The sequence below is a fragment of the Felis catus genome, chromosome X (assembly GCF_018350175.1).
Source record: "Felis catus isolate Fca126 chromosome X, F.catus_Fca126_mat1.0, whole genome shotgun sequence".
Classification (NCBI taxonomy): domain Eukaryota; kingdom Metazoa; phylum Chordata; class Mammalia; order Carnivora; family Felidae; genus Felis; species Felis catus.
In genome coordinates, this window is record NC_058386.1 from 83,663,711 (window position 1) to 83,729,347 (window position 65,637).

A 65,637-nucleotide genomic window follows, 5' to 3' on the forward strand; every position below is an offset into this window, starting at 1 on the left:
ACATCAGAACCACTAGGAGACCTTATTAAAAATGCAAATTCTCAGGCTCCACCCAACCTGCTAAATCCAGATCTCTGGGGGACAGTACAGCCCAGGCATCTATATTTTACTGAGTTTTCTAGCCAGCTGTGATGTACATGGTCTTAGGGTTGATGTTGAAAAGATTCAACAGCAGCAGTCAGAGTCTGTTTGACAAGTGAAAGCCAACAAGCCTGATTCTCTGAAAGCCTGACTCCTCCAAGGCAAAGGGCTTGGAAATGCCCTGGGCCCAAGGCAGGGACACACCTCAGCCCTCCTGCACACATCTTCCCTGCACTGTTTGCCTGGCTGGTGCCTTCTCTGTCTCAGGGTCAAGCCTACACACTACCTCCTCAAGAGTCCTTTCCTGGCCTAATACTTGATTGTGTGGGCATGCACAACATCCTGATCTTTATTTTCTTCTGTTTATTACAAGTTGTAATCTCACATCCATGTGTGTGGTTCTTCATAAATTCTCTCTGCCCTCCTCACTAGACTTTAAGCTCCATGAAGTCCAGGCCTGTGCCTATTTTTCTCATTGCTGAGCACCCACAGCACCTAGTGCAGGGCCAAGCACAGGAAAATGGCAGCTACATACTTTGGAATGAATGCATGAATGAATAAATGAAGGCACGGATGAGGAGGCAGTGGTGACAGCCCCACCCTGGAGGACAATGCCGAGTAGCAATCCGCTGTGGGGCCAGTCCTAGCTTCTCTGTTGGCAAGATTGCTTGCGATACCATTAATGGGGTTGAAAGGTGGCAAAACAGGGCCTGGTCCCCCTTCCTCCTAAGTTCCAGCCTCTTGGAAGAATCCTAGGTCACTCTGAAAATGTAAAGCAAACAGAGAAGTCAAGGCAGCCAAGTCTGAGGCAACAGGCCAGGGCAAGTGCCACATTTCCAGCTACTTGGCTGGGTACCTGGAGGCCAGGGAACTTGCTGCCCTCTTTCCCTGGTCCTGGCCTGCCCAGCCCCCTGGCTCCCGGAGGGTAGGTACTGAAGGGAAGCAGAATTTGCCACCCCAAAACATGCCCTTTGGCACAAGGATTATTTTAGGCTGATTATTTTTAAGAAACAGCACACAGGTAAGAGACATTGACATTTACAAGGGAAATCTCCATTTGTAGAGGTGTCTCCCTCTCTGTGCCAGGAAGGAAAAGATGGCTAAATCTCAGAAACTCTTATCGCTGGGGAAGGCAACAACCTCAATCTGCATAGCAACCTTGTCCTTGCTTACTGTGCTTTGCTTGGTAACCTCCCAAAACTGAATCCACTCCACCCCCAACATCTTCCTTTGTCTTTAGCTGAAGATGATATTTGAGGTGGTGGCTTGTGGCATTTGGGGGAGTTACTCAGTTTTCCTGGGTCTGTCCCATGGATGTTGTTCCTGTTTTACAGATGAGGAGACTGAGGCTTTGTCGGGCTAAACAGGTTTTCACAGCCATGCACCTCGGAAGAGGCAGAGTTGGGGTGTGAACCCGGGAAGGCTGTCTCCAGAGCCCACGCTCTGTATCACTAAACTATATATGTTTCCTCATTTGTACAAGTGAAGATTCAGCCAGAGAAGCCAAGCCATGTGCCTGGAGTCACACAGCCAGATAGTGCCAGAGCTGGAACCAGAAATGAGGTCTCCTCTTCTCCACTCTGGATCTCTTTCCCACATGGCCCCATCTCTCTAGGTACAATAGGGATAACTTGACCTACTTTACCCAGCCAAGCAGAGTTCAACAGCCTAGACAGAGGCTGAGTTCTCCTCAATCCCATGACTGGATTTTCTTTGACCCCTCAGCACTGCAACGTTCTAAGGCTGGGAAGCATGGTGGAATCAAACCTCTGTTTGTCCAAAGCTTCTGAGAAGGATAACAGCAGATGTACACTGTTGTTACCCTGCAGTGAAGAGCCTGCATGTGTCCCATCACCCTCAGGGACTCCCTGTCACAGGCTCTATAGAGAAAGCTCCCACCCTTGTCACTGTACCTCTTCTTCTGCTTGGCTCTCTTTCTGGCTAGCTGTGGGAGCTGGGGCCAGGCAGGTCACTCCCACCCAGGGCTTTTAATGAGAGGTTTTGTCATGCCCAGGCAGCAAAGATGAATAATTTAGTAAAGGAAGCCCAGGAAATTTTGTTTTTTCAGAAATGAGTCCCTTGACAGTTGGAGAGGCAGAAAGGACTGCATCTTATTATGGGTGTAATGGGGGTGGGATGACAGTGTACAGGAGAAGAAGAGGAAGGCTACACATGAGTTCCTAATAGAATTCTTGAAGATCCTTGCCAAAGCCACTTTGCCACTTAGAAGTTAAGCCTACTTAGGCTGCTGCAAATCCCTAGTAATCTGTTGCCTTTTGCCCCATGAAACAGTGATCTCTTAATGACCAATTCCTACTTCCAAGGAGCAGTTGTAATCTCTAGAGGTGGTGGCTTGTTTTTTTATTCATCGGACTTTAAAAATGATTAAGAGTGCTCATAAAGGAAAGAAGACAGATGGGTATAAGGAATGACATGCATTCCTGGTCCTCATTTAGGTTCTAGGAAAAGTAAACAAACTCACAGAAGCCCTTGCCAGCTTGCACTGAATCTTATCACATATCCCTCTGTAGTTGAGGGTGGTGGAATGGGGGGGGGAGGCTAATTCCCAGACAACACCTTTGTGGAGAAGACATCAAAAGGTTTTCCTGCAAAGTGATGTGTTTCTACTTCTGACAGTGCATGAGAGATGCCAAGTTTCTCCGAGTTGGCAATTTCAGATATAACACCAGGGCTCTAGATCATTCTTGTTTGAATAGAAGGCTGCAATCCTTTAGTGGGAATTGACACATGACAGAAAACAAGGTTTCCAATGCCTTATATGACAAGGAGGCCAAGTGGCTTATGCTCTGGGGTTTTAGAATCAGAAAAGAGTGAATTTAATTCAAGCTCCACTACTTGGCTGTGTGACCTTAGGCAATTTGTATCACCTCCTTGAGCCTCAGTGTCCTTATCTGTAAAGTGAGTAATAGTAACAGAACTCCCTGTTTTGATTGCTTTGAGGACTGTAGGAGAGATAAATGAACTGTAAAACTTTGTACCTGTGTGAGGGATATGATTAGTATAAAGGCACATTTAGCAACCCACACTCTCTCACTTGGGCTTCTTCTGAAAAACTGATTTGCCATTGCTGGGAATAAAGTATGTGGTCAAGGAACTATGTCTGTGAAAAGCCAACTGGCATTTGGGGAAGCCAAATAATGACTTAAATCTCAGTAACACTTCCCTAACACCAGAGGTATAGGGAAGTAGGCTCTGGATTCCAAGAGATGTGGGTTTAGTACCAGGCTTTGTCATTTATTAACCATGTGAATTTGGAAAGGTTAATTAACATCTTTGAGCCTAATTATTTTAATGTATGGAATGGAATTGAATAATAGTCTCTACTCCTGAGTGTTGTCATAAGGTTTAAATGAGAGTATACTTAGAAAATACTTAACACAGGCCCTGGTACATAGTCATCATTCAATAAAGGAAAACTTTAGATGCTGTTGCTGTTATTTTGAGTGATCAACAAACTTTGGGATCATACACATAGTAGGCATCATTCAAAAAAAATTCACTAAATATACACTGTGTGCCAAGCAGGGACTGGAGACACAATGGTGAACAATATCAAATGTGGCACCTGCCCTCATAGACTTTAGTCAAGTGATTTTCAGTAAATGTTTGGTGAGTGAGTGAGTGAGTGAGTGAAAGCAAGATTCCACTCTGACTCAGAAATTAATAACTCTAAGTTATTAAGGTCTTTCACGTTAGGCTGAAGGGGAGATGATCATTTTTCCAAATTCTGGGACTCAGTTGCTCACTAAGGGAATACAAAGTGTGCGCAGATGGTATCAGGTACAGGAAAACATACAGATGAATGAAGATAATGCTTTTAAGGAGGAAGGAGTATCCAGTTCCCTTTGCAATAGGGGAAACCAAACCTACTAAGAACAAATTGAGCAAGTAACACTTCACTAGCTGTGGACCTGAGTAAAACTCCCGAGGCCTCCTATTTGTTGTTCTTACTGCTTCCCTTTCCTTTGTTAAAGCATGCATTTAGGAAAGGATCTAAGAAGCTACCTACACTGCTGTCGTGTAGGGCCAGTATGAGCTGCCTGGGGACTAGCCTCAGGTCAGATTTCTGAGGCAAGGCCCAGCTTATTATGTGGGTCAGTAAATCTGCTCTAGCTTCATCCCCAGCTCTAACCTCAGTTTCCTAGGAAAGACAATTGCCAAAGTAGTCACCAGTGAGAATTATAGAGCCTCTGATATGACTTGAAGGACTGCTCACTTTGGCAGTTGGCTGTCTGTCCATGGGGGTCAGGGTCAGTTTTGTGGACAGACCAAAGCAAACAAAGGTTGTGGCAATGGTGCCTTTGTGAGGCCTGGCAAAGCAGAGTTGGCTGTCAGATTAGCTGAGTTTCCAGGAACTTTTCCTGAGTGTGCCTCATGTTTCTTGGGGGAGAGTTACACTCTCACCAATGACCAGCTGCTTCTTGGGCAAGGTGAAAGTGGATATCCACTGACTTTTACTTTCTATCTCCTCCTTCTGCTTTTGGCCAAAGAAGGTGCAAATCACTTTGGGTTGCAAAGGGCTGACTGCTCCCCCCCAACACCCACCCACCAAAGGATTCTTCAGACTGCAGAGGCTTGTCTGAGGGGAATAGGGAAGACAGTGGGGAGGGCTGGCCTTCATCAGGACCTTTGAGGGTTAATCCAAGTTGGCACTGAAGGTCCTCCTCACCTTCCTAAGAGAGTTTCTGAGAGATGCTGCCTAATGAAAACCTGCCATCCCTCACCTCAGTGTTCCCTTTCCTCCCTGTGCTGCTTCCCCCTCCTTCAACTGCCACATCTCTCCAGGACCAGTTTAATTTGCCCTGTATTGAAATCATCCCAGGCAAAGCGGCCAGCCTCCTCTCTTCACTAACAACTGGATTGAGGATTAAGGAGGTCTGAAGGTTTACTGGTTGCCATGGTGAGGAGTAGGGCCTGAGAGGATTAAGGAGCTGGGAGTTTGAGCATTTTTGTTTGGTGGTTTGATGATTTCTGTTTGCTTTTCTTCCCCACCCCCACTTCCCCTTAATTCTCCTCCCCCCATTCCCTTCAAACTCTCAAACCACTAAAGCAGAAGGAGATTACTAGGAGGAAAATCAGCTCCTGATGCAGGCTACACTAAATACAGGCTGCCCTGCTAAGAATAATTGGTGTGTGTTTGCAATGCAGACTTCTGGGAGGGCCAGGTTTGGGCCACAAGATGTTTCACCTTGGTGGCATGGCACAGCATCCTGAGGCAGAAGGGAACTGGTGGGGGAGGAGGGTTTGCTGAAGCTCTTTAAAGCCTCCATAGTTTTTCCTTTCTGGTCACAGAATATGAAAAGCATAGGCAAACTCAAACCAGGAATTTGGGCTGAGGGAGGCCTCTGGGAACAGGGAGGCAGGTCAGTCCTGGCAGTCAGGAAACTTTTGTTCAGTGTCTCCCACACCCCCAAGATAGTTTTTAACTGGATTCCAGGCACCCAGTCCACTACATCTCCCTCCATCTGCTGCCCTCTTGCCACTGGTGACCAAGGTAGAACATATTTGTGGAGAAAATGTGGGCTCTTAGAGGGCTACAAAGGTATTATATTGTTTTTGTTCTATAAATAGTTTCCTTCAATTCAGTTCATTGCTCTCAGAAGAAAGACAGCTGATTCAGAGAGATTTTGTGGACTGGGTGCCTGGATTCTAGTCAAAAATGACCTTGTTGAATAGACACTTCTCTAAAGAAGACATCCGGATGGCCAACAGGCACATGAAAAGATGCTCAACGTCTCTCCTCATCAGGGAAATACAAATCAAAACCACACTCAGATATCACCTCACGCCAGAGTGGCCAAAATGAACAAATCAGGAGACTATAGATGCTGGAGAGGATGTGGAGAAACGGGAACCCTCTTGCACTGTTGGTGGGAATGCAAATTGGTGCAGCCGCTCTGGAAAGCAGTGTGGAGGTTCCTCAGAAAATTAAAAATAGATCTACCCTATGACCCAGCAATAGCACTGCTAGGAATTTACCCAAGGGATACAGGAGTGCTGATGCATAGGGGCACTTGTACCCCAATGTTTATAGCAGCACTCTCAACAATAACCAAATTATGGAAAGAGCCTAAATGTCCATCAACTGATGAATGGATAAAGAAATTGTGGTTTATATACATAATTGAATACTATGTGGCAATAAAAAGAATGAAATATGGCCTTTTGTAGCAACGTGGATGGAACTGGAGAGTGTTATGCTAAGTGAAATAAGTCATACAGAGAGAGACAGATACCATATGTTTTCACTCTTATGTGGATCCTGAGAAAGTTAACAGAAGACCATGGGGGAGGGGAAGGAAAAAAAAAGGTTAGAGAGGGAGGGAACCAAGCCATAAGAGACTCTTAAAAACTGAGAAGAAACTGAGGGTTGATGGGGGGTGGGAGGTAAGGGAGGGTGGGTGATGGGTATTGAGGCGGGCACCTGTTGGGATGAGCACTGGGTGTTGTATGGAAACCAATTTGGCAATAAATTTCATATTTTAAAAAATGACCTTGTTTCCTTCTTAATTGGTACCCTGGGGCTGAGGAGCTACATGAAGGGAGAGCTGGGAAGGAAACCCTGAGTGCACCAGCAAGGCCAGATCATGGCAAATGGTGATGTCTCAGTGGCTCCTGTGTCCTCTTTCATCCTGGGGCAACTACATAAAGCTAGCTTGATTGGATGGACTTCTCAGGCTGAAGGTATTAAATGGCATCCCGACATCCCTAGATCAAGCTGTTTATCCATCCTAACCTGGGAATAGGGACCCTGCTCCCCTTTTAACCCTCCAAACTTGTATTTTCAGCTTCCAAGGTCTATATTTATCCTCTCCTAGGTGTTGTTGGGTGTATACTCTCAAGTTTTTGTGTCCATGTTTTGTTCTCCCAGACAGACTGCATGCTTTCCACAGGTTGGCTTTATGTCAAAAACTCCACTACACTCCATCTTCAGTGTTTTGTAACACAATAGGATCTTGGTAAATGGGTCTTGACTTACTGCTCAAGAACCAACGGCCACACGAAAGGTCCATGCATGCTATGTGAAACCAGCATAATGTAGCAATAGTGGGAAAATTTGCTTATTATATAGAAAAATAAGATTAAATATGCTTATTTCATGCCATATACAAAATAAACTTTAGAGGTATTGAAGACTTAAACATGACAGGCAAAACTATGCAAGTAACTAAAAAATGTAGAAGAACATCTTTGCAGCATTGAGGTAGAAAGGTTTTCTTAAGGTGGAAAGCACATGCATCATAAAGGCAAAAGTGGATGGATTTGATTAATGTCCATTAAAAGTAAAGATTCATCTTCTATGAGGGACACAATGGGAAAATCAGAGGTGGCAGGTTTGGAGAAAATATTTGTAATGTATATGAGAAAAAAAGGTTAATATCCAGAATATGTAGGGCAAAAAAGAGATAGGAAATCTGATAGAACAACAGATGTACAAATAGGCAAATTACAGAAGGGGAAGTTCAAATAACTAGATCATAATCCTCTGAATAAATGTTCAACCTCATAATTGGGGAAGGCAAATTAAGACAGCAGCAAAATGCCCTTTTATACCCATCAGACTGACAAAACATTTAAAAAGAGTAAGCTAATAACAAGTGTTGGTAACAATATAGGGAAACAGGGATCCTCACATATTGCTAGGAATTATGTACATGGATATAGCCATTTTGGAGAGGAATTTGGAAGTGTTTAGAAAATTTAAGTTTGTACATGCCCTGTGGAAGAACAATTCCACTTCTGGGTATATATCTCCCAGCAATTGCTCTCACAGGCACACAGAGTGGCTTATATAAAAATGTTCATTGAAATATTGTAATAGAAGTTGGAAACAACCTAAATGCCCATCAACAGGGGAATGGATACATAAAATGCAAAATACACAAATCATGGAACACTTTGCAGTAATCAAAGTGAACACACTAGATCCATAGATGAAAACCTAATTAGCTCTCCACAACAGTGATACTGCATGAAATAAAGAAGAAGAAAGAGATGTATAAAACTGTATCATTTATGTAAGGCAAACACACAAGAGCAGGTGTCCATCCAGAAAGGAGATTGAATTGCGAAGGACAATAAAAAGGGAAAGAAATAAAGTAGGATGAATAAAAATAGAAATAAAATTTAAAAAAGTGGGTCGTGTATGAACTAATGATAGTGTGACTCTAACAGAATTTTAATCAATGCCATTCTTTGCATGCAAGGCACAGCTCCCCGCCCACCAAAAAGGAAAATAAAATAGAAAGAAATGACAGAAGGTATAGGAAAAGTACCCAAAGCCATGTCTGGCAACCAATACTTGCTCAGCAAATGTGAGTTTCTTTTTTCCTGATTCATCTCTTTTTTTTTTTCTTTGAGAGGGAAGGCATGGCAAGTAGAGAGTACTAAGAGACAAACACCTGGGCATTTGGATCTGTCCATGGCTTCTAATAGGTCCACCTGGAAGAGGTGCCCCTGTTGGAGGACACCAAATGTGAAACAAGGGCGTGTGGTTAGAGACCAGCAAGAGGTCTCCACATCCTGAATGTTTTTCAATGGTATGTGAGTTCTCTCTGTTCCTTATGTCCCCAGTCCTACCATCTTTGTATTGAGAACTTGACCCAAAGTGCCAAATCACTAGGGTAGCCAGGCTGGCAGTACTGGATCCATTCACTTAGTGGTGAGGAGAAGCTTTCCCTCTTCTCCTGACTGAGACAACACTACACCTGCCCAAAGACCTCCTGGCTACTCTGGGATATGGGCTACATAGCCAAGACACCTGAGAGCTCATTTAAGGAAACTTCCCTCTCCATATAAGGACACAGGAAATGATCCCAAAGGCAGTGATCCTGTTCAAGAGACTTAGTCCACACACTGAGCTAAAAAGTCCCTAGCAGGAAGGTGCTCAGAAAACCTGATTTTCACTTGCCTCAGCCTTCATTCCTGCTGGAGGCCAACCTGTTTAGCCCAGCCTGGCTCAGCCTGAACAGGGACAGTTCTGGAGGCCTTTAGTGGCATGCTGCCAAAGAAGAGAAGTAAGGTAAGGAGTGGGAAAATTCTTGTTCCCAAGGGCAAGGTTTAGGAAGAGTAATCTGTGAGACTTGAGTCGTGACAATAGAGCGACCAGACAGGAATGCTTCAGGTCTCCAGTGTGACTTTGACCTATTTTGTAGCTGAGGGATAAAATTCCCTCATAGAGGTCCCAAGACAAAACCAGGGCAGAGAGAGAGGGAGACACAGAATCTGAAGCAGTTTCCAGGCTCCACACTGTCCGCACAGAGCCCAACCCAGGGCTGGAACTCAGGAACCATGAGATCATGACCTGAGCGGGCTACTTAACTGAATGACCCACCCAGGCACCCCCAGGCCAGTGTTCTAAGAACCAAGAGAATGGTATTGTAGGAAAGGAAAAATCCTTCCTCTACCCTTCAAGATTTCTCAGCTGGACTAAGAATTAAATTGACATGAGGCAGATTAACAGAAAAAAAAAAACATGAAGTTTTATTACATGTGCATGGAAGCCCAATGATGAAATTGAGACCTGAAGAAATGACCAAGGCAAGCAGCCTCTGTACTTTTTAGACAAAAAGACGATAAATTTGTGAGGAATTGACAGAAAAGAGAAGACTTAACTTTGGGAACTTCAATTAGTAAGGAATTCTAAACAGAATTTGGGCTGAGGTAGTAAATCAGTAAGAAGTAATAAGAGATCTTTATACAGCCTTCTCAGCCCTGAATTTCCTAACTTTGGTGATAAGTATGTCTTTTTACCTCCTGGTACAGGGAGGGTACCTTTCACAAGGGAGATTTATTTCCAGATTTCAGGGAGAAAGAGGAAGGTTTGAGTGTCCTTCTTGCACAGGATGTCTCTAAAGTAACTTTTATTTAAAACAACCAATATGCCAAAGTGGCACATTTTGGGGGCAGTCCCCTGCCTTGGCCCCTATAGGAAAGGAACAGACAAGTATACATGGGGGCATAAAAGGGAAGAGATTTTGGAAAGAGCAGTTATTTATGATTTACTCTCCTTCTCTTCTTAACCAAGCTCCTGCTTGCTGGGATTCTTATTGGGCCAGTGTCAGGACTTGACATTGACCTTAGCTTTGGTGGTGTTAAGGGAGATGGAAGCCTGGTCCTACCAGGCCACAAAGCTGCTTGCCTGTCTGTCTGGGGAAAAAGGGACTCAGCCATGTGGTGAGCATCCATATTTATGCCCACTTATCTCCTTGCCTTCATTGTATCTTTACCTCTACCTCCCTCCCCCCACTTCTAAGCTGCAGAGCCCTGAGTCCTCCTGGCTCATTCCTCTACATCTGTTGTCTATCTGTCTGTCTCTTGGCTTTCAAGGTCAGGCATTTGGGATTTGCTGATTTATTCATTTATTTTTTGTTTGTATTTAAAGATTTTTCAGGCTTCCTGCCCAGGAATGCAAATGGCATGGGGAGTGCCAGTCTGCTCTGAGTACTCCTTTGTCCAGTGTCCTTGGCTAGATGAGGGAAAGAGGAGGGGCTGGGGCCAGGTGATAGAGGAACACTGCTGGCCACATGTTCCAAGGCTCACTTTGTCAGCTTTTTTTTTTTTTAATCAACGGCCCCTCCCCCTCCTCCCACTTGGACTCATGAAGGGATAGGCACTGAGGTTGGGGAGAGAGTGCAAAGAGATAGGAAGAATTAAGAGTTATGGAGCACTTACCATGTGCCTCTGAGGTCAGTACTATTATCATTCCTCAGTTAATAGTTGAGAAAACTGAGGTCCAGAGAGGATAGATAACTTCCCCAAGGTCTCAAGGGCAGTTATCTGTGGAGATGAGATTTAAAGCCAGGTTTGTCTGACTCCAGCTGTGTAGTCCTTAACTACTTTGCTGTCCTATAAGGAGCCCTAGGTTATACTCCTGGTCATGTCACCAATATCTGTGGCTGTTAATGCAAAAACCTCCCTAAGCTTCCATTTCCTCTGGTATAAAATGGGAATGACAGCCTTTGTTCTGCTTAACTCCTGGGGTCACCATGAAGATCAAATGGGCTAGGGGATATGAAAGAATAAAAAACCACATACCCCTGGTGGGAGAATGGAGAATAGAATGAACACAGGTCTGTGAATTGGGCTGCTGGGCTGCTGGGGTTCCAGTCATGGCTGTGACCTTCTCTGGTTCTGTGACCTTGGGTGAATTACATCAGGTTTGGTCCTCAACAGTAAAATGAAGGAGGTAAACTTGAAGGTCCTATTCAGGTCTGTGGCTCTGATAATTTCCCCTCTCTCAAGTCTTAGACCATCTGTCTGCTGCTAGAGTGAAACTATCCCACTTAGCCTTCTTCCTTCACTGTGTTCACACTGACTGTTAAACGGTTTTGAATGAACGCAGAGAACCCAAACAGTTTCCATGTCTCCTACTGCCCCAGTGGAGATATTCTTTCATTTCTCTACCACCACAGTGTTAGTCCCTGTTATTACCCTCCCTGCTACTTCCTTGTCATTAATGGAGGGGAAAGACTGCCTTGACCCCATCTCCTTATAGTCCAGCACATCCCTGCTCCCACTTGGTGTCACCTGATGCTGCTTTTGGGGATATGGGAAGATCCTGTTCCCAGACTTAATCTGTGGAGCAGCTCATAGTAAGAGGCTTGACCTAAAATGCTCTTCTCCCAGTCATATCTCAAATTCATGAAGCACAATTTTACTGGGTATTTATTATGTGCAAAACACTCTGCTGAGCACTAGGAATAAAATAATCAGGTAGATGAGAAGTTTGGAGCCTGGTGGGTGAGATGAATGTGTCTCTTAGTACATGGAGCACTTTGTGTGCTTACTAGAGCATTCAGAACTCAGTTGCATCAGATTCTCAAAACTTCTAGGAGATATGCAAGGCAGCATCATCTTCATTTTACAGGTGAGTAAACTGAGTCATGTGAGACCATGTGCCTATAAAATTAGAAGAGTGAAAATAGAAAAGTAGGTGGCAATTTTAGAGGTTTTTGATGATGTAAGGTAGACATGTTATAACAACACAGGGTGGTGAGCCACAGGAAGAGAAGCATTGTGGGAAGGCTTTGTTTTAGGTTTAGTGAGTTTATTTTCAGGGAACTGAGGGGTCAGCCACCAGACTGTATTTTTATGCAGAGGGTTCAAAACTTAGAGAACTCACAGGGCCTGAGCACTGTTCTCAGGTAGCCTATGGGTTGAGAAGATGGAGGGGTACTGCAGGGTAACCAGAGTGAAGGGTATGAAACTTCCTCTGGATAACCTCTGTTGAGTCTTCCTTAGGGAAGTTCCAGAATGGAGCCTTAGGATTTCATTGGGAGTTGAGGAGGCTCTCCACAAAGTTTTGCTCACAGAACCTTTAATAAGCCAGTCTTATAGGACAGCCCAGTGTCTTCTTAGCATCTGCCCTAGCTAGGAGTGCTCTCTGAGCTCCTGGAGCTCTGCATGTTGCCCAGCCCCCAATGCTCTAATCTTTTTCAAAGGTATAGCTGGAGGACACATTTGCCTAGCTTCCTAACTAGCAAGCAATCTCTTCTCTGGCAGCCCTGCTCTGCCCTTCTGATGAAATAATTAAGCACAGAAGTATATGCATGTGAGTGTATGCATGTGTGTGTGTAAGGAGGGCTGGGGGAGCAGTTGTATTACCTGGAGAGTAGAGGGAATTCTCTTCCACCCTCCACTTTACTAGCTACCTCCTTCTCCAGACTCCTGATTTAGCTGTGCTTCCTCCCTTCTCTTTTTGGGCCTTCTCACATTCCTAGGAGGGTCTCCCTGCTCTATGCCCTAAGCCCACACTGGCCCAGGGTATTACTAAAACAATGAAATAGGATTTTTTCTGCCGCCACCCCCAGGCATAGGGAACCAGGTCCTGAGTGGAGAAGGACTAAACCAGGAGGTAGAGGGCAGGAGAGTAGGTTCATCTACACAGTGTGCATAGTGGCTTGAAGCATGGGATTTGGAGGCAGATTGTTTAGGTTCAAACCTTGGTTTTCATCCTACCTGCTGTGTAACATTTCTATGTCTCAGTTGCCTTGCCTCTAAAAGGGGGATAATATGGAGTGCCTGGGTGGCTCAGTCGGTTAAGTGTCTGACTTCAGCTCAGGTCATGATCTTATAGTTCATGAGTTCAAGCCCCACATTGGCTTTCTGCTGACAGCACAGACCCTGCTTTGGATCTTCTGTCTCCCCTTTTCTCTGCTTCTGCCTCTCCCCCACTAGCTCTCTCTCTCAAAAATAAATAAACATTAGGGGCGCCTGGGTGGCGCAGTCGGTTAAGCGTCCGACTTCAGCCAGGTCACGATCTCGCGGTCCGGGAGTTCGAGCCCCGTGTCGGGCTCTGGGCTGGTGGCTCGGAGCCTGGAGCCTGTTTCCGATTCTGTGTCTCCCTCTCTCTGCCCCTCCCCCGTTCATGCTCTGTCTCTCTCTGTCCCAAAAATAAATAAAAAATAAATAAATAAATAAATAAATAAATAAATAAATAAACATTAAAAAACTGGAACTGAAGGAATTAAAAGTGATTGTAGGGCACCTGGGTGGCTCAGTCGGTTAAGCATCTGACTTTGGCTAAAGTCATGATCTCAGGGTTCGTGAGTTCAAATCCCCATCAGGCTCTCTCTTCTCAGCACGGACACTGCTTCAGATCCTCTGTCTCACACTCTCTCTCTGTTCCTTCCATGGTCTCTCTCTCTCTCAATAATAAACATTTAAAACATTAAAAAGGGGGAATAATAATACCTTCCTTATAAGGATATTTTATGATTCAATGCATTATTGTCTATAAAGCAGTTAGACAGTGTGGGAGCACATACTAAGCACTCAATAACTATTAGCTGTAGTTGTTTTCCCTTCTCCACCCTCCACCCATAGTCAAGGTAGGATGAGGTGTATCATGGACTCTTCCTCGACCAGCCATGCCGTTCCAAGGCTGGAGCTTGTCTGACCTTTGGAAATGTGTTGTCATCTACTCCCCACCCCACCCCAATACAATTGCTATTGATGTTGTTTTAGTTCTTGTGGGGAATAGGCTCAGGAGGATTTGTTCCCAACTCCCAAGCTGCCAGGGATTCTTATTAGATACCTTCACTGATGAGGTGCCCTGGAATTTTCTAAAGATTTCTTTCCAGGGATTCTTGGCTCAGCCTCAGCCCAGTGTAATCAGCTCTGAAGCCCTGAAGACCTCTAACAGTGCTGCCTGGTGAGTTCCAACATTGTCTTTCCTTGAGGTTGTGAAGACCAGTGATCTACCTCATGCTGAGAACAGAATGGTCTAGATTGGGGTTGGCAGTAGGTACCCTAAGCTTCCTAGTCAAGAACAGCAGGAAATGTCAGAGGGAGCTGGGGAGGAGGTCATAGCCTACAGGGGCCAAGGGAAGGCCATCCATGCCCCAAGCAAGGGCATGCTCCTCACTGACACCCACCAGTACAACCCACCAAAGAGGTTATCTCAGGAAGTTGATCAGCCTGAGGGAATAAGAGAATCTCAAATCAGTGAAAATTCCAGCACTGAGGGAAGATGAAAAAGAGTTGAGAGATCCAGACCAACTTTGAAGAAGCAGAGAATTAAAAATAGCTGAGGTTTTCACTTATTTTCTTTTGGTGGGGAGGGATTAGGAGGGTATTGGAACTTGACAGGATGCAAGAAACATTTATTATGCCTGATCTAGGAAGAGGTGAGTGCATGTGAATTCAATTTTCTGGATCAATGCTTGGAGTGGTCACATATTGCCACAGATCAAGGATCCCCTTGGCACTAGAATTCTCTTTGCAGCAGGCACACCCTGCCCCCCTCACCCATCAGCCCTCTGCCCATAGCTGCTGCTATTTCTGTTTTTCCCAGGGCCTGAGTATGCTCCTATGCAGGATTTTACACTGCATAGTCAAATTGCATGTTGACTGACACTTGAATTCACATTTGCTCCATACACACTGAAGGCAGCTTTAAAGTAGACACTGGGAGTGAGAGTGGCAGCCCTGCCCCCTGCCCCCAGCCATTGAAGTCAACTTAGAGGCTCCAGAGGAAGTTGGAGCTGAGGACTTGAATCTGGAAGAAAAACATGATTCATCCCACAAAGTCCTTTAAAGATGCAGGCCCTCAGTAGCCAGACATTTCACTTGGGGCTTTGGTGCTTGTTTGGGATAGGATCAGGCTGCAGCATGGTCCAGCTCCTGAGGGTTAGGTAAAAGAAGGTGCTTCCAAGAAGGCACTGGCTAGGAAGTAGCTGGGAGGGTAGAAATCTAGACAAGGTTCTTACCAAGTCATCCCAGCCCTTAGGCTATGGAGATGTGGAAAGGAATTAAAGAAACGGAACTACTATTTATTAGGTCCCTATGATTGTGTGTCAGGCAGGGTGCCAGGGCTTTCCCGTAATGATAACTACCTTTTAATGAGCCCCTACTATGTGTCATGCACTTACTGTACATGATCTCACTTAATCTTCACAACTACTTTCTGAGTTTGGCATTATTATCTCTACTTTGAAATTAGGTGACAGAAGCTCAGAAAAATTAAGTGGCTTGCCCAAAGTTGCATGGCTTGCACAGAACTGAGAATGGAATCTACTTCTGACTGACTTTTAAGCTGGTGCTCATACTACACAGCCATTCCTCAGTGTAAAATCCTCTGAATCTTTGTCCCAGGAAATGTTCTAGAAAAAAAAGAATTTCTTGATTATATTAGTCAGAATAGGGTAGGATAAATATTGTAACACACAACCCCCAAATCTCAGTGGTTTAATGCAATCAACAGATATTTTTTATCTATGCTGCTTAGAGAGAGTGAGGATGGGCTGGGCTGGCGGGCACTGACGTATACAGTTATTCATATACTAAAGCTCATTTCCTAGTGTAGCTTGGCCACCTTTATGTTCCTGAAGCCCTTTACTGGATCCTCTGCATTCTGCCAACAGGTGAGGGAAAAGAGAGGAGGTAGAGGAGGCACACCCATTCTTAATTACCACTGCTTGGAGGGGACACACATCACTTCTGCTCACATTCCAAAATAAGGATGACCACCTCATTGCAAGGAATCCTGGGAAATGTAACTTGGCGATGGGCCCTGTAAGAAGAGGAAATGGGTTCAGTAAGCATCTGTACGGTCTCTGCCACACTGATCCATACTCTAGTGCAATCCCCTAAAGTATCAGCTTGTGATGGGTTACTTAACCTCTCTGTGCCTCAATTTCCTCATTTACAGAATGAAGAGAACGGTGGTATCTATTATGTGATGAAGATTACATAAGGATTAATACACGTGAAGCACTTCTTTCAGAACCCAACGCATATCAAGTACTTGATAAATGGCTTCTAGCTGCAAACTTCATTCTCTTCATCTTTTAGAGACCATATGCACGTTAGCGTATTGGAGATTCTGAGAAGCTTTGAAGTAGAAACACTTATTATTTTCAACTTTGGCCAACCCAGCCTTTCCCCAACAGAGCCCTGAGGGGTCCCCTTTTTAAATGACACCTTTCAACACCCAATGAAACTAACTGGCATCCTCTGAAACATGTTTTGGGAAACTCCACTCTCCTTCCAGTTAGGGACTCCAGTAAATTTGTCAATGCTCTGAGATGTTTCCATTTGACGTTACAGATACTTTCTTTCCTATTCATTATCTCCACTTTGGTTGGGGATGAGAGGAGGTTATTTTTAAAAACTGCTGGCCTGTGTCAGCTGAGCTGCTGGGGACAGGGAAAGAGGCATTTTGTCTTTGTTGGGGCTGAGACTTTCTAAGAGGAGGAGTGGAAAGTCTGCTGGTAGCTTTGGTGGTTGTGGGATAAATAAGATGATGGAAGTCCAGATGGACCTAGTCAGCCCTCCACTCTACCAATCCAGATCAAAGGTTGAAGAATCAAATATCAAGAATGCCATGGATCATGCCAATGATTCTATTTCCTTCTTAAATCTATGACTGCAGAAGGGAAAATGTTGTCTAATTATTTAATAAAGACCAGCCATGAATAAAACACCATATTAGGCTAGGACTTTGTGGGGAGAAGATATCTGGTGTTAGAGCCCTTATACCTGGGCTATATGTAGCTTACCCTCTGTACTGTCTAGCCACAGTGCCCTTGTGGGAAGGCCCTGAACATGGGCTTCAGCAGCTCATAAGCAACCACTATTCTGGCTGATTCTCAGGAAGGAACCAATGTTTTTGAGATAGTTTGCCTCTGCTGCTCCTTTCTCAAGACTCCAGACCTTCCTCCTTGGTCCCATCTCTCTGGTTTCCTCTGTTGCCTGCTGGCCCAGAGAAGGAGCCCCTCTCATCACACCTAAAACCAAGGGTGTCTGACAGCAGCTTTAGCTCTACTCTTACTGCTACAGACTGCCACCTGCTCACCAAGCCACCCCTAATGAAAGTATAGTCCAAATAAAGTGACCTTAGTCAGATACAGCCTCCAGGCAAATTCCCCTGTTCCTTAACATACAATTTGAGGTCGCTGCCCCTAAACCACTGCTGCATGAAAATGGCTGGAAATTTGTTCCTTGCCTCCCTCCCTTTCTTTATCCTCAATACCTCTTGAGACATTCCTGACCGGAAATTATCCTAGAGCAGACATGACTAGGTCAATGAATGCTCACACTTCTTCATCTGAGGGTTCTCACAGCTGTGACTCATGCCCACATCAACCAGCACATCTGGTCCCTTCTCCCCAAGAGTGCTTCCTTTAGCATCTCAACACATGGCAGCAGATGGGAAGGAGAAAATAGGAGGCAGGAGGTAGTCTCATTGTGGGAAGCTAAGGTAAATTATGTGATGTGGAGTCCATATCTCATACCCTTTCTGAGCATTCTCCTCCACCGCTTGTGCCCAGAACAAGGTGGGCAAGAGGCTGACAGCAGTAAGAATTCACTTCATCCTTGCTGAGTGACCGACAGCCAATTCCCCACTGTCAGCACTAGTCAGAAGTTCTGCAGTGGCGGCTCTGGCTCCTCCCTTCATGTTCCCTTGCAACCCCTGTGTTGAGCTAGCAGCCTCACCAGGGTGGTTCCAGCTCCTCAGCTCCCAAGCTCCTCAGTCTGGAAGGGACTGAAGGAAGTGATTTGCTTGGTTCTGTTCTGTGCAGATATGATTGGATGATTCAAGAAACCAGGTGCAGTTTCCAGGACATATCACAGAACACATCAATGTACATCACCACCCACCCACAACACACACATACTCACACGTGCACGCACGCACACACACACACACACACACACACACACACAATTTGATGAGCAACTACTGTGTGCAAGCTTAATGAGAGCATTCAAAGTTGCTGGGAATAATCATGGAAGGGATGATATGCCAATATGTGAACTAAGAGTAAGATGCAACCTATTGGCAAATGGATTTTTTAAGAACAATTGCTAGGAATCTAACCCACTCCCCCTTGAAATACTCTTTTAAAAACAGCATGACATGATGCAAAGAACAAGACCTGGTTTCTTGTGCGGGTTTCTCTTCTTACTAACTGGGTAGTCTTGGAAAAGTTATTTAAATTCTCAGAGTCTCAGTTCCATTATCTGCAAAATGATGATCATAATAATTTCTTCTTTGTGGGATAAAAGTAAGATAATGTGTGTGTGTGTTGTGTTTGTGTGTGTGTGTGTGTGTGTGTGTATATATATATATATATATATATATATATTAGCAAACAAGAATGCACACTGTGGGGAAGCATGGGGTCTTTCAGAATTTGGACTTAAGTGATTTGGGAGAGGGTTTAATGAAGTAGGGTTTTACCTGAATTGGATGTTGTCAGGAAGCAGAAGTAATTCTATAATTGGGTATCTCAGAGAAAGTGGAACCCTTTTACACTGTTGGTGGGAATGCAAACTGGTGCAGCCACTCTGAAAAACAGTATGGAGGTTCCTCAAAAAATTAAAAATAGAATTACCTTACAGCCCAGCAATTGCACTAGTAGGTGTTTATCCAAAGGATACAAAAATGCTGATTCAAAGGGGCACATGCCTCCCAATGTTTATAGCAGCACTATCAACAATAGCCAAATTATGAAAAGAGCCCAAATGTCCATCAAGTTATGAATGGATAAAGAATATATGTATATGTATGTATATACACACACACACTACTCGGTGGTAAAAAAGAATGAAATCTAGCCATTTGCAACAATGTGGATGGAACCAGAGAGTACTATGCTAAGTGAAATAAGTCAGAGAAAGACAGATATCATACCATTTCACTCATATGTGGAATTTGAGAAATGCAACAGATGAATATAGGACAAGTGAAAGAAAAATAAAAATAAGATAAAAACAGAGAGGGAGGCAAACCATAAGAGACTCTTAAATACAGAGAACAAACTGAGAATTGCTGGAGGGGAGGTTGGTGGGGGGATGGGTTAAATGGGTGGTGGGTATTAAGGAGGCTACTTTTTGGGATGAGCACTGGGTGTCATATGTAAGTGATGAATCACTGGGTTCTACTCCTGAAGCCAAGACTACACTGTATGTTAACTAACTTGAATTTAAATTAAAAAAAAATCTTGTCTAAAAAAAGGGGAGATTAGAGATAAGATAAAGATGTAATTTAAGAAGAAAGAGTCACCCATATTAGCCAGAATTGGGAGAAGTTTGGTCATTTCTATGGTTTAGATAATGTTCATATTTTGTCTGTGTTCAGACAGCAGTGTTTCCACTCTAATCCTCTCCCAATTGAGCTATCTTGCCCCCCACACTGGTCTTTTTGGTCTTGATCCCATCATGGTCACAGAATGGCCTTGTCTGATATTGATTTTCTATGACATTGTTCAGCAGGAGAATAATAAGGCCTAACTGATACTACCAGACCAGGTCCTAGTTGTCAGGGGATGCTTCTTTTTTAGTGCCTCCTTTATAGCCAAGGGCAGATGAAGTCAGGCTGTAGGACACTAATCAGTGATATCCAGATTCTCACCGTTGCCAAGATTTTGCTGATCAGGAAGTTGTTTAGAGAATGTAGTCTGTAATAGGACTAGGGTTAGTGTGTTCTGCTCCTTATGGTGAAGAATGAGTTGTTGAGTCCTGTGATGTCACAATGGTTGTGTAGCAGCATTTGAATTCCTGAACAGGATACATCAGCCAACTGTAATACTAACAATTATCAGAAACAAAATGACAATTAGTCAAGGCAACAAGTGGCTTTCCCTCCTCCCCAGCTGTTTTGTTTATCTTGTATATGGGCATACAAGGAGTATTTGCTATAGCATAAAATTCCCCTTGGTTAGTTAAGAGGAAATCAAAGGTAATGTGATTGTCCATAACAGCCCTGGATACTGAATTTAGACTAGTTTGTTGGGCTTTCTGACTAGAGGTTGTGCTGTTTATGACTCTTTTAGAGTCAGAAATAAATTGTGGACCATCTTTGCCAGTTGTATTATTCCTAATGTGGAAACCACAGTTTGAATAGTATCTATGAAGAGGCAGTCAGTTTATCCCTTCTGGGAATTCTCCAGAGTAACTTGTGCTTTATTTGGGACGTAACTGGGTAATTTGGGGGTAAATTAAAAATTACTTCTAGAGAAACATAATCCTCTAAGGAAGTGTGAGCGGGGGAGGAGCAGAGAGAGAAAGTGACACAGAATCTGAAGCAGGTTCCAGATTCTGAGCTGTCAGCACAGATCCCGAACAGGGGTTCAAACTCACAAAGCACGAGATCATGACCTGAGCCGAAGTCACTTAACCGAATGAGCCACTCAGATGCCCCTTAACAGTTTTTTGAGTCAAGTTGAACAGTTCTTGCAAAGCAGGCCAAAGGGTCTCTGAAGGTCTATGTACGATGTTGAGAATTCCCTAACAGAAGTAAGCAGAAAGTTGTTTCCATCTCCATTCATAGTAAATGAAGAAGCCTAATTGGGTTTCAAGTATCACAGAACCTGACAGTGTGAAAGGGCTTTCAGTATTTCCTAGGAGGTTAGCTGAAAATTGGTGAATGTCTTTTTGTCCATAAAAGAGTTTGCAAAGCACAGGGCTTAGAGGTGATCCAGAACTAAGCTAATTGAAGTTTTTATACATTTGCTATTATTGTTAATAGCTCTTAGACAAGGTGCTTTGTCTTAGCTACTGGATCTAATGAAGAACTGAAATAATATACCTTTAACCATTCCCATGTAATTAAGTTAGTACCCCAGTGCTTATCTAGAAACTTCATAAACAAAAATGAAAAGAGAGATTGTGAATCTAAAATCCTGGAAAAATCTTCTGGTAGAGAGGTATCGTATCAGTCTTTGTGTTTAAAGAAGGGTATATTTCTTTTAACTTGAAAATTATCAACATAGAATGATATCAGTATTTGCATATTTTACTTTTATCTGGAAGATAAACTCTATTTTTAATATGTCACATTACTTTAATACTAAGTTCTTATAACAGTGTGACTTAAAAGCTGGAGAAATTTAGAGAAACATAATTATTGTTGTTGTCCTTTCTTTTATGAGGTGAATGGGCAAATCTTTGTGTTACTTAATGACCATTTTAGAAAACTCAAAGATTTTTTAGGCATAAAAAACTTAATTGTTTTATTATTCTGCAATTGGGAAAGGTAAAATTAAGAATAGTTGTTAGAAGGGGCAAGGTAAATCATAAATATCTAAAGGAAGAAATATTTATCGTTAACACTGTAAAATTACCTAATGATAAACAACAATGTCTATTAGGAAATTAGCTTTTTTTTTTATAAAAGTAAAGAATTGCTTAAAAAGCAATTTCAGAATATGTCACAAAGTTCTGAGAGTTAACAGAATAATTTGGTGACAGAAAGGAACATCTACTAATCTGATCATAGACTTAGTCATTCTATATAAAAAAGACCCATACTCTAATTTTACTCCTTTGGAACATTATTCATGTAACAATTTGTAATAAAGGATTTATTAATGTATCTTTATATATATGTATTTATGCATACAGATATATAAATATGAAAATAGGCAATAATCTCAGGCTTTTATCTACAGTTTTAAATATAATTAACTTATCAGTACTTAAAATATGTTATATTGGGGCGCCTGGGTGGCGCAGTCGGTTAAGCGTCTGACTTCAGCCAGGTCACGATCTCACGGTCCGTGAGTTCGAGCCCCGCGTCGGGCTCTGGGCTGATGGCTCAGAGCCTGGAGCCTGTTTCCGATTCTGTGTCTCTCTCTCTCTCTCTGCCCCTCGCCCGTTCATGCTCTGTCTCTCTCTCTGTCCCAAAAATAAATAAAAGTTGAAAAAAAAATTTTTAAAAAATAAAAAATAAAAAAAAATATGTTATATTAAATGACAACTTTTTAAATAAGCAAAATGAAAATAATATCCATTATCTTATATACATGTTTCTATTTCTCTGTAATTCTTGTACCAAGTACAACTAACCATTTATATTAATTCTTATTTTTAATCAAAATAGTCAACTTTTCTGTCTTCAGACATAAAAGAAAACTAAAGAACAGAAAGTAAAAAATTATTTAGCAATTTTTTTCTCCATGAGAAATTATTTATCATTTTAACAGTTTCAGGAGGCTATATATATATATATATATAATATCTATATATCGTTCAAAAAGGTTTGCATAATTTGTTAGTTGATTGCCACTGAAAAACAAGAATAAATATATTTGTATCTGGTTTATTTTTTTTCTGGAAGTATCCAGACATCCAAACATTATTTGTAATTAACTTAGGTCTAAGATCTTAAAATTATCTAAGAATCTGGAAATTATAATTTATTTTATTTTATTTTTTAACATTTTTTAATTTTTTTAAATTTTATTTAAATCCAAGTTAGTTAAAATGTAGTGTAATAATGGTTTTAGGAGTAACATTTAGTGATTCATCACTTACATATAACACCCAGTGCTCATCCCAACAAGTGCCTTCGTTAATGCCCATCGCTGATTTAGCCCATCCCCCACCCAACACCCCTCCAGCAGTCCTCAGTTTGTTCTCTGTATTTAAGAGTGTCTTATGGTTTGCCTGGAGATTGTAATTTAACTAACACTGAATTCTTATGACATAACATTTTAAGAATTCCATAATATTTTGAAAAGATATCCATTATTACTATTCTATTTAGTTGAATACAATTTTCTACACCTATTTCAATTTAGACACTTTTTAGAAACAATGGCAAGTTATTTGGTTCAGAAAGCCAATGGGGGAAATTTAGGAAGTTTCAATTATAAAAAAATTAAATTTAGTCTTGAATAAACCAAAATAGTGTGCTAAAGACCCTGAATCACACTAAAATTCTTCTTTTATCCTGAAAGTAAAGACTCTTCTTATTTTCTAATAGCTATTAGGTAAATATACTTTCCAGTGTACACAAAAGTAACATGGTTCAGTAATTTTTAAAATTTTCTTTTAGACAAATTTGACTTTATTTGGACTACATATCCCTAGGGTATATGCAATATAACTAAATTATTTTTTGAAAAGTTAATATTTCAAGTTTCACAAGAGAGGAAAAAGAGAGAAAGTAGAATAGAACAAAGTAAAAAAGGAAGAGAGACCCAGCTACAGTCAAGTATGTGATTATACTACAAAGGGCTAGTTATGCTTTCTCTGCAAAGTGAAGAAAGTTAACCTGTAGAAGTATAGATTTTGAGGTATACACACAAAAAGAGTGGCATATAGCTCGTTTTGATATAATTTTTAACGTTTATTTCTTTTTGAGGGGGGGAGGGGCAGAAAGAGATGGAGACATAGAATCTGAAGCAGGCTCCAGGCTCTAAGCTGTCAGTACAGAGCCTGATGCAGGGCTCAAACTCATGGACCACGAGATCATGACCTGAGTGGAAGTCGGATGCTTAGCCAACTGAGCCACCCAGGTGCTCCAATGCTGGTTTTGATATAACATTGACCCTTGACAAGTTTATCAAGCTGTATAATTAAAAATACAACATTTATTAATCTCTCAAATATGGAAACCAAGGAGATGATATTTCCTAAGTTAAAAAAAAAAAAAAACCCTGATCTCTCTTTTAGACAAACAAGATAATCTCTTCATGAGGGTTTCTTTTGATTTCTATTCTAAAATGCCTCTCTTTCATGTCCAAATCCCCTCAAAGGGGACACTGCAATTGAAAATATCCCTGGTGAAGCTGTGCCAATTGGAGGGATAAGAATACAACTTAGCAGCAGGGAGAGAAAACATGGAGGAAGCAGGTATGTAGCCCAGAAGAGGTGCATTTTTAGACTAAGAAAACCCTGTGAGAACTCAACAGTCTGTAAAGATGGTGGTGGTGAACTTTGCCCTCAGAGTTTGGTTTAAGGCCAATTACCTCCAATCCAAGGCCAGACAAAAAGCTCTGATTCTGGGTAGGTGCAGCTAAAGAAAGCAGGTCTCGGGGACACAAAGGAAAGATTAAGAAGTCTTCATAAGGTTTTAAAATGATAACCTGAGATAAAGTTTATCCAAAAGACACTGGTCTGAGGAGACCTTCTGAATATCCCTTGTGCCAACACAAGGAAAAATTTATCGAATCTATGTCATCCTTTCCCTATAGACTTTTCCTCTTAAAAACAACATTAACAACAGTACACAAGCAGACAGACTATAGGGCATGTGTAAGAAGGCTAGAAAACAATTTCATCAAAGAACAATATAAATCCAATCAGATAACCAAAAATACTCTAAAGGATCTCATTTCAAAAAGTAAAATAAACACAGGGTGCCTGGGTGGCTCAGTTGGTTAAGTGTCTGACTCTGTTTGGCTTGGGTCAGGGGCAGGCTCGTGGTTTGTGGATTTAAGCCCTGTGTCGGGCTCTGTGCTGACAGTTGTGGAGCCGGCTTGGATTCTCTGTTTCCCTCTCTCTCTGCCTCTCTCCCTGCTTGCTCTCTCTCTCTCTCTCTCAAAATAAATAAACATTTAAAAACAACAACAACAACAAAATAAACCCAAAGCTGAAGAAATTCAATGAAATATCAGAGCTCAGCTCAGCATGAATTTACTTCCCAGATATGGGCAGATTGGTATCTCAAACAAGTAGACACAAGAAGTCTAAGCTATCTATGGTCACTATTACTAAGTGGAAGAGCTGGGTCCAAGGAAGTGAGTGTTTCAACTGAATCTCAGTGAACCTCCATTTCTGTCAATGTCCTCCAGCCAAAGACCACAAAGAGCACACCTGGGGTTGAACAAGTTGAGCTTATTGCTTGTTGCCAGGAAGGCCAACACAAGGTGGAAAGTGGGGATGTTGAGGTGTCTCTCTTTGTTGCAATGAACAATAATCCCAGCTTGAATCAACCGCAGGCATGTCCTGGTGGTGTTTGGCTGAAGGGCATTGACAGTGTATGATGTCCGAGAGTCTACATTTTTGCTTCTGCCATTTAGTAACTGTGTGACCTCAGTCAAGTCACTTAAGTTCTCTGATATTCAATTTGCTTATCTGTAAATTGTACATAGTAACAGTATTCACTTCTTTCAGCTGCTATAAGACCTATAAGGAAAATTTGTTTAAAAAAACGTTTAAGTGTCCAGGTTGTGTCTCAACTGGCACCTAGACTAAATAGCTCAGGAATCCAGTGGCCTAGTGAATCTGGGTGCCTGTGATTTTTCTGCAGATAGTGGGCACTGCTCTACTGGCCCTGGAGTTGGCCTCAGTGAGAGGCTTGTAGCCTGCAGTATACCCTTCTCCCCAGTTAGGGAACCCTTCACCTGAGAGCAATTTCTGCAACCCTCATCCTGGACATACTTGTTCTCTAGTTGTAGTGTACTGGGTAGTGGGAAGAAGACTAGACTCTGAGAAAAACTGGGTTTCAATCCTAACCCTTTCAGTGCTAGCTGTGGGCTTCAGAAGCCTCAGTTTACTCGTGTGTAAAAATGGGTATAACAAACCCTACTTCATGTCTTGTGCAACTAACAAAGATTATGTTTTTGCATGAGGAGTGGGGTGATAAAATGATTCTTTCCTTAGTTGACACCAAGGTTTCTGTTCAGAAAAAGACAGTCTCTTTTAAGGAGAATACTCTGATATGGCAATTGCAGGGAAGAAGGAGAAGTTCTGATGGAAAGGACTGGAAGATAACACATATGTAGCTAAACTGCCCTTCATAAGAAACAAACATGAATTTGGGGTGGGACAAAGAAGGAAAAAAAGGAAATGGGAGAAGGGAGAAAGAAGCAAGAGTGGATCTATGACAGGAGAATGGTTTGCAGAGAACTCCCAAATAGTAATGCAGCCAAGAACTTCTAAAGGCAGGAGTGTTTAGTAATCAATTTTTGATTGTTTATACTGCTATAACATATGACCCTTCATCTACTCAAACTTTGATAAATTATGTTAGTTGCATAAATGCTTCATGTGAGAGGTCTTCATAGAAATCCAGGAAGAAAAAGAGCATTCCCAGTCTGGTGTGATGAAAAATAGTGGGGAGTAGCCATGGAGGATGAATTCCTTGTGAATCGGAAGCTCATTAGGAGCTCCAAATCAGAAAACCACATTAGCTGTGGGATTCTGAGCTCCCTTAGAATTCTCAGGAACCTTGGGGAAGACACTAGGCTTCCTTGACAGGGGGGCTGGAGCCAATTTTATCTGACTGTGAAAGGACAGACTGACCCTCTACTGATATCTGGCTTACATGTGCACTTAAGGCTGGCTAACCACAGGCAGGTGCTCCACGCTGGCTATGTTTGAATCTCCACTTGGTTAATGTCTTTAATATGCTTTCCCTATGTGGTTGTTAGCTCCCTTAGGCTAGAAGTGTGTCTAGAAATCCTCCCATTTTTTTGTGTTCCCCTCAAAGCCTGGCAAAGTACTGGATACAGGAGAAGAGGAGAAGACAGAAGATAAACAGGGAGAAGGTTAGGCTCTAAGTCTTAACAACTGCCACTTATTGTGCTTTGTCCTAGGCTGGGGTGGGACATGAACCCAATTTAGCATGCTACGAAACCCAAACTTCTAACCATTCCATTACGCAGCCTGCCTCAGGGTTCATTGCATCTTGCTTTGACTCAAATAATCTTACCTAAAGCTAGGTGTGGCTGCGCTCCCCCCGCTTCTGGGCTCCAAGGCCCGCAAATGAAGGTATTGGGGGCCCAAAATGGAGAGTAGAAGGTGTGTCTATAGGGAACCGTGATTTCTTGTTTATGGTTTCCCTAGCAACCCTCCCCTTCCACCACCCGGCCTGGCCCCAGAAGCAAACTTGGCTTGCCACAGAAACTGTTCTTGCTGATAGGGTTGCCAGAATTAGCAAATAAAAGTACAGGACACCCAGTTAAATTTGCCTTTGAGATAAACAATAAACACTTTTGTAGTATAAGTATATCCCATACAGTATTTGTGACATACTCATCCTAAACAATTATTTGTCATTTATCTGAAAGGCAAATTCAATTGGCAATTGTGTATTTTATCTGGTAAGCCTACTCACCTGAGCATGGTATTTCAGAGAGTGGAGAAATAGGGGGCTTTTGGAATTTCCTGTTCGGTGGTTTCAGCAAAGAACCTAACACCTGCTGTTTTGGCCAGCCCTTGAGGCAACTGCTTCAAGCACGGTGCTTATAGCCGGATCCAGTGCTGGGGTAGACTGACCAACTTGTCCTGGTTTTCTTGGGACTCACCCACTTTTAGCACTGAAATTCCCACATCTCAGGAAACTTCTTAGTTCTTGGCAAACCTAGATGGTTTGTTACGCTAATGAGGGACACACCTACAGGAGCTGGAGATGTTGGAAGATAACAAATACATGGCTAAACTGCTAGCTGAGTCTCAAAGAATCTTAATACCTCTTCTAAGCACATTTCCTTAGGTCTGTTTTAAACATGGACAGGTTTTGGGGGGAAGGCTAAGAATCCTAGGTCTGAAAGGTGTTGGTTCTAGAGATCATTTAAGCTCAGCCTCTTCTTTGTTAAGTGTTTACTAAACATTTCCAGAGATACTCTGTCACCTCAACTGGTTATTATTATTGTTATTGTTATTGTTATCATAACTTACCATGGGCACTGTGCTAAATATTTTATGTTATTGCCTTCTGTAACCTTCTCAATAACCCAGTGACGTTACTGCTGTTATTATACCTTTCTAGGAATAAAAAAATACAGCCCCAGAGGGGTTGAATTGCCCAAAGTCATAGAGCTGCTATTTGATAGAGCTGGTATTCAAGTCCAGGGGTGTCTGACTTCAGAGTCTGTGTTCTTAATCATCATATTCCATTGTTCATAGAAAGCCCTAATCACCTGGAAAGCACATTCAATATCTAGCTAAAATCCTTCCTGCTGCATTCCTAATAACTTCTTTCTTAAATTTTATTTATTTATTTTTAAAATTTATTTTAGAGAGAGAGCACATGAGCACAAGTTGGGGAGAGGGGCCGAGGGAGAGAGAGAATTCTTAAGCAGGCTCCATGTTAAGTGAGGAACCCGATGTGGGGCTTGATCCCATGACCCTGGGATCATGACCTGAGCCCAAATCAAGAGTCTTCAACTGACCGAGCCACCCAGGCACCCCCCAAATTTCTTTCTTGCTTAGTTATCAACAGAGAGAAGATGGCTACTCCTAGGAAACCAAGAACTAGTCATGTTCTCCAAACCAACTTTAATTGGGACAGCCAGTCCCACACCAGCATTCACAAGCCACCTTCATGTCCCTCTTCTTGAGGAAATTTAAGGACAGCTGGGCAGCTCACTTCCAGAATGGAGAATGCTATTGGCTCTTTAGGCTTGTAGTTTAGGCTCAGTGTCTCTCTCTAAGGGCCAGCTCCTTGGAGGGGGTCTCAGTGGGCTAAGAGTTGAGTAGATCTTCTGTGTTTGGGTAACAGTGGTATAGTCAGGGGAGAGAGGACATCCCAGTGAGGATTTGCTTCTCTTTCTGAAGGCCCCTGCTATGGGGTGGGAGTAGAGGCTAAGGGGAGTTGCTGCCACTCTACTCTTTGAAACCCTTCCAAGAACTGATGGATCCAGCCTGTGGAAATAATTGCAGTGCTTCAGAAATTTTGAAGGGTTTTTCAAGGATAACCCAAGGAGCATGTAAAACCCTCTTTGGAGGGTCCTCTGGGCAAATCATTTCTTAGGCTTTATGGTTTGGGACTAATTGTGCTTAAAAAGAGAATTCATTTTCCTTTGGGGCCAGGGTGTCTACTGCCTAGGAAGGGGCAGGCCAGGATGGAGGATTAACCTCTCCTTGCTTTAGGGGATGGGGGAGGTACCAGCTCAATAGTCTGCCTATAGTCTCAGCTCTGGGGCTGTGTCCCTTGTGTCCTCCTGGGCATCACAGAGAAAGTCCCACAGGAATGAAGTTTCCCAAGGTAAGAATAGTTGGAAGGTAGGGGTGCCTTCCCCATCCTACTAGGTGGCAAGAGGAGACCATGCTGGTGGGAGACTAGCTACCCTGGCCTCTTCCTGGGCTTGGCCAGGGTGTGGGAAAAGGAGAGGGAAAGAAAGCCTCAGAACCCTAAGAGGACAGGGGAGAGCTGACTCCCTGTGTGGGTAATTTGCTTTAAGCTCTGGCACCATGATCTTAGCATCATTTGCTTACCTGGAGTGCCCTGATCATAGCAGGGGAAACTGAGGCCCCCTTTCTTCTCCATCCTGGCTGCTGGCACAATTTCCCAAGGAAGGCACCCCAGCCCTGAGGGTAGACAATCTGCTCCATAGGAGGTGTCATCCATAGCCAAGTGACTTTTACCTGAACAAGCAACCAGAGCTGAAGGACTCTGAAAGGGACAGACCACTTAAAAATGTTTTCTTCTTCTTCTTCTTCTTCTTCTTCTTCTTCTTCTTCTTCTTCTTCTTCTTTTTATATATTTATATAAAATAATAATTATTATTACTTTAGAGGAGATAGAATTCTATCTCTGAAAAGGCATTCCTAGGCAGAAGTGTTGAAAGAAAGAGGCCTGGGGGCACTTGGGTGGCTCAGTTGGTTAAGCATCTGACTTCAGCTCAGGTCATGATCTTGCAGTTTGTGAGTTCGAGCCCTGCATTAGGCTCTGTGCTGACAGCTCAGAGCCTGGAGCCTGCTTCAGATCCTGTGTATCCCTCTCTCTCTGCCCCTCCCCAGCTCGTGCTCTGTCTCTCTCTCAAAAGTAAATAAAAACATTAAAAATTTAATTAAAAAAAGAAATAAAGAGGCCTGGACAATTGCCTGAGAGGGTCCCTTCAGTGGCAGATGTAGCCTTCATTGTTTGTGGGGCCGCAGAAGAGCAGGGAGGGGCCTTATTTCCTGGGAAGACAGAGAATGCCCTTTTGGGCTGAGGACATTTCTTGCTTTCAAGGGCTTATGTCTTCTCCTCCCATGGAGAGCAGGGCAAGAGCAGCCCCTCCTCCCCATCCAGCTGTGCCTTGGGAGGGGTTCCTGGGAGTCCTTTCCTGTCACTGGGGGCAGCCCTTGTTTGAGAATAGGTCAGTGTTTCAGAGATACAAGCAAAGAAGGGTATGGAGCAGACTCAAGAGGCTTGCAGACTGCTGTCTTTCAATGTGCCTGAAAGATTTTTCAAATGAGATTTCTCAATAGAAAAAGTAAGAAATGCATATAATTACAAATTCCCACCATACTAAAAGACATAGAGTGAAAAGTCTTCCTCCCACTCCATGCCCCCATCCCTTTCTCCCAAGCGGCCACTCTTACCGGGCTATGTGCATGTTTCCAGAAAGATCAGAGATTTCCCTTGAAAATGTTCTTTTCTCAGACCGAGGTCAAAGAGGTTACTGCTTATTTTCCCCTGTAGGATTTTGATGGTTTCCTGTCTTACATTTAGGGCTTTAATCCATATTGAGTTTATTTTTGTATATGGTGTAAGAAAGTGGTTCAGGTTCATTCTTCTGCATGTTGTTGTCCAGTTTTCCTAGCACTATTTGCTAAAGAGACTGTCTTTTTTTCTATTGGATATTCTTTCCTGCTTTATCAAAGATTAGTTGACCCTATAGTTGTGGGTCCATTTCTGGGTTTTCTATTCTGTTCCATTGATCTATGTGTCTGTTTTTGTGCCAGTACCATATTGTCTTCATTACTACAGCTTTGTAATACAGCTTGAAGTCCGGAATTTTGATGCCTCCAGATTTGGTTTTCTTTTTCCTTTCTGAATTAGCTTGAATCTTAACTTTAATGACTCCTCTTTTCTGACCTCAAGTTTAACCATACACAAAGGAGAGAAAATAGTTTATTTTGACTCCATGTACCTACCAACCAGCTTCAATAATTTTCAACATTTGGACAATGTTATTTCATCTAACCTTTTTTTTTATTATAATTTTCTGGAGTAGGAAAAATCCCAGGCAACATGACATTTCACCCATAAATATTTCTCTCTGCATCTCTGATAAAAACCCTTTAAAAAAACATAACCACCATGTTATTATCACACATAACAAATACAATGAAGCCCTTAGTATCACCTAATCCCCACTGACTGATTTTCAATCCTGCTGATCTACAAACTGCATGCAACTTGCCCTGTCTGGATCTTTAACATGGGCATCTGCTTTAGCCTGAGAAGTACAGAGGGTTGGAGACTTCAGCCATAGCACCCCAAAGTCTGTCCATTCTGCCCCTGGCTGTTCTTGCTCAGCCAAAAGCTCTCTATTCAAAAATTCATTAGGAATAGAAAAATCTTATGAGTAACTTCCAAGCAATGAGAGTCTGGAAAGAGGCATTCTCTAGCAGTGGCTCTGTACTTTACCTTCTGGTGGCATTGGGAAAGCTGCCTCTGTACACCGTCAGTAAAATTGAGCAAATAACATTAGTCCTCAGAAATTGAGTTTTTGACAGCCAAGGATAGTGGTATTATTTTTGCTGTGCTCAGAGATTATATCAAACATGCAGCCTCTTTGCAGGGACCACTGTGCCAAAGCTGGCTCAGTATTCATGTTGGTGGAGGTGCGTTATGTGGACAACTGATGTCTCCATTTTGCTAGTAGCTATTTGGCACTGCCCAGGTACTCCTGGGTTTATTCATCTGATTATTTTGGCTTCGAGGCTACCTTTCACACTATCCCCAAGTCATGGGTATCTCCACAATCCACAATCCATACCCAACACACTGTCAGCCCCCATTAATTCTTGTATTGTTCCTGAATCTTCAGGAGAGGAAGGAGAGCACCCTTCATTCCCCACCCCCCACTCCGTGCCAGCCCAAAGTATGTGACATTTCTGGCCCTCAGCCTTCAGTTCTGTTGGCTACAAAGGCATGGCCAAGCCAATTGTCATGAAGTTGGGTGTGGAAAGTTCTAGTCACAAGTACATAAGACATAATATATTGCCTGCCAACCAGCCAGCCTGTTGTGCCAGGGCTAGAAAAGCTGTAAGAAATAGCCACTTGCCTTCCTAAATTTTGTCTGGGAGGATATTATCTTGGGGAGGAGAAGCAGAGCCTCAGCTCCAGAAGCCTAAATGCTAGCAGGTGATCTCGGGCTTTCACTGGGACTATACCTTCTCTGTTCCACTTTACAATCTTCTCTGTGGACATGGTGGAAGATATGGACCACAAGATTGGGCACGATAGCCCTTGTTTAGTTTCCTGAGGAAATTCACTGGACTTTGCTGAGTTTCAGAGTTCAATCTATTCAATGTGCCAAAGAGAACCCACTTGCCTAGTGGACTTCAAGAATCTGCTACTATGGGATCACACCACAGAGAGTGGAAGTAATATCCAAGTGTTTTGGAATTATTTGCAATAAAGCTGCACAACCAAAGCAAGCTATGATTGAAGGGTCCAAATCCTCTGAGGTACTATCAGAATTTCATGAAACAAACTGTTTATTAGTTTCATACAATCCTGCATTGTTCCCACAAACACCCAGCACAGGCAGCAGGCTGTCACCAAGAAGGCTGGTAATGCCCTCTTGAGGAATTCCTGGGCACTGCCAGGGACCCAAGTGAACTCTGGAGAACTTTTGTTAAGGGCGCCCAGCAGAACTATTGGAAGCAGTATCATAGAAATAGGTGGGGGTGGGTAGATTAAAACACATACACACACACACACACACAACCCTTGGGGACCTGGAAAGAAACCACCGTGGAGCCTGTGGGGAGGGCTCAGGACAGGAGAGGGGTGGTGAGTGGGTTATGAGGCAGTCAGGACATACAGACTACAACATACTAGATCTTGGGTAGCTGGAACCTTAAGGCACTGGGGAGTGTGAGCATGACCTACCTGAGACTTTTCCCATCCCTGGACATAAAATCACAGTGGATACAGGAAGACATGATCCATCAAAGAGTGTGGAGAGAGAAAAAGAAAGACAGAGATGGAGAGCAGAAACAGAAAGATTGAGACTTGTGAAGATAGAATGAATGGTAAGGCAATAGAGATGAAGGAAAGGAGAAGAGAAATGTGTATTTGAGGAACATGGTTGAAAAATTGGAACCTGTGAGTTTATTGGGAACACATCTTTTCTTCCAAATAGCCTAACAGTCCCCAGAGCTGCTGCTGAGAATCTAGGGGTAGATTTGTGAGGAGACCCAGCCTGAGCGATTTCCCCTGCATGCAGAGCTGTCTCATCTATCCGAGCTGTGAAAAACCATCTTTCTCACCTGCTAAATCAGAACCCCCAGAGTTTGGATTCAGTTTCTTCAGCCATCTGAGCTGCTAAGGGCACACATTTGGTGACTTCTTGCTTTTGGTTTTCCCTCTCCTCCAGGGAGATTCTGACAACAATCATCCAGAAGTTAATTGTTGGCACAATCCTACAACCCAGCTTCCTCAGGAGGTAGAATCTATGGCTGGAGAGCAGGGTCAGCAAGGTCCTGGAAACTTCTGCCATCAGTCTCATGGTCTGCTCTACGAAGGACTCCTATACAGCTCTGCAAAAAGGGCAGCATTTCCAGAGATCCTGTCTCTTTGGGGCTGGTATAAGAGCAAAGGATCTAGAGCTATAGGACTCTGGACAAGTCTCAAATACTGTAGGATTGAGGACCTGGGTGAATCCACAGGGACATCTGCAGAAGATTCACCTAACATCAGAGCTCAAGCCAGAATGTGTCCAAGGTCACAGCACAAAGAAAAACCTGTAAGATACAACCTTGCCATTCTCCTCCCCACAGGAAGATTCTAAGCTCTGTTCAGTACCTCTCTATCCCCAAGGCAAAGCTCTAGGAAAAATTTGGTTTTTTTGTGTGTGGGTCATACCTTCTTTCCTGGAGTCTTCTAATAAGCATTCCTTCAGTTACATGCCAACCAGTTTCTTCATAGGTCATCCATGGGAGAATGTGGGCCTCAAGGTCAACAGAGTGGTGACTCTCTCTGAGGCCCCTGAAGGGAAAGAGAGCACTAACAAGTAGACTAAGTTAAGATCCACCTTTTCTAGAAAACCTTCCCAGACTAATCCCACCTAACAATGGGCCCTCAAATACCTTCACAGTCTTTAGAAATAAGTATTATTGGTAAGGTAGGTTTCATATATCGTTCCCCTGTTTTTGTTGCTTGGCCATTTTTTTCTTAGTGTTTTTTCTCTGAGGCAAGGACTATATTTCCTTTCCCCTTCTCTCTACCTTCATTGGCAGCCACTGCTTCACCCCAACTCACCCTTTGCCTCTCACCAGCCTGGCCTTAGCTCTTTGATGACACTACAGTCTCAGGATTGGATATTGACTACCTGATTCCCAGATCATGTTAGTGATTTGTCTCAAAGTCAATTACCCTCCTTGGAAATCACCCATACCCCTAACTCTGACCTTCTCTTTACCTTATTCTGTGAATTTGCATAGGTCTTGTCACCTCTCTGGCTCTCTGTTATCCTTTCTATAAAATAATTACAATTGTAGCTTCCCCCAACTTGGTCAAAATCTGTTCGTGGAATCAACAGCTTGTGTTTTGTCCTCATTTAGTTGAAACCAAGAAGGATTTGGAAGAAATTATTTTAAAAGACAAAATTTTCTTCTCTATTATGTTTCTTAGAGCTGGGTAGAGGACGGATGCTTATTTGCTAAGGAGTTGGGGGGGGGAGGGGAAAGGTAGACAGGGCCAAGAGCAGCTAAGAGTGAGGGGTGGAGTTGGGGCAGAGTTGGAAGTACTCTGGGAATAACATCTAGGTTATACCCTGGCCATGGTTACAGCTTCTATGGCTTCTGACACTTGGACTGCAACATCCCACACCAAATAGACCCAAGCATCACTTGGAGGTTCCTAGGACCTCTTTTTGTTTCTACCCCCAAACCACATTCCAGATGCTCTGCATCAAAGTGAAATTCCTCACAGACAAGGCTTAGAGAAAAACTGAAAAACAGAAAATGAAACAATTGGTAGTGAAAGGCAGAAAGAGAAGATGGAGTTCTTAGAGAAGGGAGTATCCCTAAGGAGGTGGGGACAAGGGGAGGAGAAGGGGAGGAGGAGAGGAGGAGGAAAGCGGGGCCTGTCTCTTTAAGGGGGTTGGCTGTCAATCAGAAAGCCCTTTTCATTGCAGGAGAAGAGGACAAAGATACTCAGAAAAAAGTAAAGGACCGAAGAAGGAGACTGGAGAGACCAGGATCCTTCCAGCTGAACAAAGTCAGCCGCAAAGCAGACTAGCCAGCCGGCTACAATTTGGAGTCAGAGTTCCAAAGACATGGGTGAGTTTCAAAAACTTTAGCATGGAAGATTCAAGCAGGCACAGAAATTTGCAAGACAATTTCCAACTTTAAGGTTCGGGGTTTCCAATGGTTTCAATAAGCTGTGTTTTGGCACTTGTTGTCTTTAATTCCTTAGCACTCAATTTGGTTAACTCCTTTTCTGCTGTACTGAGAATGATGCTTTATTGCCCAAGAACTCCAGCAGCACGTGGAGAGTACCACAGGTCCTTGGAGAGAGTGCCCAGAGGGTTGGATATGGTCATGTGTCCTCTTACCCCCTCACTTCCTTCTACCTTCTCTTTTCCCCAGTTCCTAGGCCCTGGTAATGACTGGGTCAGCTGACATCCCTGGTTCTTCTGGTGACAACTGAGTGTTGGCTAGCCTTCAGATGTATAAAATGACTGCTTGCTTGATATGAAATTTGGACCCCGTTTGACATCAGAAGGAAATTGGGGAGTTGAGCAAGATGGAACTCAGGCTTGGCTATGGCTGAGAAGGCCAATCTCAGGTTCAGGAAATGAAAATAAAGGCCTCAATGGATATGGGTAGGGTATGTGTGTGTGTGTGTGTGTGTGTGTGTGTGTGTGCATGTGTACATATATGGGTGATCATATCTAACTAATATCATAGACTTAGCCTTTCTGAGGGCATGATTCAGACTCTAAATCCCTCCTATGCTCCTATGACAAGAAGGCTGCTGGGACCTTACGGATCTTGCTGACTTGGTTGAGTACTAAGGGCTTCTCCAAGTTCCATGAACAAAGAGAGAAGCTATCTCGTCTTTCATAGTGTCTACTTAGAGCAGGGTGTACAGAGCATGAAGGTCTTTGTCCACACAGGATGTCACAGAGATGTGTAGACATTGCTCACTCACATTTGGCAAAAGAAGAGTAGCAGCTTGAATACATCCTAAATGAAACGAGAATCAATTATTGTATGTATTCACCATCAAATATAGTACCGAGAAGACTATAGGAACATCCATAGAAAACGGTTTTCAATTATATTAAGCTGGTGTCAGCCTTTAGGTTGTTTCATCCTGAGAGAGCTTTTTGAAGCATGTATTCAACATGGATAATTAAGAGGGCAGGGCTAGAATCAACCAGGTTTGAATCCCATATCTGCCACTTATGAACTTCATGACCTTGGGTTGGCTACTGTGAATTATCACTTCATATTCTGGAAAATGGGGATAACAATAACTGCTTTGTCTACTTGTAGGGTTGTGAAAATCAAGTACTAATGTTGTGGATATCCTTTGAAAATGGGAAAGCTCTATAACAATTGTAAATAATGATAATACCATTTATTATAAAATAATGCATGTATAAGCTGACTCTTAACTCTTTCCAAAGTGGTTTGGACTTTTTTTGTGTACACTTTGTGCACTTGGGTAAGAATCATTTGACCAACTGAGTGTAGCCAGATGAGAGGTGAATGTTGGAGAAACTCAGTTCCTACCCTTGGTAATATCAGGAACGCTACATAATGTCAGGGCAGCTGATTGGGTAGGTTGTGAATTAAAAAATGGAAAGGGAGTAAAGAATGATGCTAAATATTACTTCCTCAGAGGATGAAAGCCCTGAGGAAAAGGCAGGAACAAATGAGGTGACCACAGGGACAGTATCCTATATCATGGAGGTTGGATGATTTCCTCCAGGGGAAATTGCCACAGATAAGGGCAAAGTTGAGGTTGTGTATTGGATCCCAGATCCTGGGGGTGGGCAATTCTTGGGCCAGGTGCACATAACAGAGTAGCCATTGAGCTTCCAATTATTCAATAACAAAGTATCTCAAGTACTTTATAAATAATAGACCATCTCTGTTTAATCACCTCCAGAAACAGGGAGCTCACTACGTTGACCAGATAGAATCCTATAGGATGGGAAACAAAGAAGAAGACTGAATTCAGTATTCTCTATACAAAAGGCTTATGGGGGAAATGACAGTTCATTAAACCTTTTCCCGACTTGGGAGGGGAATGTTCCAAATGAGTCTTTGGGATAACAATGGAAACAGAAAAGAGCTAAAGAGCAGTAGCTGATTGTTCCCTGCTCAGTAACACAATGCCATTTCTGAACAGAAAAACATTGGCTCCTGCAAGCCTGTTGTCTGAGAACAGTGGCTGTTACCTTGGTAACCAGACTGTGATGCTTCCCTCCAAAGGTGGCTCTTTGCCGAGCAGTAAGTATAGTTTTGGCTGGTGCAGACTAAGTGAGGGTAGCTCAGACAAGAAGTGTGGAAGCAGAGGAGGGGTCCAGTTTTACAGAATTCCTGAATACAAACTGAATCCTACCAGGATGGCAAGAATGCCACAAGACTGCCAAGAGCTAAAAAGAAACCAGATCCAAAACCGCACAATCTTCCTAGAGACACTGACTAAAATGATCATGGACAGCCTTCCCCACCCCATTTCTCACCTTAGCTTTGCAGAGCCAAAGGAGATCTTGGAGAGTTAGGCAGACTGAAAGGCCTGCTCTGCTTGGAGGAGCCTTTGCCCTGGTTCTGCACTATGAAAGCCAGAAGTTTACTCAACAGCCTGACAACTAGAACTAATCTTTCAAAGCTATGTGAGTAGTAATAAGGCCTAAGAACCCCCTGGGAGATGGGTGGGAGACATATAGTGTCTAAACCCATCAAGGCACTGGCACCCAGCCAGTGGCATCTTTTTCCCTGTTGCCTTTTTGTGTATTATCTTGAAACCCTGAAAACCATCCTCAGGGTATAGTTCTTGGTCTTGAAAGAAAGCAACTGTAGACATGCCATCCTTGCCTACAGAACTTCAGATCCAGAGAAGATGAAGTCAGGGCAGCGATATGGTCAAGAATAGTCACATCAGTCTGGAATGCAAACAGACCAGGTTTCCCTTTCTTTCCCACTGTTAAGGCCTATCCAGTGTCAAACTTACCTCAAAAGTTCAACAAGTACCGATTGATTAATTCCTCCTTGGCTATTTGAAAATGGTCCTAAGGGTGATATTTCAGATCTGCACTTGCCTCTGAGCTCTCTGCTAGGCAGGGATCTGGAAAAGAGTCAGTGATATCCCAAGTAGGAGAACAACATTCCCCAGATCAGCTTTACACTGTAACCAAGGAGAGAGGAAAAAAATGGTGAGAGACTGACATAAGGAATAAGGTATAGAAAATGTTATTTCCTTAGCTTATTGCTGGGTACTTTTTCATTTCTGCATAAGTGGGCAAAATGAAGAAAATGTATCAGGGACAGAGTTTAACAATCAAGGTTCTATTCCAACCTCCATATGTTTGGGCATAAATTGTCACATGTGTGTGTGTGTGTGTGTGTGTGTGCGTGTGTGTGTGTGTTTGGGGAGGAGTAGGGAGTATAGGAAACAAGTTGGCTCAAATGCTGTTGTTATGGTAATAATAATATAATTTCTGTCCAAAGAAGAGGCTGAAATTCTTTTTTATTTAACTTTATCCATATAACTCAACTATCCAGCAGGATTGAATTCCCATGCTCCAGTGGCTGCAAGGACCCTTTCAGCACTTGAATGTGGTATAGGTGCTGAGTTCATGTAGGGAAGACGAGATTATAGGCAGGGCTTTGTCTGACCAGGATAAGGCCAGAAGCAAAAGTCTTTGTCTCTGGCACCTCCTGATGATTGTTGTTTTACTCCTAGAACCCACCCACTGATCCTCATCCATCCCCAGTACCAGTCACGGCTGCTCTAGCATCTTGGCCCTGTCAACCATTATAGGCCCCAGTCAAGGAGGCCTCTGTTCATGGAGTGAGGTTAGGGGTGGGTTCTGGGAGGAGGGTAAGAGTGTAGTGCAGATTAGAGACTTAGGGAGATGGGGCCAGTTTTTTGCTCAATGAGCCTGCCTGTTGTTTAGCTCTATTGTATAGGGTTCTTCTATCTTTCCCTTTGTCAGCTGGATTCAAGGGACAGGCTGAGAATTGTGCAAGGCACAATTGGTCTCTTTCTACCATCTCTTTCGATGAAAGCCCCTACTCTCTTCCCTTTGATGAGTTCCCAGATTCACACTGAATTTCCATCGTGGAGCTGGTCCTTGAGGCATTCCCAGGGCATAGGAAAGGAGAGAGGGCTTGGGAGCTCTTGGCTCCTGCTTAAAGAGACAGCATCAGGATCAACACAATCCTTTGGATGGACATGGATCTGGATAAGAGTAACAATGGTCCTGATGATCTTTGTTAGATTCCTCTGAAAAGCATTGGTGAGAAGGGCTTGAAGTTCAATCACAGATTGATTGGACTCATTTTGGAAGTTTGCAGATAAATCTAGCCAACAATGAGTATTTACCTTTTGCTTACATTTTTCCCAGAGCACTTGGTCGTATACATTTTAACACTAGGTTATAGGTAGCTTTGGTCTTTGATTCACAGACACAAGTTTGTTCTCCCCAAGATTGAAATGTCATTGAAGAAAGGGACAAGGCTTTATAATTCCCATTTGTTTCTCACAGTGCCTAGCTTACTGCATATATGCTTAATAATTGTACTGAATCCACATCAAAAGAAATGAAAGGAAAACACTGGAAAGGTATTTATTTTTCTCTATAACTTATCACCAAAGTCAGGCAGTTTAATCCAATTGAGTTGCACTGGGTAATGTTATTACTATACAGTTCTTTTATGTCAATTATACCATGTGAAAGTCTGTCTTTAGCCTGGAAACATGAGCATGTCTCTTGAGAGAGCCAAAGAACTTCTCCAGAATCCGTTATAGCCTTCCTAAATTAAACCAATACCCTTTCAACCATGAAAGGTACTGAAATGTAGAGCTTGTGGCTTCACACATTCCCAAGGATATTTCTTGGGCTGTAAAAAATCAAAGTGAACCCAGTGGAACTTTCTCAGAACGTTATGATTGTCAACTACCATGATGAAGACACATTTTTTTTTTTTTTGCATGTTCTGAGTTTTTCCCCTTCGGAATCCAAAAGTTGATTTTTTGCTTGGACGGATTGAATGAGATTCTTCCTTTCTGCTGAACTTAAATGGCATCAGAATCAACATTTCATTTTGATTACAAAGAAATTGACATGTAATGTGTATGCTGATATAGTTTAACTATGTAGAGCTCCAGAGTGATAGATTTATCTGGGGCCATTTATTTCCAACTCCACATTAAAGATTCATTAAAACCTATGTCCCTCTTGACCCTTGCTTTGAATGTCAGAGGAACAGAAAAAGGGTGCTAAGTTATTTGAGGTCTAAGAGAACAGAGGAAAAATGTATGTAAAAAAAAAAAAGTGTATCAGTTGATGATCCAGAGTTGCTTCCAAAGCTTAGTCCTTTATCATTCAGTGAAGGTATTCCATAAGACACTCTGGTTATTTTTGGATGATTATCAAGGGATTTGATTCACTAAAGAGGATTTTTCCTTATCTTTACAACCCTGGTGGGGATATTAACTAAAACTTAGAGTGGATTCCCTGTTTGGCTAGCAAGAGTTCAAATTCTTTCATCCCTAATCACACCTGGACTGTTTAGCTTTTTCCAGGGTGAAAAAGCTGGGTGAGTGGGTGGCACAGGACAGTCACTTGCTAGGGTGGATGGCTGTCCTTACTCTGGGCTAAATAAACAGTTCTGCCATTCTTCCCTGGGTCTGACCCCCTTCCCCACCCCCAGGCCTGCAGGCCCCTGCAGAATACCAATGAGGTTCCTGAGATCTCAGGGAAAAACAAGGCTTCTTTGTCCAAGGGAGCTATGGAGGGCTCTGTCCAAGCCCTGACCCTGTGCTGGGGATAGAGGGAACAGTGGGGTCACTGACCTTCCCCTCCCCCCATCCTCAGGCTTCAGAGACCTTCTTTACTAGAAGAGTCTAAGAGTTTGGGGGTGGGAAAGAGTTGGATAGACAAAGTAGGAAAACACTGTTTATTTCCAAGCTCCTTTTATTGACTTACAGGATGCATCTAGTATCTTAACCTGTTGAGAAAGAGGAAGATCAATTTTTCTAACAATGATCAATTTCATCTGCTGTGTCTTTCTTTCTGGTATATACATGTGTGCATGTGCACATTTGCATGCATGCTTGCATGTGTGCACATGCACACACACACACACACACACACACACACACACACCATGGGCCAGCTCTGATGAAACACTCTTCCCAAACATTATTGAAAAGTTCATACTAAGTAAACTCTGCCTCCATTTATAGCAGCACAGCTACAAATTGATTGCTTTTCATAGAGGCCAAATTTTCTGAAAGTCATTCTTCAGTTTTTGGAAAAGGATGAAAATTCAGTTCTGCCTCAAATGTTAGCTACTTACTCTGCTTGCTTCTGAAGCTCCTGAGCCTCATCTCTGGTGTCACATACCAGAATCTTTGAGGAAGAGGCTCTTTGAGGACCAAGGAAGGGTTATCATTTTATGGGATGATGGGTAATAGGACTCACTCATTCTGTGGCTCTGAGAACAGAGATAAATGTCTTTACCTCAACTTTCCCATCAGAGATAATTTGGTCCTTCAAAATCTGTTCACATTGCATCAGCCATGCAAACCAACAGATGTTTAAGCACATAGGGCTAAAAAGAAACTACTAGTATTAAGAGGGTTGGGCAAAGGACTCCCCTAGTCCTTGCCACAATGGTATGGACAAGTGAGCTTTGAATAAAAATTCAAAAGTAGAAATTAGCACAATTTGCTTTCTTTTTATAAGGAGTTCCAAAGTACTTTTTCAAAAGCAGCTTCTCAGCACATCAGCTGTATATTTGTATATAATCCATATATATATGATATATATATACAAAATAATTCATATATCATATATATTGTATGATATGTGAATAGACGTATAAAACCAGATAGCATATGTATGTGTATCTATATCTATATATATATTGATATCGATATCGATATTGATATAGGTATAGATTTGGGATATGGCCAAGTGGCCAGAAGGAGCCATCCTTTCCTCATTTAGTCAGCCATTTACTTGACATTTGTTAAGTTTTGCTCCATGTGGCACTTAGAACATGGGGCTAGTACTTGGGGCACAGCTGTTCTCAGAGCCTATGACTTCTTGTGTGCCTTTCCTCTTTCTCAGCAACATTGGCATGGGGCCTGGGGTAACAGGTCTTGGGATCTCAGGGACTCTTAGCACTTTCAGACACCTGTGTTCCCAGGATTTGGTGTGTTTTTGTCATGCCAGAAAGATGTTTCATGCTTTTCTGACTTTGTATAGAGTTTTTTTGTAGCTGTTTTGACAGAACTCCAGTGTAGGCCTGAGGGTGCAGACATTGGCCAAGCTGCAATATAGGGGGACAAATCAGTCATGCAAGGTGTTAAAAAATCATTAAGCTTGCATTTTTATTACTGTGAACAATAGTCACCCTCCCATTACTATCCCCTGCTCCCTGCCAATTTCCTCCTTCCCATTGGACTGCTTTCCACATAACATTATAGATGATGAAGAAGCAAGCATTCCATGCAGCAAATACACACAGTATTCAGGAATATCAAGGAGCATGCAACTTCCAAAGTTTCTCCCACCTGGAATGCTCTCCAAGGCTCAAATCTTGTCTGACAATACCAATATCTCTGGCTTGCACCCATCCCTTCCTGGAACTCTTAGTTACCTTCTGTAACCATTTCCTTGGCTGTCTGAAATTGTTAGTTGAAAATATTAAATCTACCTAGCTCATTATTCCTTAGTAAACAAAAGACTCTCGTATGGCACAGTCTATGTCTTATGTTTTCACATCCCACATAACAGCACAATACTGGGCAAATAGTAAGTACTCCATAAGAGTTGATAAATGACTAAAACAAACAAATCAGAATGATAAGAAAAGAGAGGATGATTGCCTAATCTCCCTAGCATGCTACTTCAATGACTAATTATTATTAAAACATTTTTTAAATGTTTATTTATTTTTGAGAGACAGAGTGCAAGTGGGGGAAGGGAAGAGAGAGAGGGAGACACAGAATTTGAAGCAGGCTTTGGGATCCAAGCTGTCGGCACAGAGCCTAACATGGGGCTTGAACTCGTGAACTGCGGGATCATGACCTGGGCTGAAGTCAGATGCTTAACAGACTGAGCCACCCAGGCACCCCTTCAATGACTAATTATCAAACAAACAAACAAACAAACACGTACATTCTAGGAATTAAAAGTAAGGATTTATTTTCACAAGTAAACTGAGAGTTGCTAGAGGGGTGTTGGGTGGGGGATGGGCCAAATGGGTGATGGGCATTAAGGAGGGCACTTGTGATAGGCACTGGGTTTTTTATGTAAGTGCTGAATCACAAAATTCTACTTCTGAAATCATTATTACACTATATGTTAGCTATCTTGGATTTAAATAAAATTTAAAAATTAAAAAAAAAGTCCAAAAAAAGAGAATACAGCTAAGTAATGGTTTTGGGGTCAATCTCACATTCCAGAAGCCTAAAGCTCAGACTCTTCTGCTTTTGGAATCTGGGGTAACTACTCCATCTGTGCATGTGAGCATGGGCCTTGACTTGTCTGACAAAGAAGTATGAGTGGCACAAGATACACAGGGAACATACATGACTTTTCCCCTTCTTCTTCCTCAGGCTTGTTGGAGTGCTGTGCAAGATGTCTTGTAGGGGCCCCCTTTGCTTCCTTGGTGGCCACTGGATTGTGTTTCTTTGGGGTGGCACTGTTCTGTGGCTGTGGACATGAAGCACTCACTGGCACAGAAAAGCTAATTGAGACCTATTTCTCCAAAAACTACCAGGACTATGAGTATCTCATCAATGTGTAAGTACCTGTCCTACATGAACCCTTCTCTCTTTCTGTCTCTCCCTGGAGACATACAGGACTCATCAGTACCTTAATGATTAGTAGGGGATTAGTGTGGAGCCAGACAGGATTTCTGAGACTTCCTTCTGTTTGCAGATTTCACCTATGCCTCATCTAAGGTCCTAAATGGGGGGAAGTGCCAAATTCAGAAATGGGAGGGTTGTCTGCTGGCCAGTCCACTTCTCATTGCCCCTTCACCCCCACCACACTTGCTTTGTCCCACATGTTCTAACTTCTACCCATAGGCTTAACATTGACTCAGTTGGAGCTTCTACAGTGATAGGTATGGAGAACTCAGGGAAGGTCCAATGACTGGACAGATTGGAGCTGCTGCTCTTGGTTTGATATACCATTTGATTCTGCTCAGGCCCCCGTACTAAGACTTTCCTGTTCCTAGAGCATATTAGGTCCCTGTTCCTTCATCCATCCTCCTCCTGGTCTAGTTCGTCTCTTCTTTCTCCTACTGAAGGAATATCTCTGAAGGGTCAGGCCAAGGAGAATACAGTCCTAGTTCTTCAGGTCACAGGGTAAGCAAGGGGTGGGTGGAGGAGCATGTGCTATTGGCCACACTCTTTGTCTTTCTTTACTTCAATAAAGATAAGGTGGAGAGGTTGAGGAGGAACCTAGTGATTTTCCTAAAGAATCCCTAGCCTTGTTTAGGTGCCCACTTAAGTGTCCACCTCACTTTTGCAAGAAGGGCCCTAACTGGGTCCTCAATAAGATTTCCTGATATGTTTTGTCTATATGTTAATGCAGGATCCATGCCTTCCAGTATGTCATCTATGGAACTGCCTCTTTCTTCTTCCTTTATGGGGCCCTCCTGCTGGCTGAGGGCTTCTACACCACCGGTGCAGTCAGGCAGATCTTTGGCGACTACAAGACCACCATCTGCGGCAAGGGCCTGAGCGCAACGGTAACAGGGGGCCAGAAGGGGAGGGGTTCCAGAGGCCAACATCAAGCTCATTCTTTGGAGCGGGTGTGTCATTGTTTGGGAAAATGGCTAGGACATCCCGACAAGGTGATCATCCTCAGGATTTTGTGGCAATAACAAGGGGTGGGGGACAATTGGGCGTGAGTCTGTGGCCTCATCCCCACCCAAGGCTGAGCCCTCTCTAGGGGCTTGGCTTTTGAGTGAGGAAGTGATGGCTACAGCCGAACGAGAAGGTCAGGAAGAACGTGGTGCCCAGCTGGCTTAGCCTCAACTTTCAAAAGTTCCCTAGAAAATTTCATCCAAAAAAAAAAAAAAAAAAAGAAAAGAAAAAAGAAAAAAGAAAAAAGAAAGAAAGAAAGAAAAAGCATGAGTTTTGTGGACACTTCATACAATCAGACAATTTCTAAGACATCTGTTGGTATTCCTTTACTCTCCTCTTAGCGGGGACCACAACAAGATTAGATATGACTGCCTAACAGTCTAAGATGCTACTCATGGGATTGAGATACAGGTGCTTGATCTGAGAGAGAGGGTGGATCATGGAAAAAAAATAATTGACTCCAAGGAGGAATTCACAATATTCTGGGATTTTACTCTGTTGGAGGTCCCAGAGGGAACTAGCATAGATCTGCATTTTTAATGCTTCATCTTTGTCTGAGGACTATCCATGCTTCTACTGAGATACACATTGGTTTTCCATCTCTAGAGTTAAGATCCTTTGGGGTTGACTATCTATGGATTATAGTGATGTCTTCTGTGGCCAGCAGTTGGCTTAGAAAGGTTTTTGTATCTGATATTTAAATCTCCTATTGGCTTTGCTCAATGACTAGGGATCAAAAGTCCTATGACGAGGAACATTTTCTAAGCTCAGCCTAAGGTTTGAGAAATGGCACGACTTTCTTTCAGGATCTGTTTTGATTTCTTTACACCTTATCTGCCAAAAAATCTCCTGAAGCCTCTCTAACCCAGGGATCCTCCTCACTCCAAACCCCACCCATTTCCCCCACCCTCCAACACACTTGGGGCCAGTTCTCTAGTAGATACTGCCAATGACAGTTGGCAGAGGTGCCCTGCTTACTAATTTCATTTGGTGGAGATCTCTGGAATCTGCTTTCATATCTGGCACATGCCATTCCAGGATCTCCTAGTTTGTGTTTCAACATCTCCAGGCTGATACTGATTTCTAACCACCCCATTTCAATTGTTTTAGTTTGTGGGCATCACCTATGCCCTGACCGTTGTGTGGCTCCTGGTGTTTGCCTGCTCTGCTGTGCCTGTGTACATTTACTTCAACACCTGGACCACCTGCCAATCTATTGCCTTCCCCAGCAAGACCTCTGCCAGTATAGGCAGTCTCTGTGCTGATGCCAGAATGTATGGTAAGTTAGGATATGGGTGCTTTGTCTTCCTACTCCCTGTGAAAGCACTATATATTTTGTCCTTTACTTAGAATAATGAGGATGGTAATTATAGGGGAAAATATTATGGATGCCTGGCTCTTAGTTTTTTAATCCTTCTCCACTGAAATTGTAGAGACTTCTTCCCTTGAAAGGGAACTTCTTTTGGAAGTGGTGGGAATTTTCTTGGCTGTTCACACTGCTCTAGCCTGGTTGACTGTTTTTCCCAACCCAGAAGCAGCACATTTCAAAGACAAAGACCAGATTACACAACTGTTCAGTACCACCTTCTTCCTCTTCTCCTCCCTTCCCCCCACCTCCTTCTCTATCTCCTCCTCCTCCTTCACCTTCTTCTTCTTCTTTGGCAAATCTTTACAAAAAAAAAGGGATTGTGATTGTTAGTAGGACCCAACTTTTCAGCCAGAATGATTAAGGATAGAAGAAGGGCCCTGAAAGAAAATCTTCATGGAGCCCCACAACTCCACAACTCACCCTGGTTGCCTTGTGTGTCTTATTCAGGTGTTCTACCATGGAATGCTTTCCCTGGCAAGGTGTGTGGCTCCAACCTTCTGTCCATTTGCAAAACAGCTGAGGTGAGTGGGCCATTTGAATTATTTTACAATGGAATTGGCTAGTACCATACAAATTTCTACACAAGGCCTTCAATTTTAAAAACCACAACTTCTCTTTGCTGGATTTTGAGTGTAGCTCTTAAAACATCTATTTTCCCTAGAGCTGCATAGAAAGCTTTCCATTCCAAGACTTACTTCCTTAAAGGAGAAATTTGTAGCTTTAGGAAAAGAAAGAGCTTACTGACGAAACCCCCAAATGAAAAATTTTATTCTTTTAGTTAAAAACCTTATCAAGAAGATGATTTGTGCATAGAGACACTCATAGGTTTTACAAAACACTTTCAGTTTGGAATCTTTCCATCTGTAATGAAAAGTAAAAACAAAAAGTACATTTGAAAGGTAAAATACTGTATTGGGAATGGATATCATATACAAATGAGGCAGGGGAATAAAAGTAAATCTTGAGGAAGATGGCAGTAACTTTAAAAGTTAAAAAATTTGTGACTTTAAATTTTGGAATCCTGGATATAACTGCCGGGAACCAGTTGATTAAAATATTTTATGAGTATTCCATGCTCTGGATGCTATGTGACTAGGTGTTGTGATGTATATTAAAGAACAGGAGACCTGGGACACCTGGGTGGCTCAGTAGGTTGAGTGTCTGACTTCGGCTCGGGTCATGATCTCACAGCTCGTGAGTTCCAGCCCCGCATCGGGCTCTGTGCTGACAGCTCAGAGCCTGAAGCCTGCTTCAGATTCTGTGTCTCCCTCTCTCTCTACCCCTCCCCTGCTCACACTCTGTCTCTGTCTCTGTCTCTCAAAAATAAATAAATGTTAAAAATTAAAAAAAAAAAGAACAGGAGGCCTATACTCAAAGAAGTGGCAATTTAGTTATAGATGCAGAACTAGCACAAAGATGTTAACATATTTAGAAAGCTGCATTCATGATTTACAGAAGAACATATTTTTGCGGTTGCAAGAAACTTTTCTCCCTTTTGCATTTTCTTGCAGTTCCAAATGACCTTCCACCTGTTTATTGCTGCATTTGTGGGAGCTGCAGCCACACTGGTTTCCCTGGTGAGTTGTCTGAATGATCTAAGCAAATAAATGGTCCTGGGATAGCTTGGGTACAGCCATGCTGAAAGGCAAAAAGATAGATTCCTAACCTTGAAATGCTGGAGAGAAGCTCCTGGGAAGAGACAAAAAAAGGTATAGACTATGAACTTCTACTTTGGGTTACCAAAGTTGAAAAACTTCAGAAATTAGACAGGAACAAGCAAAGTGGTGTGAGGAAATAAGGTAAGAGATTAATAGTCAGAAATGATATTTAGCATTTACAGAGCATGTAATATTTCCAAGTACTTTGCAATCATAAATTGCAGTTAATTCTCAACACACCCTGGTCAGATGAGTGACAAGAACACTGATACATTACTAAACATGATTTTCCAAAGCCTGGAATTCTATATGCTGTAAATATGAATCCACCTTGGGCACTCTCCAAAGGATTTAGGTACTCTCCTAAAAATACTGGGAGGACCTTCTAACATTATTAAAACTGTTATTACTATAATGTGATTCTATGCCCCAGGTCCTGCTGATGGTGTTACAGTGCAGTGTCAATGGAGTGCATTCATTGTTCAGATTAAAAACCTAGGGCACTGAAGGGTGAGGAATTTATCTGTAGTCATTAAATAAGTAGTGACTATTCAAGGATGAGCTTGCAAACCCCCTGGCTTCTACTGCTGAGGCTTTCATACAAACTTGAGTTGTTCCTCATTCTGTAATAGATTAAACAGGGAGGATTGTACTGCATGTTGTGGCTGTGTGTCTGCAGCAAGCAGCCTGTGACTCCAGATCACTCAGACATGTGGATAGCATGATGGCAGAGCCCATGCATTGTTCACTTTATTGAGGAAAATCCAGTGCCAGGCTTAACATAGGTCAAAAAAGTCCTTGTTGAGTTGATTCTCTGGGCCTGAGCCATTAGAAGGAGATGTCTCAGAGAAGACTTCTAGTCAAGTATATAGGACAAAAGCCTGAGACACGCTGCTTTTCACAGATAAGGGGTTTTTCCTTTATTTAACTGTTTTTATTTCTATCCTTCCTCATTCCCAAAAAGCTTTAGAGGAGGTAGAGCTTTCTTTTCTACTCTCACTTGCATTTTCTCTTCTGTTCCTACAGCTCACCTTCATGATTGCTGCCACTTACAACTTTGCCGTCCTTAAACTCATGGGCCGAGGCACCAAGTTCTGATCTCCTGTAGAAATTTCCCTTTCTCTAATAGCAAGGCTCTAACCACACAGCCTACGATGCTTCATCTCCCATGTTAACTCTTTGCCTTTGCCACTGACTGGCCCTCTTACTTGATGAGTGTAACAAGAAAGGAGAGTCTTGTGGTGATTAATGTCTCTCTATGGACTCTCCCCTCTTATGTACCTCTTTTAGTCATTTTGCTTCACAGCTGGTTCCTGCTAGAAATGGGAAATTCTTCAGATGGTGACTCCCCAACTGCAAGTCACAAAGAAATGGAGGCTGTAATTCAATTTTCAAGCATCTCCTGAGGACCAGGAAGTGTTTTCTTCTCACAGGGCACTTCCACCGATGGAAACAAAGTGGAAAGAAAGATACTCAGGTAGAGAGAAGGGATGTACCTGGTCCCTTTGACACCTATCAGGGCCAAATACATTCTCCTTGGTGTACGAAACAAAGAACCTACTTCTGTCTCCCTCTTACCACTGAAGATAGAAGAAAAAAATGCAGTCAAAACAATAGGAGCATTTGCCCAAATCTACCTATTGAAGCTGGGAGAAAAGGGTCAAAGCAAGGATCTTTCACCCATAGAAAGAGAGCACTGACCCTGATGGTGATGGACTATTTAAGCCCTAACTCAGCCAACTTACTTATAGCATAAGGGAGCGTAGTGTCTGTGTAGCCCAAGGGGGCACTTGGCCTTACACCTTATTAGAGAAGAGAGGCAAGGTGTTGTCAGCATCTTCTCACTCCCTTCTCCTTGATAACAGCTACCATGACAACCCTCTGGTTTCCAAGGAGCTGAGAACAGAGAGAACCTAGCTCATACGAAATAAAAAGACTGACCAAAGGAGCAGCAGTTAGTGGCTAACGGTGTAAACTGAGCTAGCCCTCTGGTAGACACAGGATAGCTAACTTTTCAGATAGCATGTCTTTTTTCTGTTGATTAGTTGTATACTCTGGCCTCTGTCATATCTTCACAATGGTGCTCTTTTCATGGGGTATTATCCATTCAGTCATAGAGGATAATTAGAAGATCTTGATTTGTTTCAGAATGATGCATATTTCACATTTTCCAATTTGTTTATCACTTTTTTTGGGTTGTACCAGAAAGGTCTAGGAAATGATTCTTTGATTATGATTCTTTAACAGATGAACATTGAACATTAAACATTGCAAATAATATTTAAAATTGGCTAGTCCCATGCATCTACTAGATTTTCTCCAAATTATTCTGCTCTTGGTTGAAACAGATTTGGTGAATTTGAACCTCAATTTGAATAACTTATTTGATTGTTCTTTTTATGCTAGTGGGGGGTGATTTGATTTAGCAGTGTTAACTTGGTGTGTAAAGAGTCAGGTTTAACATACAGGTTATTCTAGTATAGATTACATAACCAAATGCCTTAGCCATCAGGCTCCATGGAAATGGAAATATGGAAAGAGTTTGAAACTTGAATATCTCCCAGGTTTCAGGCTTCTCTTTCTGTGTTTGTTAACTTTGGGTTAAAAAAGAAAAAGCTGAGTGGTCTTTATCGAAAGAAAGATTTTATGGATATTACTGTAGATGGCTCTTTTGTTTTAAAGAGCTACTTTGTTTTCCCTCCTCCAAAGTGGTTTCAGCAACGTTTAAGGAGATGTAAGATATTTACAAAAATATACTTAATATTTGTCTTCAGACCAGTATACAAGATAAGCTTCAAGGCTGCATAGAAGGAGGAGATGGAAAAGATTCTGTGAGAAACCAATCAAGATCAAGGAAAGTGAAGTAATCCATATCTTGTGTTTTGTTTTGATTTAATAACATAACAAATAACCAACCCTTCCCTGAAAATCTCCCATGCATACATACACACATATACACACATGAAGAGAGTTAACTGAAAGTGTTCCTTCATTTCTGATATAGAATTTCAATTTAACACACATAAAGGATAAACTTTTAGGAACTTATCTTACAAAATGTATTTTATAAAATTAAAGAAAAATAAAATTAAGAATGTTCTCAATCAAACATCGTGTCCTTTGAATTAATTATTTTGTTTAACCCCACAATAGAAACTCGAATAATTAGACCTTTATTGTGCTGTGTTCAATAAGCTCATTTATTTTTCAGATCACCCAAGTCATTCTCACAACAATTTTCTGAAATATAGAATAGATAAATCACTACTGTTTTTATAGCTTGAAACAGAGTCTAAGTAAACCCAGTAGGCACATATCTGAGCTTGGACTAGAACTCAGGTGGGCTTTTTTGTTTTTTGTTTTTGTTTGTTTGTTTGTTTGTTTGTTTTTGTAGAGTTCAGGTCTTAATGTGTGAGAACTTCTAGTCAAATATATAGAGCAAAAGCCTATATGCTTGGACACACCTGTCTTAAGGTTGTTTTTTTTTTCTTCTAGAAGTGGGGCTTCAGAGTGTTTTGTTCATTCAGGTTGAAATATGGTTACTTCTTTAATATGATAATGGTGCCCCAGCCCTGGTGTGTTGAGGATTAAGTTATTCTTACTTTCTCTTTCAATTGTTTGGATGTTCAGTGGTTCATACATGAATAGTGCTTAGTTTTATCTGAAAAGTACTGGATAAAAGGTTTAAGGTAGGGGCAGAGCAGATATGGTAAGGACAATGTAAATTTAAACAGTCTGTGGCAGGGCACTATTAAAGTAAATTAGTGACACCTACTACCTTGAATGGCCAGTCCACTCACTACCCCAAATAGCATTTAATCCTTTTTACAACCCTAGGCTAGAATATAGCATTCTTGGACAGCACTCTAATGATCAGCCTAAAGAAAGTGGCCTTAAAATTAGCTGCAGATTCATTGTTCCATAGTTGCATCTGGCAATGAGCATGACTGTAGAGAAAGGCGACTTTACCTGGAGGCAACAAGTTAGTCATCAGTTAAGGAGCTCCAATCGAATAGTAGTTTCAATTTAATCTCCTGATTTCTGCTTCACCACAATTAATATTCCACAAGCAAGTCTAGTTGGATGACTTTAAGACAAAAACCATAAAAATATGACAAAGGCTTATTTTTAGACCCTGGCAAAACAAGGACACAGCACCATATTTTGAAGAGTTGATTCAGGGTGCTATAGAGTGAATGTATTTTTGCCTCAGAGCTGCAGAAAGCCAGTTCCCAAGAAAGCCATGTTCTCCATCTGCCCTTATTTGGCTCTGCCCTCTGGGACTGATCTATAGATGGAGTTTCCAGGCTCTCAGAAGCTAAGAGCATCTCCAGTCTATCAATTGAGCCCATTGTTCTTAGCTCTCCCACACACCATAAACCTCCTTTCTCTGAGCTGAAAGAGCTCTCTTTGTGCTTAAATCAGCCAAAGATCAAGATGCAGCTGTATAAACAAGAAACATTTTCTTACAGTGTCAGTTGTATTGCTTGTCCTATCTTCAGGGTGAGTACTGAGTGCAGTTATTCAGGGTTTAGATACTGCAGCTCTGGCCAGAACAACATTTGTTCATTCATTAATTCAGGCTATTAACATTTATTGAGCACCTACTAAGCTTTGTGCTAACTCCTGGGAATGCCACGTTTGGGGGTGGTATGGGTAGAAAAGTGATAAATATAATGATCTTACGTTCAGAGATCTCAGCCTCAATCATAGCAGAGAGGTCTTCCAGGGTGAAATGGAGTGGAGGCAGGGAGTATGCAAGAAGTAATCTGACTGGCTGACTGCAATAGGCATCTGAATTCTCCCCTCAGTATGTGGGCGAGGTGGTGGTTAAGAGCCATGACTTCACGTGGCTCTGGTTTTCTAGGGCCTTGGTAAAACAAAACTTCAATTTAGAGTCCTAACAACTTGTGACTTGCTCTCTCCATGTCACTCTGCTTCTGACCTTACATGTGACAGTATTTATGCATACACTGTCACAATGCATGTGCATGCTTCCACCCACTCAGGCATCTGGGGAGTCAGAGGGCACATGGATCTGGATTTATATAAACACAGGCTATTCAGCATGTCTTTTCCTTTTCATCCAGGCTGAATCTGAGAAGTCATGGAAGAGCAGTATAAGATACAAGGCCCTTCTCTCTGAATTTCCTTACTATGAGCACAGATAATGTGTCTAATTTGACATTAACCGTTAGCTTGATGAAAATTAAGTAATAAATGGAAGAAATATTTATTATTACACTTAAACGATTAATGCTTGGCCTTTTTCTACATTGATACACAGGTAAGGAATTCAAGTCAATATAAACTGGGAACATTTTCCTTGTTCACTTTGAAACAATAAACCATGCTTTTCTAAATTTTTGTTGTCCTCTAAAGTTTGGTGTCTGTGTATTCCTGCTGTGGTACTCCTTCAATTGGTCTAATTTATTCCAAAGGAAAGAAAAATAAGATAAGGAAATGAGTATTTTCAAGATTATGAAATAACCAAAATAAATACAACATTAAAATCTTATTCAAAATTTCAACATATATTTATTTAACAAATTCTCTGTGCCAAGTGTTATGCTAGCTGTTGGTAATACAGCAGTGAATAAAATAGGTTGTCTTTGCCCTTATAAAATTCAACTCAAAGACAAAAAAGGGTTAGAGAGGGAAATAGGATTTGTGGTAAAGAATGAGACGAACATCCTTTAACAGAAAAGGTGGAAAACAGAATCGGAGAATCTTGTACAGTCTCCTTAGAAACAAAGGGTCAAGTAAAAGAAGGTGTAGGCATGCAAGTCTGTATCTAGAGAAAGAGTGTTGACATGCTATTATATTTAGGGTTGAAAAATGTTAAATGGCCTTGTACTGTTTCGCTGACCAACATGGACAGTAAGCCAGCTCTAGGCTCCAAAGAACTAGCTTCGTGGATACTCCATGTGTTATGTGAAACTCTGCCTTTCAAACATGAAAGGGGAAAACCACAAAGCTGGATTCTGAGGGTTACAATAGTAAAATCAAACAAACCAGCTGATATTTGAAAATGTGTAGATGGCTCTAATTCTATTTGATGACTTGAGATCACATGTAGAGTGGCTTAAAAAAAGAAGGGAAATGGGGGAGCCTGGGTGGCTCAGTCAGTTGAATGTCCGACTTTGGCTTAGGTCATGATCTCACGGTATGAGTTCGAGCCGCACGTTGGGCTCTGTGCTGACACCTCGAAGCCTAGAGCCTACTTTGGATTCTGTGTCCCCCTCTCCCTCTGCCCTTACCCTGCTCGCACTCCCTCTCTTAAAAATAAACATTAAAAAAATAAGGGAGGGGCGCCTGGGTGGCGCAGTCGGTTAAGCGTCCGACTTCAGCCAGGTCACGATCTCGCGGTCTGTGAGTTCGAGCCCCGCGTCAGGCTCTGGGCTGATGGCTCAGAGCCTGGAGCCTGTTTCCGATTCTGTGTCTCCCTCTCCCTCTGCCCCTCCCCCATTCATGCTCTGTCTCTCTCTGTCCCAAAAATAAATAAACGTTGAAAAAAAAAAAAAAAAAGAAGGGAGATATAGCTCTTGCAATCAAATCTCCCTTCCATGATCCCAAACATACCAGACATGAATTTGCCAAAGTTTCATTTGATTTAAAATCTTAAATCAGTCCTCATTAACAAAAAATAAATGTGAATGGAAACATAAGCGTTCTCCTATATGTACATGATGTTATTACAAGCTAGGAGTGTTTTACTAAACAAATAGCTCAGCTAATTATTGTTAGAAAGAAAGCCTACATTTTTCCTAAAACCAGATTTGCTATTTTCAGTACATGTTTCCAACTTCTTGTTGGTGAATAGTGTAAATAATTACATAGAGAAAGTACCACAGGATATATTCTGCGACTGGTTTATTTGGGTGGACACACAAATAAATTACATTTCTCAAAGACAGGTGGTTTATGAGTTTTTACTGAGTGTGTGTGTGTGTGTGTGTGTGTGTGTGTTTTGCTGTTGTTTTTTTTTAGTAGCTGAGGTGGTTACAGATACTTTAAAATATTTCCAGGTTGAAAAAAAAATTTAGATGTCATGCTTTATGACATGGGGGTTTGATGACCTATTTGTCTCAGTGGTGAAGAAGACCCAGAATAACTGAAAAAAAGTCTTGGTCCAGTCCACAAGCAGCCCCACCTCCAATGATAACAGTGATACTTTATTGAGCTTTCCACAAAGTACAGTACTTCAGACATCTTATCTCACTGAATCCTCACACTGAGTCCTCTGAGGCTGAGGCAACTATCATCCCTCAGTTCCAGGCTGGAACATGTGCCATTATTGGTCACATCAGTTTGAATTTGAGGATGTCAATATTATCCCACTTCAACTGGCTGCTAAAGCTGTAGACATGAGTTGCATCCAGGTGTTTGACAGGGAGCAGAACCTAAGTCACTGTAGCGCAGTCCTTACCAGAAAGTCCACTAAGAGAAGTGGTAGTTCCAAAGGATAACCTGAAGGGAGTTTAGTCTATTCCTAGTCATCTCCAAACATCTCTGATGGTGCAACCCTATAGTAAAACATGTTAGAACCCACACGTCTGCCCCATACTTCTCAAAGTGTAGTCTGAGGACAAGTGACATCAGGATCTCCTGGGAACTCATTAGAAATGCATACCCAGACCCTTCCCTAGAATTACTGAATCAGACACTACACTTTAATAATATCCCAGGATGATCTACATGCACATTAAAATTTGAGATGTTTTGTATGTAATTACATATAAATGTATTAAAACGTGTAGTACATTTATATTTAAAAATTAATGTTATATTCATGTACTGCTCTACTAATGTATGCATTATAAATCTTGCAAAATGGAACATTTAAAATTATAAGATGGGATAAACATAATAGTATTTTTAAATAAATTTATTTTACTTGATTATGTACAAATTTATCTCTTATTTGAAACATTGTTTTAAATATTTTTGTAACAACATTATGACAGACTATGACTCATTAATTTTGAAATGATGGTTTAATATTTTGAAATACTGAGTTCATTTTAAACCAGTGTTTGTATCTAATGGATGTCATAGCTGAAAATGATACCTTACAAAGATTCATAGATCTAAATGGCTGCAATATGACATTAGATGTGCTTAGCAAAGCACGCTACTTTCTGGTCTCACTCTGCAGTTATGCAAAACTTTTTGTTAAGATTTGGCTATTAAATTTCCACCCTCCCTGACAGCAATCAGTGGCTCTTGCCTGCTACAATATTTTTACACATGAGCCCAAATTATTGGAATAGAATGTTTTAGACAAATTTTAGATGTCCCATTACCTTCTTTTCTTACAACTGGGCAAATGGGTGTCACACGCAGTGCTCAGCAGCAAAATCATAAGATGAAGGAAACATTCTCAAATATTTGTTTTCAAAATGTTCTCTCTATGGCAATTTCTTTGAAAAGCACTTACTTTTCTCATTCATTGTGAAAAGGCATCATTCCTTGACAAATAAACTAATTACATCAGAGTCTAATTTATGTTAGATATAAACAAAAAAATTTCTTTCTTCTGTTAAGATAAAAAATTAATGTAAATACCAGTGCTAATTGATCATGTTGCAGTTTCATACATGGCATGTTAGAGACCATACTGAGTAGCAGTTTTTCCAAAGCATTTTGAGTATGAGAATCTCTTTCCAAGTTAAAAATTTTCTCAATTTTCCACCACGGTAGTAGCTGTACTTTTTGTATTCATTGGTTGAGAAAACATTTAAAATCGAGAGAGACCTGGGACAATGGTGGCATAGGAGGACGCTGGGCTCACCTCTTCCTGCTGATTGCTTAGATTCCACCCACACCTGCCTAAATAACCCGGAAAACCACGAGAAGACTAGCAGAACAGACTCTGCAGAGCCAAGCGTAAACAAGAGGCCCACGGAAGAGGGTAGGAAGGGCAGAGAGGTGGTGTGTGCTACACGGACTGGGGGGAGGGAGCCTGGGTGGTGGAGGGGCAGCCCGATGGGAAAGGCAGAGCCCCTTGCAAAAGTGGAGGGGCCAGACTGCATGAGTTCTAACAGCCAGCGAGACTTAATATCTGGAATGTTAAAAGTCAACAGCTCTGCTCTCAGAGTGCTGGGAGGGAGAGGTGTTGAGCCCCGGAAGACAGAGCTCAGCTTGGAGGGGGAACAAAGGCGTTGGCAAGCCCCATCTCCCTCTCCCATCTTCCAGCCAAAGTTCCAAAGGGAACCAGTTCCCGTAACTCAACTTGCTTGCACTGTGCAAACGCCCAAAGCTGTGCTTCTGTGGATCCATCCCTCTGCTGGGTCGGCCTCCCTCCCAGTTCTTCAGGGCCCCTCCCACAGGGGATCACCTATAACAAAGCTAGCTAAGCCTGCCCCTCCCGCCCCAGTGCACCTTGCAGATCCACCCCAGCTAATACGACAGATCCCATCAAAGCAGCACCACAAGCCTGGCAGTGTGCAAGTAACCCAGACAGGGACCACACCACTCCACAGTGAGTCTGCCCCTGGGAGAAGGGGCAGATAAGGTACACACCAGTCTGACTGTGGCACCAGTGGTGGGCTGGGAGCAGACATCTGGTCTGACTGTGGCCCCGCCCACCAACACAAGTTACTCTGGACAACACAGGGGAAGCTCCCTGTAGTTTGGAGCCACCTCAGGGACTACCCAAAATGATTAAACAGAAGAATTCTCCTCAAAAGAAACTCCAGCAAGTAGCGACAGCTAACGAATTGATCAAAAACGATTTAAGCAATATAATGGAACAAGAATTTAGAATAATAGTCATAAAATTAATCCCTGGGCTTGAAAAAAGCATAGAGGACAGCAGAGAATCTATTGCTACAGAGATCAAGGGACTAAGAAACAGTCATGAGGAGCTAAAAAAATGCTATAAATGAGGTGCAAAATAAAATCGAGGTGGCCATAGCACGGATTGAAGAGGCAGAGGAGAGAATAGGTGAATTAGAAGATAAAATTATGGAAAAAGAGGAAGCTGAGAAAAAGAGAGATAAAAAAAATCCAGGAGTATGAGGAGAGAATTAGAGAACTAACTGATGCCATCAAATGGAACAATATCCGTATCATAGGAATTCCAGAAGAAGAAGAAGAGAGAGAAAGGGGCTGAAGGTGTACTTGAACAAATCATAGCTGAGAACTTCCCTGATCTTGGGAAGGAAAAAAGACATTGAAATCCAAGAGGCACAGAGAACTCCCTTCAGATGTACTTTGAATCGATCTTCTTCATGACATATCAGTGAAACTGGCAAAATACAAGGATAAAGAGAAAATTCTGAAAGCAGTTAGGGATAAACAGGCCATAACTTACAAAGGTAGACACATAAGAGTAGTAGCAGACCTATCTACTGAAACTTGGCAGGCCAGAAGGAATGGCAGGAAATCTTCAATGTGATGAACAGAAAAAAAATGCAGCCGAGAATCCCTTATGCAGCAAGTCTGTCATTCAGAATAGAAGGAGAGATAAACGTCTTCCCAAACAAACAAAAACGGAAGGAATTCATCATCACTAAACCAGCCCTACAAGAGATCCTAAAGGGTGATTCTGTGAGTGAAATGTTGCAAGGACCATAAAGTACCAGAGACATCACTACAAGCATGAAATATATGACATCACAATGACTCTAAACCCATATCTTTCCATAATAACATTGAATGTAAATGAACTAAATGCTCCAACCAAAAGACATAGAGTATCAGAATGGATTAAAAAAAACACAAGACCCATCTATTTGCTGTTTACAAGAGACTCATTTTAGACCTGAGGACACCTTCAGATTGAAAGTGGGGTGATGGAGAACTATCTATCATGCTACTGGAAATCAAAAGAAAGCTGGAGTAGCCATACTTACATCAGACAAACTAGACTTTAAATTAAAGGCTGTAACAAGAGATGAAGAAGGACATTATATAATAACTATAGGGTCTATCCATCAGGAAGAGCTAACAACTAAAAATGTCTATGTGACGAATATGGGAGCCCCCAAATATATAAAACAATTAATCACAAACATAAGCAACCTTATGGATAAGAATGTGGTAATTGTAGAGGACTTTAATATCCCACTTACAACAACGGATAGATCATCTAGACACAGGATCAATAAAAAAGCAAGGACTCTGAATGATACATTGGATCAGATGGACTTGACAGTTATATTTAGAACTCTGCATCCCAAAGCAACAGAATAGACTTTCTTCTCGAGTGCACATGGAACATTCTCCAAGATAGATCACATACTGGGTCACAAAACAGCCCTTCATAAGTATACAAGAATTGAGATCATACTATGTACACTTCCAGACCACAATCCTATGAAACTTGAAGTCAACCCCAGGAAAAAGTCTGGAAAACCTCCAAAAGCATGGAGGTTAAAAAACACCCAACTAAAGAATGAATGGGTCACCCAGGCAACTGGAGAAGAAATTTAAAAATATATGGAAACAAATGAAAATGAAAAGACAACAATCCAAACGCTTTGGGATGCAGCGAAGGCAGTCCTGAGAGGAAAATACATTGCAATCCAGGCCTATCTCAAGAAACAAGAAAAATCCCAGATACAAAATCAAACAGCACACCTAAAGGAAATAGAAGCAGAACAGCAAAGGACACCCAAAACCCAACAGAAGAAGAGAAATAATAAATATCAGAGCAGAAATAAACAATATAGAGTCTAAAAAAACTGTAGAGCAGATCAATGAAACCAAGAGTTGTTTTTTTGAAAAAAGAAATAAAATTGATAAACCTTTAGCCAGGCTTCTCAAAAAGAAAAGGGAGATGACCCAAATAGATAAAATCATGAATGAAAATGGAATTATGACAACCAACCCCTCAGAAATACAAGCAATTATCAGGGAATACTGTAAAAATTATATGCCAGCAAACTGGACAACCTGGAAGAAATGGACAAATTCGTAAGCACCCACACACTTCCAAAACTCAAACAGGAAGAAATAAAAAATTTGAACAGACCCATATCCAGTGAAGAAATTGAACCAGTTATCAAAAATCTCCCTACAAATAAGAGTCCAGGACCAGATAGCTTCCCTGGGGAATTCTACCAGACATTTAAAGCAGAGATAATACCTAACGTTCTCAAGCTTTTCCAAAAAACAGAAAGGGAAGGAAAACTTCCAGACTCATTCTATGAAGCCAGCATTACTTTGATTCCTAAGCCAGACAGACCCAGTAAAAAAAGAGAACTACAGGCCAATATCCCTGATGAATATGGATGCAAAAATTCTCAATAAGATACTAGCAAATCGAATTCAACAGCATATAAAAGAATTATTCACCATGATCAAGTGGGATTCATTCCTGGGCTGCAGGGCTGGTTCAACATTCGCAAATTGATCAATGTGATACATCACATTAATAAAAGAAAAGATAAGAACCATATGATCCTGTCAATTGTTGCAGAAAAAGCATTTGACAAAATTCAGTATTCTTTCTTAATGAAAACCCTCGAGAAAGTCGGGATAGAAAGAACATACTTAAACATCGTCAAAGCCATTTATGAAAATCCCGCAGCTAATATCATCCTCAATGGGGAAAAACTGAGAGCTTTCCCTCTGAGATCAGGAACACGACAGGGATGTCCACTCTCACCACTGTTGTTTAACATAGTGCTGGAAGTTCTAGCATCAGCAATCAGACAACAAAAGGAAATCAAAGGCATAAAAATTGGCAAAGATGAAGTCAAGTTTTCACTTTTTGCAGATGACATGATATTATACATGGAAAACATGATACACCCCACCAAAAGTCTGCTAGAACTGATACATGCATTCAGCAAAGTCGCAGGATACAAAATCAATGTACAGAAATTAGTTCCATTCTTATACACTAATAATGAAGCAACAGAAAGATAAATAAAGAAACTGATCCCATTCACAATTGCACCAAGAAGTATAAAATACCTAGGAATAAACCTAACCAAAGATGTAAAAGATCTGTATGCTGAAAACTATAGAAAGCTTAGGAAGGAAATTCAAGAAGATATAAAGAAGTGGAAAAACATTCTGTGCTCATGGGTTGGAAGAATAAATATTGTTAAAATGCCAATACTACCTAAAGCTATCTACACATTCAATGCAATCCCAATCAAAATTGCACCAGCATTCTTCTCCAAGCCAGAACAAGCGATCCTAAAATTTGTATGGACCCACAAAAGACCCTGAATAGCCAAATATTGAAGAAGAAGACCAAAGCAGGAGGATTCACAATCCCAGACTTTAGCCTCTACTCCAAAGCTGTAATCATCAAGAGAGCATGGTATTGGCGCAAAAACAGACACAGAGACCAATGGAATAGAATAGAGACTCCAGAATTGGACCCACAAAAGTATGGCGAACTAATCTTTGACAAAGCAGGAAAGAATATCCAATGGAAGAAAGACAGTCTCTTTAACAAATGGTGCTGGGAGAACTGGACAGCAACATGCAGAAGAATGAAACCAGAGCATTTTCTTACACCATTCACAAAAATAAACTAAAAATGGATGAAGGACCTGAATGCGAGACAGAAAACCATCAAAATCCTTGAGGAGAAAGTAGGCAAAAACTTCTGATCTTGCCAGCAGCAACTTCCTACTCAACAGGTCTCATGAGGAAAGGGAAACAAAAGCAAAAATGAACTACTGGGACCTCATCAAAATAAAAAGCTTCTGCACAGCCAAGGAAACAATAAGCAAAACTAAAAGGCAACCGATGGAATGGGAGAAGATATTTGCAAATGACATATCAGATAAAGTGTTAGTATCCAAAATGTATAAAAAAAATGTTTTAATGTTTATCTTTGGGAGAGAGAGAGAGAGAGAGAGAGAGAATGCGAGTGGGGGAAGGGAAGAGAGAAAGAGAGGAAGACACAGAATCCAAAGCAGGCTCCAGGCTCTGAGCTGTCCACACAGAACCCCAGGCGGGGCTGGAACCCACCAACCCATGAGATCATGACCAGAGCTGAAATCAATTGCTTAACTGACTGAGCCGAACAGGCACTCTTAGAACTAAGATTTTTTAAACCACTTTATTGAGGTACGACTGACATCCAAAAAACAGTAGACATTTAATATATTAAAACCTGATGTGTTTGGAAATACGTATACAATTTGAAAGCATCACCACTATCAATGCCATAAATTTAGTCACCACCTCCAAAAGTTTCCTTCTGTCCCTTTTGTTTGTTTTTCCTTTTGTGGTAAGAACACATAACATAAGTTCTACCTTCTTAGCAAAATTTTAAGTGTACAATACGGTATTGTTAATCATAGGCACTATGTTGTAAAGTAGATTTACAGAACTTATTTATTTTGCATAACTGAAATTTTGTACCCTTTAGACAGAACATCCCCAGTTTTTCCTCCTCCTAGCAAGGTGTAATTCAGCTCCTAGCAAGATTTAAACCTAGGTAGTCAGATTCCAGAGTCTCTGCATTTAACCATTGCTCTGTGGTCCACAGGACGGGGACACATCCTCCTATCTTAGGGAAGTGGGACTTTGAAATTAAGAAAAACATTTGTGTAACAAAACTGTCCTGTGTGTCCTAGAAGGAGGGTATGTTGAGGACAAAATAAGATTAATGATGATCGGATGCCCAGGGCCAGAACAAGCTAATCATAACTTGGGACACCTAGTCCCCTCAATGTGGAAGAGTCCCACAACATAAATGCCACTGTGCAGATTATGTAGCCACAAAGTGTGGAACAAATTTTATCAAAAATTAAACAGCTAAAAAATACATACTACATAAAACACTAACACATAATTCACAGGAGTACCAGCATGTTTACAAACTATATTAAACATATGAGAGTGGGTACCTGAAGTAGAAGAAGAAAATGAGAGTAGATTCATGGAAGAAGGAAAAATAGAGACAGAGAGAGAGAGAGGCCTCACCCAGAATGACAATGATCATTTAATAAAAATGAGGAGTATAATCTATTCAATTCTCAGCCACCTGAGGTCCAAATTAAACAAATAAATAGCTCTTCTGCAATGGAATCCTTTGTTCTTGAAATTGCTCATAATTTTTCTGGTTGGATGTATATAGAGTTTCTGACATATCTCAAGGGTAAGTGGGACTAATATCTAGGAGGTAGCTTGATACAGTTTTTGCTTTCCTGGAAGATGACTAGGCTATTCTTTGCCTCTTCTTTTCTTTGAAGTTAGCTGTGAAAATAAACTCATACTTCAGGCTATCAGTGTGTGATAGATTAGTTTTTAACAATTTCAAGGAGATATAATTCACACACAAACAACTGACCCATTTAAAGGGTACGATTCATTGTGTTCACAGAGTCGTGCAACCATCACCACAATCAACTTTAGAACATTTTCATCACCCCCAAAAGAAATTCCATACACATTAGCAGTCACTTCCCATAATCTTACCCCTCCCTCTCAGCTCCAGGCAACCACTAATCTACTTTCCGTCTCTAAGAATTTGTCTGTTCTGGACAGTTCATATAAATAGTGTCATATAACATCTGATCTTTTGTAACTGGTATCTTTCCTTTAGCATAATATTTTTGAGGCTCATCCATGTTGTAGCATATATCAGCACTTTGTTCTATTTGTTGGCAATAATACATCTATCAATTGTTGAATGATATATCCAATTACCAAGTAACATTTATTCCACTGTATAGATATACTGCATTTGATCTATTCTTCAGTTAATGGACATCTGTTTTTTTTTCTGATTTTTTGGCTATTATGAATAATGCTGCAATAAACATCCCTGTACAAATTTTTGAGACAAGATGTACTTTAAATTCTTTTAGGTATATACTTATGAGTAGAATTACTGAGTCATTTACTAATTCTATGTTTAACGTTTCGAGGAACTACCATACTGTTTTCCACAGCTACTGCAACATTCTACATTCCCAACAGCAATGTATGAAGGCTCTGATTTCTCCGCCCCTTCACCAACACTTATTATCTGGCTTTTCCGTTATCGCTATCCTAGTAGGTGTGAAGTAATATGTCATTATGGTTTTGATTTGCATTTCCTTGGTGACTAATGGTGTTGAGTACTAACTCATGTGCTTATTGGGCATTTCGATATGTTGGGGAGGAAAAATTTCCCTCTATCCCTCAAAATTTCTTGTGGCTGGTGTAAGAATTAAATTGGCATGAGACAGATTAACAGGAGAAGATCAAATTTAATTTTTTATGTGAGGGAAACCCACATACATGAGAGTTTCAAAGATAGGTAAAATGAAGTATATATGCCATCCTAAGCTAATGAATGGGATAGGGGCCTGGGGCCTCAAAGGAGAGGAGGGAAATTCATAGGACAATAAGAAGAGCAGGTGATTGGTAATTAGATGTTTGTCCTGTCATACAGATGTATCACTCAGATAATATTTATCTCTGCCAGTGACTCTTATTCTGAGGAAAGTCCAAATTTAGATACTTCTAGATAGTTAAGGGGGGGGCAAAACTTTCTTTTTGAGCCCACAGGGTCTCAGTTGCCTTCAGCTCAAAATAGCCCACATGCCAAAGTGGCACATTTTGGGGACACTTGCTCGTGACACCTTAGGATGTTTTTGGACAAATATATGTTCAGATATTTTGCTTATTTTTAAGTTGGGTTATTTTTCCTTTTTTAATTATTGCATTATAAGAGTATTTTATATATTCTAGCTGCAAGTCCCTTATCAGACACATGATTTTAAAACATTTTTTCTCATTCTGTGACTTACCTTTTCACTTTCTTGATGATATACTTTGAAGCAAAAAATCTTTAATTTTGAAGAAATCGAATATATCTATTTTTCTTTTGTTGTTCTTGCTTTCATTATCATATCTAAGAAGCCACTGAATAACCCAAGCTCACAAATTTTCATCTGTTTTCTCCTAAGACTTTTATAGTTTTGACTCTTATGTTTAGGTCTGAGATCCATTTTGAGTTAATTTTTACATATATATTTTTTTGTAAGACAAGGGTGCAACTTCATTTTTTCCATGTAGATATCCAGTTGTCACAGGACCATTTGTTGAAAAGACTATTCTTTCCATTAAATTATCCCAGCACCATTGTTAAAAATCAATTGACCTTAAGTGTAAGGATTTATTTCTGGGTTCTCAATTCTATTCCATTGATCTATGTTTCTATTGTTATGCCATTACCATACTACCTTGGTAACTGTAGCTTTGTGGTAAATTTGAAATTGGGAAATATTTTAACCAAATTTGTTCTTCATTTTCAAGACTATCTTTCCTTTTTTTTTTTTAAGCTCTTTTGGGTCTTTTGCACTCCCATATCAATTGCAGCATCAGCCTGCCAGTTTTTGCAAAGA

The 65,637-nt window shown here is 41.6% G+C and overlaps 1 protein-coding gene across 2 annotated transcripts; it reads left to right on the plus strand.

The window, feature by feature from the left end:
• The first annotated feature begins 35,351 nt into the window (after positions 1-35,351).
• PLP1 (proteolipid protein 1) lies at positions 35,352-51,434 on the plus strand. 2 transcript variants are annotated; one of them, XM_006943889.3, is made up of 7 exons: positions 35,352-35,508; positions 44,039-44,225; positions 45,024-45,285; positions 46,409-46,577; positions 47,115-47,188; positions 48,179-48,244; positions 49,352-51,434. In XM_006943889.3, exons 1-7 carry the CDS (start codon positions 35,505-35,507, stop codon positions 49,421-49,423), a joined length of 834 nt encoding a protein of 277 aa, XP_006943951.2. In that variant the 5' UTR covers positions 35,352-35,504; the 3' UTR covers positions 49,424-51,434. The 2 variants fall into 2 exon arrangements, with proteins under 2 accessions (XP_006943951.2, XP_011277713.1); XM_011279411.3 differs by having other exon boundaries at positions 45,024-45,180.
• The last annotated feature ends 14,203 nt before the right edge of the window (positions 51,435-65,637 follow it).

What these genes read in the sequence shown, in the direction of transcription:
- PLP1 (XM_006943889.3), top strand. An exon ending in GGCTAGGACATCCCGACAAG is followed by an intron (nt 45,286 to 46,408) that starts GTGATCATCCTC and finishes CAATTGTTTTAG; the next exon opens with TTTGTGGGCATCACCTATGC. An exon ending in TGCTGATGCCAGAATGTATG is followed by an intron (nt 46,578 to 47,114) that starts GTAAGTTAGGAT and finishes TGTCTTATTCAG; the next exon opens with GTGTTCTACCATGGAATGCT.